Source organism: Meles meles, chromosome 14 (assembly GCF_922984935.1).
Source record: "Meles meles chromosome 14, mMelMel3.1 paternal haplotype, whole genome shotgun sequence".
Taxonomy (NCBI): Eukaryota; Metazoa; Chordata; class Mammalia; order Carnivora; family Mustelidae; genus Meles; species Meles meles.
The window spans coordinates 24,271,554-24,343,642 of record NC_060079.1 but is presented as its reverse complement, the minus strand read 5'-3'; the positions used below and the strand labels follow the sequence as shown (position 1 = coordinate 24,343,642).

Sequence of the window (72,089 nt, the reverse complement as noted above, 5' to 3'; positions counted from 1 at the left end):
TTCTAGAGGACATCATACAATTGCAGATATTTTAAGATAAATTCAAGATCATACCTCAAGACTGACCAGTCTTTCTCTCAGGCATATACATACGCACATGTACACAATTGCAAAATCTAAAAATCCATGTATTGCTCAAGAATTCTACTGTGATACAGTATAAATACAGAGCTTAAATTGGGGTTTCAAATGCTTAAAGATATGTTGGAAAATAATGTTATGATCTATAACCATAGCAAAAGAAAATACTATTATGAAATTACATGAAAAATGCAGGAGTAGTGATAAGAAAAATAGTTTCCAAGGTTGTTCTTTATTTACAAGAGCAGGAAGTATTAAAAGCCAGTATGCAAAGAAAGGAAACATTACAGCTTGTCTTTAAAATTGAAAAAATTTAAAAATATACTAACTTAAACTGGCTAGAATGTTTACTTTCTGTGGGCCATGACACTAACTTGTAGTTCTTACACCAATTAATGCTTAAGCACTTACTACAAGATATAGAATAGAATAAGTAAAATAAACTCATCTATTCTTTTAATGGAGCATTCTAAGTACACATCTTATTGTAGAGTATCTTCACCAAAATAAAGACAGCATATATTTTGGATATATTTGAAAAAATATCTCAAATCCACAGAAAAATCAAGCCAATACCAAAATGAATTCCCACATTCTACCCGTGGCCCGCTGACTGAATTCTAATATACTACCATGCTTATTTTGTTTTATGTGTCTTTTTTTTAAGAAAAAAAGACAATACATATAGTTGAGTCCTTTCTGTACCATACCCTGATCCCATTATCCTTCCTAACATAAAATCACAATCTTGAATTTGGAATTTATTTCCTTTGCATGCTTTTACACTACTACTATTGTAAATTCAAGTACTTAAAACATGTATCATTGTTTTCAAGGTTTATTAAAATGTAATATATACACACATTCTATAAATTTTATTATACAATACATATCCTTCTGTAGTTTGTTTTTGCTGAAGACATTCATTCATGATCATACACAGAGCTCACTTTAATAGCAGTATAATAAACAGTTCATCATATGACTATGCCACAATTCACCATTTTCCTGTTGCTTAATGTTTACAGTGCTTTTGATTTTTTTCTATTAAAAATAAAAGTAACAAGACTTTGCCATACATGTCTCAGTTTATCTAGAACATCTACGAAATGGAATTGTTGGGTTCAAGCCTATGTATACTCAATTTTACTAAGATATTGTCAGATGCTCCCACAAGGAGCATATGAAAAGTTCATTTTCTCCAAGATCTCGAAGTACATTTAAGAAAAAGAGCCACTATCTAGAGGAGTATTTTCAAAATTCTTAAGTGATCAAATCCTTCTGTTTTTATCAAGTGTAGTTCTAACATAGATATATTAAATGTTTTAAACAAAAGAGACTAAAATTTGCCCTAAGGTACCTGCACAAAAATAAAGCTTTCATGATAGAGATTTTCCTCATATGACTGAGGAAATACCAAGACTTCATCTAGAACTACTGCGGTAGAAATTATAAGATTCAGCATTAGTTACTGAGCTTAGATCTACAATGACCAAAGAGTGTAGGGGGAGCAGAAAATATAAATGGTTAATTATTGTGAAGAATCCTCCCCCATTTCATTTTGGGCAGTGCTCCTCACATGTGGTGCTTCTAAAAAAACTCACTTGGAGCTTGTAAAAAATACAAATTCCTGAGTCCTGGGGCTCCAGAGAATCTGATTTAGCGGGTCTGATAAAATGCTTTGTTCTAAGTTATTCTGGTCCATAGACACTTTAGTAATTCATAGTAAAAACAAGGTGTTTTAAATATAAAGGATTTTATAACTCACTTTTTAATTAAGAGAGGTAGCTAATTAAAATGTTATCTGTTAAATTACATCAACATAAATTACATCAAACATTCTGGTAATAGCAAAAAAAAAAGTTATGGTTGAATATGTTAGACACTTCATGTTAGACTAGGTTTTAGGCTCATTTATTATTTCAGGTAAGCACATACTACAACAAAGCTCATTTTGATAGTATTAGGAGAAAATTCATATTCTGAGTTTACTGTTATTGGAAATGGAAAACATTATGAGTGGGAGTGATTAGTTGTGATTTTAATGAAGGTAACCAAGGAAAAACAATGATTACCTTTTTAAAAGAATGCTACTGCAAATGTCAAGACTTTAAACTGGAACATTAGGTTTATACACTAAAAATGTCATTTGTAGTTTTCCACCTAGAATGCTACAAATAAAATTGGAACTTTAATAGCAATTTAATATTCATTTCCCTGTAACTACGACCTATTGTAATTTTATCCAGGTACAAGATGAGAAAAATGCACAGATATTTAGGTTATGCAAATATGTGCAAATTCAAATTGTAAAAATAAAAAAAACCCTATTTATATTACAAAGCCCTATTTCCAAAAGATTTAGAATAATCTTTATTTCCAGATATAAAGTTCAGATATACAACATTTTAAATAGAAAATGTGAAGACTTACTGAGTTTCCAGCTGTAGCCTGCTTTGTTTTAGTTAAACACTAAGCAGTATGGGGTATTCTCTTTTAGTTATAGTGAAATCAACAAGAATTTGGCCTTGTTTAGACTAGGCTACAAAACAAAGATAATATGGGCCCTGAATAAGGCTCCAAAGTGAAAGAAACACTCCTGTGTGGCCATAGTCAACTTTTCTTTCCTTAATGTAACACCTAACTTGTGCTATCCAGTAACTAATACTTTTTTTTCAATCTACCAGCTTAAAAGTGAAAAACACGAAACACACCAAACATACTTCCAGAAACAAGATGATTTTCCATTCAAACAGATGGAATTAACTGATAAAAATTAAATGAACTAAAACAGTACATAATAGAAAATAATATAAGTCTACAAGCTATAAGCAGAAAACTAAGTTTTCTTTATGCAGCTTGGAAGAAAGTAACTTTTTGTTAAAGAATATATTCATTATACTATATATGGGTTATAATGACAGTTGGGCCCTTCCTACCTGGTCTGTAAAAGCTCCTTTGGCCACCATTATTGCATACTGATGCTATTCTATACAACAGCTGACAAGCAGTAGCAATCTCCCAGCCCCTGTTCCCAGCTGTAAGGGACAAGAACAAGGGCTGTGGTGATACTTGTTTATTCATTGTTGTTGCTGCTGCTACTGAAGCAGGAAGCTAAGAAAAGCATATGCAACTGACACAGAAGACAAAAATGACTCTAGTCCAACCTACCTAACAGGTCAGCTTTCATCATTTTATGATAAAATTGCTTAAAGAGAAATTTTTTCTTTAAAAATTAGGACGGGAAGAGAAGAAAAGACAAAATGAATGTTCTGATCAGAAAGGGAACCTATAATGTATCTAAGGAAAAAAATTAATGACACTTGTAATTATCTTCAGCTCCTAGTTTAGATTTAACTCAATTATCAACATTCTCAGAAGAGTTTTAACAAGGTTTGGCATGAATTCATAAATCTGTATTATCTTTCCTATCCACTCTACTGGAAAATAAGTACCTAAACTTTAATCAAGAAATGAAATTATATTTTGCTTATAAAAAGTTCCAGGCTCCCAAGTTCCACATATCTAATCATCACCATATGTTTGACATCAGATCCTATTAACAAAGAAGTAAGATTTTAGTCCATAAATATTTTTTAACAAAACTCCAACTATTAAAAAAATTCCTACTTGTAGTTTATCTACTTTAAATGTGTACTACAAAGCTAAAAACTGAGTATAAGTACATAAGATCAATGATGAGTAACAGAGAAATATTTATTCTGTCAAATTATCTTTAAATTTAAATGTGATGTTAATTATGGATTTATAACTTCAATTTTAAATGCAATCTTTATCCTTTAATACCTTAGGCAATTTTTGATTTTGAAAAATAAGAAGTCTAAAAAATTAGGAATCTATAAATTATTTTTAAAATGCTAGAATTGGCTGATAAGTCTAAATAAGATCTAGTCAAGAAGGCTAGATTTCGGATTTTTTTAAAATAAAAGTATCAAATACAGTAATATTGAAAATTCAGATCGAAATAATTTGGGAAAAAGGGAAAAAATATTTTATTTTTATAAAAGTTGCAAAAACAATTGTTCTGCTTAGCAGCAGTCCAAAAACAAATAATGCTAATAAAAATAAAAGAAATAATTCTGAGGATCACAGGATAACAAAAGTACTAAATATTTTTATTATGAAAGCCATAGAACGGAAAAAACTGACAGCAAATATCAAAAAAGGATTTTTAAAAATTAAGACATTTACAAAACAGTAATAAATTAATAAACTATTAACTAGCAGATTAATCAGTCTCAGGAACTACATCTGAAACATGCTGCAAGATTCTCTTCCAAGTGACTCTCATCATGAAATAAGAAAGTAAAACTAAGTCAAATCATATATGTTAATGAAATACCAAGTGTGACTTGGGGTGCTAAGGACTGAAATTCTACTGCAAAATATTTAATGAAAAATTTAAATCATCTCATTAATTAAATAACACAGCTTGAAGATGCTTAGAAAATAAAATTCTGAAAAGAAAAAACAGATTAAGTATATATTTTATTTGTTGGTCAGAAAATAACCCAAAATATACACAAAATTGCTTCAAACATTTAAAAAATTTTTAAGAAAGTTAATTGTCTATTCTTTAATGATTCTCAGCAACATTAGAAAATCCCAATAAAGGAAGCTGTTACAGCTGAGAAATTGCAAATTTGTTGTCCTTATAAACTAGAATTATACATCAATGACAAATAATGAATAATTTCAAGTCCCTTCACATGTAGACATGTTAAATTACTTCTGTTCTAGTTTATCCAAAATATTCTTTCCCCCCAAGAGTAACTATTTCAACAAAACAGGAACACTGACAGTATAACTATATTTTAGGAACAATTAAGAATTTTTTCTTGAGAAAATGAATGTCATTTAACCCAGAAAGTGCATTTAACCAAAAATATGAATGCTGCACAAAAAGGAAGTCTATCAGTGAAAAAAAAATAACATAGTAAATCCTTTTCTCCAAATCGTGACATAATAAACTACTTATCAAGGCTTAGCTAGATATAATCAGGTTTGCAAATTTAAAACACTCAAAATCCTTAGAAAATGTCCTTTAAGGGGTAAAGGCTAGCCAATCACGCATAGCAGTAAAAGCCTTTATTAACCTGTCTCCTAAAATAACATATACTACTAATTAGGTTAAAGTTTCTTACTCTGTAAGAGCTGACCAAATACAAGAAAACTATTAATATTTGCATCAAGTCTCTTAGATGTTAAATTATTTAGGAAGCTAAAAATCTGGAAGTTTATAAGCCAATATATAGCTATAGAGGGATGATTTTATGATGCTAAATATTTGTGTTCAAACAGTAAGTTCTGACAATTTCAAAGATCTCAAATCATAAACACTCTAAATCAGAAAGAACTCTGTGGATTTATGTCTTTATTTAAAATATGAATTCGAAAGCTATGTTTATTCTTCCCTTTAATAATAGTAGGCTGTGCGTAAAAGATATCTGGATTGAAAGTGATAAACTGAATCTAGTTTTTATTTTTTTCCCAGACACTCAGACACCGTATTTTTCACTTTTCATCTTAATGTTGTCTAATCTGAAAATCACTGGTTAAATGGGGGGGGGGGGGGAGAGTTGTATTCGATTTGATCCTATTCAAACTAAGCTGCTTTTTCATAACATTCTCAAGTCTAGGTTATAAAGACATTCTATACCTTGTATTTATCTCAAACAATATAGTGACACTTTTACAGTATAATGACATCAGTACCTGAATGTCACCCTTAAACTGATTTCTATTAAATTTTAACATTTTATGTAACATTAACTATTAGTGGATTCATATTCCTGGATTATCTAATATCTAATAATAAATATCAAAGATTAGTTTTTAATATTTTGGTATATATCTCAATGTTCAAACACACATTGGAGAATTTGGAAAAAACTGAACGTTGTTTAAAGATACAAGCAGTTCTATGATTACACTTTGCTCTTAAGACTAAATTACATTTTTCTTAAGAAAATAAAACATTATATACTAATGTATATAAAGTAAATATTTTTAGGTGAAAAAAAATTTAAAGAAAAAATTGTAGTATGCTCTATTTTAGAAGACCTCACTTTAGCAAACAGTTTTTTAAAAAATTATGGTTAGTACTTTATCATGAGACTAATATTTTTAACATGGAAAAATTAATCAATACTTAGTAATATTGTTCAATAAATTCATTTATATTATACTAGATCACTATTTAGCAATCCCAAAATTTTTATTAGGTAAGTATCTGAAACTTTCAAATAAAACTATAAAAATGTAAATAAATATACAAGAAAAGTGGCTCTTCTGATAAAGTATTTTGGAGGTAAAAATTAAGTTACTGGAAGTTTTGGCAGTTTACATTTTTAGAGTTGCAATTTTTCATATTAATAATTTAAATATTTTACTCAGAGTATTTATGAGTAAGATAGTAGTTTCTGCTTAAGAAAGTGGGTTTTTCAGTTTCAACCAAAATGCCACTTTTGGTTAGGATGGTATTTGGAATACTCTAAATTCTCTTAAAATAGTCTAAACTTATCTAATCTTACAGGCTTTACCTATCACTATACCTGCCAAAGAGTTGAGCCCCAAATTCTATTTGATTTAAACCTCCCATTTTGAGATGGAAAGTCCTATTTAATTCATATATATATATACACATATATATAACCTTAAGAAAAAAGAAAAATCACTCTATGTACTTATTTTTAGAATAACTTCAATTGGAATTGGACCTAATAAAACATAATGAGAATATCAATTATATTTAAAAATGTGGAGTTTTAATAAGCAAGAGAAGTCCACTTGGGCTACTTCACAGATTTCTATTAATAAATCTTTAATGATTTTTAGATCACTTAAAAAGTTCTGGCTTTACTGTCTAGTCCAATTATATTGCAAAGATATAAAATAGTTCCCTTTTAAAATTCATTAGTATACCTTAATCTCTTATCATGTTCCAATGAATTATGTGAGTGTTCAATCAAAGAAGTTAGGTTGTTCTCCAGAATTGGCTCTCTCCTAAAGGTCAAAACCTGCAATAAAAATGTCATGTATTATAGCATGAAGACACTCAACAGATTTCCGCCTCCTGAAGTTCCACAATTGATTCCTGAACACTGAGGTAAAGTCTTCAAAATGACCCCAATATTGCCTGTGTTCAAAGAAAACCTAACTTGAAAATAATGTTTTTTAAGTAGAAATAACTTGATTAGAAACACCTGTGATATGCTTTATCATCTGAAGCCTCTTCAAGCAAATCAGATTAATATGTTTCTGCTTTCATTTCTCTTTAGGGCATTCATTTTCAAAGTTGTGCGCGTGCATGGGTGTGGGTGTGTGTGTGTGTGTGTGTAGGTAAGTACTAGAGGACTGTTAAAGGTGACTCCATAAGGAATATATCAGATATATAGTTTGTGCTTCCAAAACTCATAAAATCCACAGTTAAAAAAATTATTCAAAGGACAGATTTTTTAACTACCTTTCTCCCCAAATCATCGAACATTTTAATGATGACAGAAATTACCATTATTAAGTTTAAGTTTAGTCTTTTGCCTTGCCTGTGTGAACAAATAATACTGATATTTCTGAATATTTTAAGACATTACGATTCTAACAGAACAAAATTTACAATTAAAATTTTAAGCAAAATATTTATTAGTAAAAGTGGATGACTATTGGGCCAATGGTTTTTTAATTTTTCCAAATAAATGTGGTGTAATCAAATGTATACAAGAAGCTTCTTCATTTGTTCCACCTGAATCTTAATGATTTAGTGGCAATCAACCACCTAAAAATACAAAGTTTAGTTAAATTACCAAAGGCTTATAACATACTATATGTTAACCATAATGCTCAGAGCCTTCTACTTTTATTTAAGGATAGCTTAGGAAAAGAAATGAAAACCAAAAAAAGCTTTATTCCTCTGCCGCCAAAAAATTGACTGTTTAATGACAAAAACCACACAAATATCTGACAAATACCAATCCAAATACCATGACACTTTTAAAAATTAAAATCACTTCCACACAGTCTTCCTCAAAAAACAGAAAGTTTTCTGTATTTGAGCACTCTGAAAATTAAGGTATCATAACTTTAAAAAAAATCACAGAAAAATAGTAGAAACCAGTATATACTCCACGCCGAATGTTGTTTTTACATATCAGGGAAACAGCAAATACTAGATAATAAAGAACAAAAGACGTTTGAATGTAAGACAAATATTAAACCAAATGTAAGAAAAAAAGATGTAAAAAACCCCCTGAAATAAACTCAATGCCAAATCTATTACAAAATACAGTTTATTATTTATACTTATAACCCAGGGCAAAATCTTTTCAGTGCAAAGATTTTTTAGTGAAATAAGATTGGAATAAACCAAAGTATATTAAACTTCTCATAATTTGATAAAAAATGTTAAGAATAAAACTCATATATACATAATTTCAATTCCAATATTTGAAACTTGTCTTTCTAAAAGGAGATCCTAAAAGGAGACAGAGAATAGGAGAAAAAAGGCAAAAGAAAATCATTTCCCTATAAGAAAGCAATGTTTATAGGAAGGCTTTACAATTATTCATATATGCAAACAGACAAATACACAAACATGTATTAGTAATGTGATATTCTAAAATTGATGTTACTCTCATAATATTAAGACAATCACAACTTTAAAGTTCTAATACTGTCACTTGTAAAAATTTAAAGCAAAAATGGCTTAATCTAATTTTTGACACTTATTTGAAAGAAAGTGTTGGTTATTACTGATTTCCTTTGGTCTTAAAGAGATTTGGGGCTATCAAATTCCAGCAAGTCATAGTCTGAGCCTAATTACATGCCAGAATTAGTTGCCTGGCCACAGTGTTTCTAAGTTTGCTGAGTAAAAATTAATAATAAGAAGAAATAAAACTACATGTAAATGAATAGTATGACAATTCTAAGAAGTGTTTTCTAGTTGTAAGACCAAATAACCTGTTTCTTCCAAAAAAGGGTTAAAAAAAAAAATCACTGTGGGAATTATTAAGCTTCACTAAACAAAAGGAAAAAAAGGCAAGAACAAATTTAAGGCCATTAATTTTTTGAAATGAGATAAATTTTTATAAAATAAAATTTCAAAATTGTGTGTCTGATTCTTTTTAATTGGAGAAAACTTATGTATCATGTAGAAGAGAGATCTAATACAGTCTCTGGGCATTTATTTTTTCTTTTAGTAAACCAAATTAACTGACCTATATCAGTATTTCTGGATGAAGTACACTGTGACATTTTGAATAGTAACTGCATACCAATAAACAGAAATGTATAATTATACACATTTTCACAAAACAGAAACCAGACAAAAATGTAGTACACAAAGCATGATGAAACAGGGAATCCAGAATATGAAAGCTATTTTGAAATTTTCATCCTTAGTTCCAGTTCTTGATAATGTTAAAAGTGATATTAATTTGATCAGAAAAAAATGTGGTGTTACATGTAAACACCTGAGGCTGCATTTTGTAAATGTACAACTAAGACAAATTAACAGCATTAAAACAAAGCCTAAAATTGCACTTTTATTTGGAGTTTTAAAAATACTATGAAAGGCAAACAAATGAAAACCAGTGCTACCCGGAAGACAAACACCTTACCTTCTCTAGTTCCCTCTCCCTTACATTATATAAACTTAGCTTTTTAAAAAAGAGCTACTGTAGCAACACCTTTCCCCATCATTATCTTCCAGTGAAATATATGACTTTTCTAGTCCTCACAATAGAAAATGAACTAGAATTATCAATTTCCATAGAGTAATATGGGTAATACTTATAACAATAAAAAAATACATCTGTTGGCTGTCATACCTACATGCCCACAAATCTAAAAACCCAAATCTTCCTCTTATCTAGCATCACAAGGGAAAATATCTTGAACGCTGTGGATTTTATTTAGGTGCTAGTGCATTCTCAAGCTTTAAGTGTAGTATTTTAAATAAAGGAATCCTTCACTTCTTTTAAAAATGGCTTATTAAACAAAACAATTCTTCACCATCACCCCTCAAAACAAAAAAAATCCCATAAACCAAAGCACTAAAAAAGTAGGATTAAATTTAACCAGGCTGGTGGAATTTAAAGTCTTCCCCCACCCCACCCTCAGAATTCTGCAATTCACATAATAATTTGAATGAAAATTAAAACACAAAACCCCAAATAAAAGTAAAAAAGCAAAACCTACTAGATCTGGTATCATAGGTAATATTACATTTACAATAGAAATGGGGTCTCCTACAACTTCCTTATGTCAAATTTTATAGAAAGGATAATTAGCACCTTTCATGAAATTTTCATGAGATGATTCAAAATAAACAGCTTTGAAAAAAGGTAACGAACAAAGATTCTGTAATTGTAATTCCTGTTATAAAGGCAATACACAATAGTATGATTTACAAACTCAGCTATTCCACTCAATATAAATTATATTTATAGCCCTACAGAGATTTATAAAAGTCGTGGGATCTTTTCATTTGAGTATTTTCTAACAATGCATATTTCACCTAATGTGAAACCGTAAACTGTAAGTTTCAAAATTTCAACCGCTATTCATAAAAGAACACTGATTTCTATTAAATTAAAAAAAAATCTTTAAAAAAGCATCTGCAGCTATTTTGTTTATCACTGAGTTTACCGATTTTCTTTGAAAACCACACCCGCCTTTTATCAAGATGCAATTAAACGGAATGACAAGCTTGGTAATAAATAGAAATATATTGACCGCTGTCTCAAGCAACATTAAACAAAAATCAACTGAAAACCAACCAAGTAAGACACAACACACCCACACTGTTGTATGCAATATATTTCTTCACAGTGTATTTATCAAAGGAATGAAACCATACATAGGCACCTGTGCATACTTACCTGTTGTACTGTTTAAATTATGCAAGATAAATTTCTTATAAATAAAGTTTTAAGTCCACAGCAATGGCTGAATTAGCAAAATCCATGTATTTTAAGTTAGTAGTGAAAAAATTTTAAATACATCCAATTTTTATGCAGAATGTGGAGAGGCTCATTCCTAAGAAAATTATGTTTCTTTTCATCAAAATAAAAGAAACTACTCTCCCGTAATCTCCATCGAATATGTAGCTTAAATTGAAAAATTTCTGTCAAAGAAATAAAAAACCTAGATCGTACAGTCAGTTTTTAACCAAAAGAGAACGGGGGCAAATACGTTAAAGTCTTGCAATTTCAGCCAGCAGAATTAAAATTTTTAAGAAAACTGACTCCTCAGTTTTACTTTTAATATACATTTCGGAACCATTCGAAAGTACTTTATGGAAGGAAAAAATATTAAACTCCAGCTCAACCCTCCCCCCCAAACTCCCCGTCTTAACGTTTCCCATTTCCGTGTTCTCTAAAAGTATAATTTTTCGGAAAGTTGAGAATTGTAATCTAGTGTTCAACATTCAAACCCCCCAGTCCCGCTCTCTTCCAGCCAATCAGGGGGGTGACAAGTCCGGTGTTTTGGGAACTCCGTTAGATACAATTTGAAAAACATCACATTGCGCTCTCCTATTCTCCTCGGGGATAGATTCTAAATGAGGGCGGGTCCTCTAGTCTTTATAGAAATAAGAAATCGATCAATCGTTACATCAATTCCAGGAGGAAAAACTCTTTAGGCAGGTGGTCCTAAAGAATGTAAAATTGCGGGTTCCCAGAAAGCGTTATTCCTCTTTGCGAACAATTGGACTGCTGCTGCAAAACCCATCTTCTGCATATTCGCAACCCAGAGCGGCGCGCCCCACACGCAAAACACCACACCAGCAAAGGGTTAATCAGTGGTGCCTTCAGCGCAGAAAAAGACTCAAAACCTAATATATCTTTAATGAGGAATTTTTACAAAGGCCATTATTTATAAAGTACTACTTAAAGCCGTCACTGGCCCAAATCATTCAAGAGTTGTCGACCAAGAATTGGTAGAAACTACGAGGATAAAAAAAACCACTAAAGGGAAAGACAAATAACAGCTCTCTTCCCTCCGCCTCAGAGTCAAGAGAGTTCCGGAGAAAAGGTGGGGATTGCAAAATTACCGTTAAGTTGTCCGGGCTAAGACTTTTCGGGAGGAAAACATCAATAGTTTCACAGATTGCTTTTATCCTTGCGACATGTTTCAAAGACTGGAGAAGGAAAAGGTCTAAGAAAAGTGCAACTGGGTGAAGGAAATTGCAAGCTCGAAGTCCTGTCTACCCCCGCCCCCGAAAAAACCAACACCGTGAGAGCAAATGACAAAAATCCTGAGCAAAAAGCGAAAGCCCAGCATCTTTCCTAGGAGCCCGCTAAAACCTCGTAAGTCTGCCTCCGCCCTATCTTACCCAAATTGGAAAAGCCAGACATCGTCAGGGTTACCCATGTCCAGACCCAGAAGCGCAGAGCCTGAGGGCTACTTTGTGAAACTCACATTCCTAGGGCACCTCACGCTTTAGCGTCAAGCACAATATACAGTGCTGGGTCCCGCAGAAGGTAGGTCCGCACGACGGACTGGAGGCACCCGCCACTCCGGGTTCTTAATTTTCTGCCGACCTTAAGTTTCATGTCACGAGAACGCGGCAGTCAGCGCGGGCTGGGAAAACTGCGATAAAAGACGGCTCGGTTCGGCAAATGGGGGAGGGGACGCTCGTCCCCCTTCTCCTGTCAAGGGGCCGCGGCCTGCAGAGCCCCGCCGCGCCCCGGGCCCGGCCCCGGGCGGGGGTCCGGCTGACAGATCTGCTGGGCGGCGGCTGCTCTGCTGCAGCCCGTCCGCGTCCCGCTCAAACTGCAACTCCCCTCCCCCCACGCCCCCGTCTCTTCGCGCTCCCGCCACATTCAGCCCGCCGCCGCCCACTCCCAGACACCCAATTACCCCCAACCCATCTCCTCACATTTTTAGCAATTAAAATGAGGGCGGACCCGGTGCCCACTCCCTGCACCCCCCAACGCCTGACGGTCCCACCACTGCCACCTCCCAGGTCCAGCTATTACTTCTTCAGGTTCTTACCGTATGCGGCAACCCTGGCGAAGCCCCACGGACTGCCCTTTGGTCGAAGTAATTTTTGGCGATTTTTTTAGCGATTTTTCGGCGGAGTCCTAGTAGCGCTATCATCTCGGACAGGTTATCCCGTCTCTCCCGCTAGATTGATGAGATCAGGCATCACTCGAAAATGGCGCCGAAAGCGCTGAGGCTCCTCATTCAAATTCGTTAGAGCCAACCCCGCCGCCCCGGGGCATGCCGGGAACGCGGGCTGCCTCCACAGCTGTCAATACCGCCTCCAAACCCTTCTCCGGCTTTCCCTACACTTCTGCTCATGCGCAAACTCCTACCCCAATATCCGCGCCTTGAACATGCGCAGAATCGTCACTGTTCGCCGCTCTCACTTTTCCTCAGTCTCACTCCTCCTGCCTCCTTTCTTGCGCGTGCGTGCAACTCCTTTGCTCAGCCGCGGACGTGGAGGAATCGTGCGGCTGTGGAGGAACCGTGCGCTGTGGGCCGGAGGTCCATAGATGACATGTCAGTCTGTAGGTATTTATTCTACTGTTCGAGGAAAACAAATAAGGGTGCAACTTAGACGAAAAGAAACACGTTTTATTGCCAGTGTCTAAACTCCCAACAACGGATTGTGTATGGATACACGTGTACTTAAAAAAACAGCCCGGTCTGTGTCTAGAGCACTTGCTGTATGTCAACGCTTTACTGGAGCTATTGCACCTAAGCCTCAGAACAACTTTATGAGGTAGGTACAGTTATTATTATCGGTTTGCAGACCAGGAAAGCAAGGCTCAGAGACTTCTAAGTAATTTGCCTTAGGAGACACAGGTAGCAAGCACGTGGATGAGTCCCCATCTGTCAGATTCTGGAACTTGGGCCACTTTGTATCCCGCTCTGCAACCTGAGCTCACACAGGCGTGGTTTCCCCTGCTCAACAACTCGTGTGTGTGTGTGTGTGTGTGTGTGAGAGAGAGAGAGAGAGAGAGAGAGAGAGAAAGAAAGAGAGAGAGGTGTGCGGTGTATGCATGCGTGCGCGCGCGTCGGGCGTTCAGGATTATTTAGGTTTGTTGGAGCTCTACTTCCCGGTTCTAGGCTGCCCGTTGAGACGGTGCTTTCATCCAGTCCAGTTTCTCTTACAGCCTCACTTGTTCTTAAACGTTTTGCTCTGTTTTGGGTGAATGGGCAGTCTTTGGCCATCACTTTGTGTGTGTGAGTGTGTGTGTGTGTATTTTAAGGGTGGTAAAAGGAACTGAAACTATCAAAGACGGGGTTCCACTGTGCGACACATTATTAAAATAATAGTAGATAGATATCACGTACTGACTGTACTCTGGCTGGGCACGGTGGTAAATAAATGCTTTACGGACTGATCCTGTTTGCTGCTCACAACAGCCCCATTAAGAAGGTATTATCGTCATTTTACACATGAGGACACCCGAGACTCAGATTAAGAAATTTGGCCCTAAATCTTATAACTAGTAAGTAGAAGCACAAGACCTAGACAAATCTGTGCTCACCTTCAAAAACTGGACGCTAAGACAGGACAATAAATGATAATAAAATAGTTTTTATGATGATAATAAAATAAAATAGTTTTTCCTTAAAAACCTCTTTGAATCATTCATATGCCTACCCGCCACCAGGCTAGTTAAGATGAAAATGAAAACAATACCACTGCCACTGATTCTAAATTATGACATTTTAAGTTTATTTTTGGTTACTTTTTTCCTGATCCCAAGTTAAAATACATTTTCTACAGAATCCAACAATTTGAAATCTGGGGTCTTGCTACATTTTTTCCCAGTTTTTGTTGCAAAACTTGTGATGAACCTTAACTGTAGGAGTATACAAAAACATATTATGAGGGTTAAAGAAGACTATGGATATTCAAAGTGTCTGACGTACTAAGAAGTAAGGAAATGGGAGAAGGCTAGCATAATTTGCATTACTGAGGTAGAATTAGAAAAGAAATGGATTTTAGTACTTTGAGATCATCAAGAAGTAACATTGCAGAGTAGTGTTTGTCTTACATCTCTATAGTACTTTTGTGCATTGGTTAATTGTGTGGACTCTGGAACCAAACTGCCGGGATTTGGAACTCAGCTCTGTTACTAACTAGCTTTGTGACCCTATGTGAGTTACTTTTTCTCAGTTTGAGCTTTTGAAATGGAGTAACTATCTCATGAGGTTGTTGTAAGGAAGTTAATGAGCTAATATATAGTAAAGACGTTTGAACAGTGTGTGGTATATTAGCATATTATTTTGATATTAGTTTGGTATATTAGTAAATGTTATTGTGCATCATCAACACTGATCTTTTAAAACAGCTTCTTGTGTTTTAAAAAGTTTTAAGTTAGCGCCATTAGGAGTTAAGCTACTGTGTTCAAAAGTCCCTTAACGGGGTGCCTGGGTGGCTCAGTCCTTAAGCGTCTGCCTTTGCCTCAGGGTCCTGGGATCAAGCCCTACATCGGACTCCCTGCTCAGCAGGAAGCCTGCTTCTCCCTCTCCCACTCCCCCTGCCTGTGTTCCTTCTCTTGCTGGGCCTCTTTCTGTTAAATAAATAAATAAAATCTTCCCTTAAAAAAACAAAAACAAAGAACAAAAGTCCCTTAAAATGACAAATCAGCCTGACAAATTATTTTTGCCAAATGTGAGTAATGGTTTCTGCCAGATGAGTAAGAATGTTAATTTGTCTTATCATTTCATAAGAGTATCATACGGAAATGGGATAGTTTTGCTTTTTCTAATTATTAAAATTAAGGGGGGGGAATCAGGCCAGTCTAAAATATAAAGTAAAAACTGTCCACATTTCTATCATCCACAGATAAATACATATTCTTTGTTCCTTAAAAATGTATCTGTGGTGAGAATTGGCTAGAGGTAGTCTGGAATAAGTGGTATATTTGAGGAACTTATTTGCACGATTGTACTTGAACTAAATGAACTGGTAAATTTTTGATCTAGCCCCCTTAGATATATTCTGTCAGGAGAATTCTAAAGTGATGATGTTGTTGGTAAGTAACATTTACTGAGTTCCTACTATGTGTCAGCTAAGCATGTATGTGCATTTCCCCTTGAATTCAACCTCATAACACTTGAGGTTGGTGTAATCATCTCCATTTTGCAGACTAAAGTTTATATGGTGGTTACTTTTAGAAGATTTAAGCCGTGTTTTGTTTAAGATACTATTCAATAAACCAAAACCCCTTCATAAATCTCAATTCGCCAAAATGGGAGAAAACAAAATCAAGTAACATGGTTCCCATGCCTGAACAAAAAGCCCAGTTGGAAAAAAATGTTTTGAAAACCCAGTTTATATTTGACCACAAGGGGGTGCAAATAATTGAGCTAAATTTTAAAGGGGAAAAAAAGTGCTTTTTATTTCAAATTGTCAAATTCACAGGTAAAAACTAGTAAGGATACCTCCTCCAAACTTTAATACTCACATTGTTATGTACTTAATGAAAAAAAGAAGTCAGTTATTTAGGTACTCAATTAGGGCAGAAGTTTTCAGCTTTCTTTCATCTTCAACATGAAGAGTTCATCAGCCCGACCCTGACTCCTTACCCCATTTGTCTCTCTGCGTACTCTACTTGTCATAACAATAAACTGAAGTTATAATTTAAAATCTGAGGTTTTACCTGGAGACTGGAATGCAATCACCAGCTAATGAATGGTAAATATGGGTAGTGTGGAGAACAGAGGTTTTGTAATTTCAATGCTTTCTTTCCTTCCTGCTGTTTTAATGAGTAAGCTACAACTAATGAAATGTTGGCTTCAGCATATTAACCTCTTTAGATAAAACTGTGAAAGCTATAGGTCTGTTCATCTTTTACAAAAGAATGAAGACTCTTGAAGAAAACATTTTGAACAGTAACTTGAAAACTCAGTATACACTGGAGAATGTTTTAAAGACAGTTTGCTTGGGCGCCTGGGTGGCTCAGCAGGTTAAGCCTCTGTCTTTGGCTCGGGTCATGATCCCAGGGTCCTGGGATAGAGCCCCACGTTGTTCGGGCTCCCTGCTAAGTGGGGAGCCTGCTTCCCCCCCCACCCTCCCCGCCTGCCTCTCTGCCTACTTGTGCTCTCTCTCTTTGTCAAATAAATAAATAAAATCTTAAAAAAAAAAAAGACAGTTTGCTTTGATGGGTTTTAAAGTAACTTTTATTTTCTTATTGGTCTTGTTTCTCCAAGGTGGACTTAATTCCTAAAAAACCTTTTGACTTAGAAATAATTTAAAATTCACTTGGTTGGTTAAGAGTCCCATTCATGATTTTGTCTTGGGTCATGATCTCATGGATCCTGGGATCCAGTGGGGAGTCTACTTGAGATTCTCTCCTTTTGCCCCTCCCTCCACACTTGCACATGCTCTCTCTCTCTCAAATAAATAAATCTTTAAAAAAGAAATAACTTAAAATTTATCAAAAAATGCAAAAATTAAGATAGTTCAAAGAACTTCCTTATCATTTGCTTGCTCTTGTGTAAGGTCCCTCTCTTACCACATACATGTATACTTCCGTACATTTTTTCTGAACCATTTGAGGTTAAGTTACATACATTTTGGCCTGTCACCCATGAGTACTTAAGAGTATTTCCTACCAATTAGGGTTAGGGTTAGGGTTAAATTTACATTGAAATAATACTTCAGTCTACCACCATATTCCAGTTTTGTAGCTTGATCCTTACTAGCATTTCCCCCTCCAGTATAGGAGTCAGTTTGGGGTCAGGTAATACATTTAGATGTCATGACTCTTTAGCTTGCTTTATTTTGGCACATTTCCAGCCTGTATCTTTTATGACCTTGACATTTTTAAAGAATATAGCTTTTTACTCCATTGGACTTTTTCTTTTTTTAAAGACTTATTTATTTGGGGCGGGGGAGTGCCTGTGTGGGAGGAGGGGCCGAGGGAGAAAAGTAGACTCCCACTGACCATGGAGCCCAAGGCTGATAATCTTACAACCCTGCGACCATGACCTGAGCTGGATTAACTGTGGGAGCCACCTGGGCACACCTTTACCACTCTTTTTAATAAAACGTTCCTTATTTTGTTTTTTTTCTGATGTTTCCTCATGACTAAAGTGGACTATTGCACAGGTGATATTGTGTCCTGTGTAGGGTATCACTTCCGGAAGCACATGATCCATCTGTCCCTCCTTGGTGATACTACCTTGATCACCTGGTCCATATATGGCCCGAATTTTCCATTGTATAGTTACTGTTTTTTTTTTTTTCTTCCTAGTATTAAAAAAACAAATTGTGGGGAAAGATTTGAAGATATATCCTGCTCATCATCAAAATCCCCATTTAAATTTAGCATCGATTATTGCTGATATAATTTTGCCATAATGATTGCAGAATGATTCAACAAATCTAATACTCTCTCCACATCTACCAAGTAGTCCACAGCATTCCACTGTGAACAAAGAGCCCTTTCTTCTCTATTATCTGTATTTAACTTATGAATTCCTGTTTTTCCATTATGTATTTATTTTTGTTTTCTTGAGTTCTAGCTATAATTTTGTACACTTATTTATTTATTTTAAAGATTTTATTTGTTTGACAGAGAGAGACAGCGAGAGAGGTCATACAAGCAGGTGAAATGGGAGAGCGAGAAGCAGGTTCCTGCAGAGCAGGGAGCCTGCCGTGGGGCTTAATCCCAGGACCCTGGGATCATGACCTGAGCTGAAGGCAGATGCCCAATGACTGAGCCACCCTGGTACCCCTGTACACTTTTTAAAAATCAATCATTTGAAGGTAAGTTATTATGTCATGACCTTTCACCTCTAAATATTTAAGTTTGTATTTAATTATTTTGGTATTTAAATTGTCCCAGATTAAGCTAGTGGGAGCACTTGTAGTTTGGGTACTGTGTCTTTGTGATATGCCTACATCTTTTCTTTTCTTTCTTTCTTTCTTTTTTTTTTTTTTTTTGAGCACTTCCTTATTTTCTGGTATAACAAGATGTTCCATGTTCATCTTGTCCGTAATCTGTGCCAGCCCTGGAATTAGCCTTTTCTCTAAGGAGTCCTATTTCCTGTTAGTACAGAATGGTATTAGAGACCAAGGATAGGTATGCTCATGCTAATGAAGTGTTTCTGCTTCTTGGATCTTTCATATGACTACACTAAGAAATATATACATACATAGAGAATATTTATATATACAAACAAAAATGTACATACAAACAAATGTGCATACACTTACATACATATATTAATGATATGGGCTTCATTTTACATTATCTTCATTATAACTGAGAAGATGCCATAGCAACATTTATAAAGTTCTTAATAAAGGCAACAAAATCACAATCCACACAAACCACTCATACAATTTTCATGTTCTCTTTTAGTCAATGTCTATACATATAAATTTTAAAGGGTCATAGTGTGAAATCAGTTTTATCTTTTTCCACTTAACATGGTGTTAGCATCTGTGAGTTACTATATCATTTTATAATCTTCATTCTAAATTGCTCTGCTACACGTCATTCAGCAGATTCTACCATTCTTCTATTGCTGGACATTTAGGTTGTTTCCAGTATTTTGCTATTAAAAATAATTCTGAAGTGAACATTTTTATGCATATACCTTTTCTAACTGGCTTTCTTATTTATTTGCTTATTTATTGGAAGATTTCCCAGAGGTGGGAATACCAGTTCCCACAGGTAGGTATGTTTTGATGGGTTTGATATGTTTTGGTAAACACATTTAATCAAACAATTACCAAAGCCCAAACCAGGGTTGGATATATAGAGATGAAAAATATGTAGTCCCTGCTGGGAAGAAACTGAAAGTCTAATGGAAGATAGATAAATTCTCTAAAAATGACAATTAGAGAAATAATAGACAAAGAGCATTTAAACCAGATTAGGAATAAGTGGCTCAGAAAAGCTTTTCAGGAGTAGAGCTATATCTTTTTTTTTTTTTTAAGATTTTATTTATTCACTTGACAGAGAGAGAGGGATCACAAGTAGGCAGAGAGGCAGGCAGGCAGAGAGGGAGAAGTAAGCTCCCCGCCAAGCAGAGAGTCTGATGTAAGGCTCGATTCCAGGACCCTGAGATCATGAACTGAGCCGAAGGCAGAGGCTTAACCCACTGAGCCACCCACGCGCCCCAGTAGAGCTGTATCTTGAGAGATATCTTGACGGAACCTAAAGGGACTAAGGTTATTCGAGTGTGAAAGAGAGTAGAAATAGGCCATAGAAAGCATTTTAAATATAATCACTGGATTGTAAGAAAACAGAAGTCAGGAAGAACCTGCATGTTCAAGAAAATTCACGTAGTTTATATGATTTGTTGCTACATGACTTTGGAGGAGTTAAGGAGGCTTAGCCTAATCAAGTGGATAGAGGTAACCATGAAGGGTCTTGGATGTCACCTTTATAAAATGTACTTGAAAAATCTCAAACCAGTGAGTAAGATACTGGATGCTGGAGGAATGCTGGGGTGGCTCAGTTGGTTAAACGTCTGCCTTCGGCTCCGCTCATGTTCCCAGGGTCCTGGGATCAAGTCCTGCATTCGGCTCCTTGCTCAGCACGGAGCCTACTTCTCCCTCTGCCTGTCACTCACCTTGGTTGTGCGCTCTCTCTCTCTCTCTCTCTCTCTCTGTGACAAATAAGTAAGTAAAATCTTAACAACAAAAACAACAACAAAAAGAACCCCCAAAACCCCAAGGATACTGAAGAATAGATGAAAATATGTGAGAGTAATGGTTGAGTCCTTCAGAGGCTATTGTAGTTATCCAGGCTAGCAATAAAGAGTGCTTGAACTAAAGTAGAAATGGGAGTGAAATCAAGTACAAAGGGACTGAATTTACTCAGTATTAATATGTAGGTATTTCCAGGTAACTAGCACAAAGTGTCAGGTATTGTTCAAGGTACTGAGCATATTAGTCATGGCTCCTCCTGTTGTGGTATAGTCTCATGAGAGAAACAATGTTTAAGTTAATAGTTTTACAGATTACAACTGTGATAAGTACTGTACCAAAAGAACACAGATGCATTGAAAGCATACACTATGGACACCTAACACTGGAGGTTTAACTAAGGCCTTCCTAAGGTGGAACAGTTAAGCTGAGACTTAGGAATTAGCTAGGCCAAAAAAGGGAAGAACATTCTAAGCAAAGGAAGAGTGTATGTTAACATCCTGAGCAGGAAGGACTGGTAAATTCAGTGCCCATGTGGTTAGAGTGGAGTAAGTAAGGATGGAAAAAGTTGGAAGGTAAGACTACAGAGAAGGTTTAGGAGGCTTTGTTTATGAGAAGAGAGGAGGAGATATGTCACAGGACTCCTAGTTTCTGGAGTGGGCAACTGAGTGGCAATGGATGCCATTTCCTGAGATACAGAAACTAGAACAGGTTTGATATATTGGTTTTGAGATGCCTGGTGGGTTAAGTACATCCTGCCACCCTTACTTACAGATAACTAGGTAGTAGGATTGGATTTTGATTTAGAAGTCTGGAATTTAGGAGAAAGGTCTGGTTTGCATGTTGTCTGTAGATTTACTAGTTGACCAATTACAGAGGGTCATTTAAACTATGGGCTTGGATGAGGTCACCGAGGTATGTGGAGTTATAAAGAGGTTCAACACAGAATCTCAGAGAACATTATCTGGTAGCTACACAAAAAATAAATACATAGGAAAAATTCACTATTAATACAAAAGATACATGACAAACTGAAAAATATTTTTTAACTTATAAAGCAGATAATGGGTTAATATACTCAATGTACAAAGAGATAAGTCTGTAAGAAAAATAGAACAATTAACAAATACACAGTTAACAAAAGAAGGAAAACAAATATATTAAAAAATTAATGAATATTTGAAAAAGCAAAACCTGAAAGTGAAAGTAATTTTAAGTTTTCACCGTCTATCTCATTTTTATCGATTTACTTTTTAAAATCAGTAATTGAGGACCTTGTTAAGAGACTGGAGGATGTTAAAAAAAAAGACTGGAGGGTGTTGATGGACTGATGGATCACATAATTCTTATAAATCTATTTTTTGAAGTATTTGTTTCTCTCGTTCAAAAAAAACTAGATCCCAGGGCGCCTGAGTGGCTCAGTGGATTAAAGCCTCTGCCTTTAGCTCAGGTCATGATCTCAGGGTCCTGGGATCGAGCCCCGCATCGGACTCTCTGCTCAGCAGGGAGCCTGCTTCCCCCTTTCTCTGTGCCTGCCTCTCTGCCTACTTGTAATTTCTGTCTGTCAAATAAATAAATAAAATCTTTTAAAAAAAATTAGATCCCATTTATTAGCATGACTTTAGTTGTAGAACTTGAGAGATATGGAAAATTCAACTGGATGATCTTAAGGTATCCAGAGATATGCAAAATGAACTAAGTAGTGATGAAAATTAGCTACAATCTTAGTGGTACATGGAAGAATTAAGTTATGTGTAATTTGAATCTGGGTTATATGTCTGTAAAATGAACTCTTTTGGGGGGCTCTGATAATTAACTTCAGTGCCTGGCATGGTAACTCTAACTTGCTTGAGTTGGTATTTTTTACCAGGAAGTCAGAGTTTTAGCCCCAAGTAGAATGATTTAGCAAATCAGGCATATCCTATTATAGCTTAAGTAGGAATGATCTATATTCTTTAAGTTCTTGTAATGTTTAAGAAAATTAGGGGCACCTGGGTGGCTCAGTGGGTTAAAGCCTCTGCCTTCGGCTCGGGTCATGATCCCAGGGTCCTGGGATCGAGCCCCACATTGGGCTCTCTGCTGGGCAGGAAGCCTGCTTCCTCCTCTCTCTCTGCCTGCCTCTCTGCCTACTTGTGATCTCTATCTGTCAAATAAATAAATAAAATCTTTAAAAAAAATTAGGCAAATATCAATTTATTTCAATTAAAAAATAGTATTATGAGTGAGTATTAGGGAAGCAGTCAGAACAGATTCATACATAGCATTTTCAACTCTGATTTAAGGTTAGAGAAGTATAAGGGGTTTTCTCCCCATATGAAGAACAGTTTTACTTCTATAGTCTTGAGCACAGATTATAAGGCTGATCTAAAATTCAATTAAAGTTAATAATGGTTAATATTTATTGAAGAGTATGAGCTCCCCTCACTCTCTTTACCAATAAGGATACCTGGAAAAGGATAAACCCACTAATTGCAGTTATCTACTTTCTAAAGAATTTGTGTGAACATGCTGCCTTTAGATGAAATATTGAATACAATGTTTTGGAATGTTGTTTTTAAAAATAATAGGTTTGGAGTCATAGAATCTTAGTAGTTAAAACTATGTAAAACTTAGTAGTTAAAACTATGTTAAAACATAGTTAAAACATGTCCTTTGTAACTGCTACCCATTTTCAAAGTACCCCATGCAGCTACTGAGAAAAAATTCATTCCTATCTATGTGTGATAACTTTTTAAATATGACCACTATTGGGGCACCTGGCTGGCTCAGTTGGAAGAGTACAAGACTCTTGATCTCAGGGTTGTGAGTTCTAGATGTTAGGTGTAGAGATTACTAAAAAAAATAAAGAAGCTTAAAAACATAAATATGGGGCTCCTGGGTGGCTCAGTGATTAAGCCCCTGCCTTCCGCTCAGGTCTTGATCCCAGAGTCCTGGGATTGATCCCCTCATTGGGCTCCCTGCTCAGGGGGAGGCCTGGTTCTCCCTTGCCCATTCCCCCTGCTTGTGTTCCCTCTCTCGCTGTGTTTCTCTCTGTCAAATAAATAAATAAAATCTTTTAATAAATAAATAAACAAATAAGATCACTATTATCTTCAACCATGAAGGCAACTGAATCCCTGCCCCCCAAACATCCTTAGTGGCTCTGTGATTTTAAACCCTTCACCACCTTGGCTTTCTTCTGGTTATGCTCCAGTTTAATAGGGCTCCTCTCAAAAAGTCACATACCCAGAACAGTAAATCATATACCATATATGGTATGAAATATACCAAGTGTTAGTTAACTTTTTGTCCTAGCCATTAAAATGTTTGTATTTGGGGAACAGTTTAAGATAACAAAAAGGACTGGTAAATAATAGAAATGGATCTCTATTGATCCTTTATCAAAAGAAAATTGAAGGGTTTTAATAAATTTCACATTGAGTGAAAACTTTTAAAAGTTGTAACTCATGACCTCAGAGACTTTGTTGACTTGGGGCAAGTCTTGTCCTGAAAGTTGAGGACAATGAACCAGTAATCTATTATCATTCATTTCTTACTTATTTTTAGTAAACAGAAGTAAAATTGAGACCCTCTGGTCTCTAGGAGACATGACTATGTGTAATGAGTTCTCAGTGTGTTATGAGTTCTCTGTGACAGTTGAACTTCATGCTATATTTCAGTTCTTCATGTGTAAAAAATTATTTCTTCCATGTAGCACAAATCTATAGGGAAATGAGAATAAAATGTAGCACATTCTTTTCTGGCATAGAAATGCTTATGTGTTTAAAACAAATTGACTTTTTAAGGCAGCTCTGAAGAAGTAATTTATTTTAAATAGGTGAACAGTTTACAGATCTTGTGGGAACACTTTTTCCTCACTTTTCTTAATCATAGGATTAGGCCCTATGTTTTTAATTTAAGTCCTTTAATTTTTGCTGTTAATATTTAATTTACTTGATGACCCTATTCTATTAACTTTTGATCCACTGAGCGCAGGATGGTATATACAATACATATACATAATTTTAAGGAAACTCTTAAAGAAAAATAAGTGGTTTGAAGTATCATACATACTAATTTTTTCCCCTTTTGGGAGAATGTATTTTATAAGCATAGGGTTTTCTTTAACAATTAGATATTTATGCCATTAGTGAAACAACTGAAAGCTCATGTGACTTAACTGCAATATTTTTAATAAACTGCAAAACTACTAATATATTATGGTGGATACAAAACTTTTCCTGACAAGAAATTCTTTTTTTTTTTTTTAAAGATTTTATTTATTTATTTGACGGACAGAGATCACAAGTAGGCAGAGAGGCAGGCAGAGAGAGAGTAGGAGAAGCAGGCTCTCCGCTGAACAGACAGCCCAATGTGGGGCTCGATCTCAGGATCCTGGGATCATGACCTGAGCTGAAGGTAGAGGCTTTAACCCACTGAGCCATCCAGATGCCCCCTGCAAGAAATTCTTTTAGCATATGACCAAACCTAATAATCCTACCATTGACCTTTATTTATACATGTATTTCCTTTAAAAGGAAAAGAATGTAAAACTGAAAGTTCCTAAAATTTAACCCTTTAGATATAAAAAATGTTAGTTAATACAGTTGTTAATTATGATAAAGTTCAAAGCTTCTTATAAATCACTTGATGTAAAAATACTTCTATTTGCTCTTGACACTAGACCTATGGACTCACTTTTGAACATCTCCCCAGTTATAAAATACATGGGCATTAAAGAATATTGAAAAAAATCAGGAATGATTTGGGAGGCATTGTTTCTGAAGGCCCCTTAACAATATCCCTCTTTACTCTCTTTTCCCAACTGACAAAGGAAGACTCTGTCTTTCGTTTCTTGGTATTATTGAATTTTATTCATTTAGCATTATTATATATTATACTTGGTTTTTCTTCTTCGGGAAAATTGCAGTTTGTATCTTGTGGAATAGATGGTTCCATCTTCCAGGCATCAGAAAGCAAAGTGGAAAGGATTTGGGGAGGCAGTAGGACCCCTCTGTTCTACCTGTGCCACACTAATTTTACTACAAGGGTGGCTCTGGGGGTGCGTTCACTTTCATAATTTTGGAGGCATGGATAGGTTGAGTGCTGTTTAAAACAGTAGAATAGGATATGAAAGGAAGCTCAGTTTATAGGGAAAACTCAGTTTGTTAATTTATCTAATTCCTAATGTGATATATGTTTATAGGTATGTGTGTGGTATATGTTTTAAAGAAATTCTGGTGAACTAACAAGGTATAAAGTTATATCTTATTATATAAACTTAATATAGATCCTACTATTTATTGAACTTTTAATATGCAGCTTAATGATTATTATGGTTACTTTTAAGTGTGCCATGTTTACCTTATTCAAAAGTGAATGGACAGTAAAGCAGTAACTGCTGTGTGATAAAAACTTAGGCACGGGGGTATAAACAAGGTTTCTGATCTCTGGGAATAGTGGAAGCTATTTATGCTTCTGTGTAAGCCTTTATGGTTTGCTAATATGGTAACATGGTTGTAATTTCTTAATTTAAATACTAGGGGAAATGTAAAATGTGCTCTATTATTATATATAATAATTATTATTAAGTAAATGGAAGTAGTTTCACATGGTTTTACAGTCATGGGGGCAAATAATAAGATTTTGAACTAGGATAGTAATGGATGGGATAGAGATAAGGAAGAATCTAGAATGACTTTCTAGTTCCTGTCTTGGTTGTAGAGTACAATAGGGGTAAAATTAACCAGGACAGAGGCAAATGGAGAAGAACAGGGATTCTGGCTTATGAGTATGTGTGTATAAGGATGTGGAATAGAAAACTGGGAAAGGGGAAGGAGATGAGAAACTCAATGAAGACATATTGAATATGGAGAATCGTCACTGGGATATCCATATAGAGAAGTTCAGTAGGGAGCTCAGCATGTGCATCTGAGGCTTAGGAGAAAGGTTGGAGCTTGAAGCAGATATCACTAAAAAGGTAGTAGTTGAAATTTTGGGGGAACTAGATGTTGTTGCTCATAGAAACTGAATATAGTGAGAGGAAATGAAAACCAACATTAGTAAATGGGCAAAGTAACAGAAGGCAGAAAAAAGAATTTAAGAGTAAATCACAGAAGGGTGGAAGAGAGCACCAACAGAGCTCAGTGTTCTAGAAGCCAATGGGAGAGAGGATTCAGGAAAAAAGGAGTCAGGAGGATCAGAAGATACAGATAGGTCAAGTAAACTGAAAAAGATAATGGGATTTGGCAATTTTGTCATTGTAATGTTTGCCAGAATATTTTCATTGTGCTGATGATGGAAGAATTATGTGTTAGGTTGAAACGTATTTTATTTGTTTTTAAAAAGATCTTATTTATTTATTTATTTGCCTGTGAGAGAGTGTACAAGTACAAGCAGGAGAAGCAGCAGGCAAGAAGGGAGAAGCCGGCTCCCTGGCAGGGAGCCCAATGACCGACTCAATCCCAGGACCCTGGGATCCTGTGAGCCAAAGGCAGACGCTTAACCAACTGAGCCACCCAGGCATCCCGAAAAGTACTTTAAATCGAGAAAAGTTACAATAGATTTATATTATTTCAAGGCTTTTTATTTCTTCTTCAAAACAGGAATAACAGATCACTATAGAGAATAGTTTGTAGAACTGAGGAGATTCTCCAGTGAAGAGAGTTTACTATTTATAAAATGTGGGTAGAGACAGCAGAAGAGGAAGAAAAGAGATTAAAGAGAAGAGGGATAAAGGTAAAGAAAGATCTGTAGGAGATGAGGAAATGTGGGATCAAGGGAGCAGTAAAGAAATTGACCTGGAAAGAGAGATAGGATACTCCTCCCTGGGATTAGAAGAAAGGAAGTAAAGATAGTTACATGTATAACTTGTAAATGTGGAACAAGAAGGTTAGGAGGTTCATAGCTTATAGTTTTGACTTTTTTTTCTAATAAAGAAGATGGTAAAGATAAGGGCATAGGTGAAGTACCATGTTTGAATTGTAGTAAAGTGGCATAAAAATATATGCTCTAAGGAATGGGAGAGGGAATTAGCCAGGGGGGCAAAGTTATTATCAAGAGAGACTAATGTACCTGGGAAACTAAACTAGATAGGAAAAGATATATGAAGCCATGCTGAAGATTGTGGTTTGAAAAAAAGAAAAGGGAATAGTTTAGGAATAGAGGCTAAAATAAGAAAGCAGGTGTTAAGGGAATAAGGGAGTGAAAAAATTGGAACAATAAGTGATTGTGGTCTGTGATCAACAGTATTGAAGTCTAAGGCTGTGGAACAATTTCCTAGTGATCAGAGGTTGAGAGTATGGGTGTGGGTATGGATCACTGAATGAAGTGGTTGTAAGCTGGTGGAGTCAGAGTTCAAGGTTGTTGGATGGGTTGTCCATGTTGACACTGAAGTGGCACATGATGGCAGGAAATGCAGATACTGGAAGTTGGGTGGCAAAGCCCTCTATAAATAAGGGAGGGAATGACTGGGCAATTAAGTAATGAGAATGAAAAAGAGGAATAATAAATTTCCAAGATTGCTGAATATGTCCTTTTTTGCCCTCACAAATCAAAAGTCATGAGGACAAGGACTTGCCTTATTTAATACTGCAAATAATTGTTGATTAATGGATAGACAAATGATGACCTCTTCATTTTGAATAAGTACTCATATTGAATTAGTATTTTTGGAAACTTTGGGTGTTTGTTGTTATATGCAGTTGCTACTAAAGAATATACAACAAGATGAACAAGATGTAGAAAAAAATTAATAATCCAAACCCAGAAATAACCACTGTTAACCCCCTTTTATCACATTTTCATACCTGTTTGTTGTTCATCCTAGTAATAAATATACAGCTATAATATCCTTTAATGGCTGAGTAAGTATTCCACATAGAATAAGCATATATCATAATTTAAGCACTTTCTTATTGGGGGGACATTATATAGATATGTTTTTCTGTTTGTAAATGGGACAATCTAATAACTAAATTTTTGCTTTTTTTCCTTAGGATGCAGACTTACAAGTGGATTTTCCAGTAGGATCTTCATAGCCAGCCTATTTTTGTTGTTTTTGGCTAATTTTTAACAGTCTTATTAATGTGTATTCCTATTCTATCCTGCATGGGAATCAGAAAATTGGACAGTGTTGCAGATACTCAATGATGTAGGCATGCTGATAGCCACAAAGTGAAAATTGGTAAGTAAAAGCCCTTTACAAGAATAATGATGGGTATTTAAAAAACTTGGAATTAAGTGTAGTTTTCATGAGCACAATAAGAAATGATTCATAACCTGAATAATAGGATATAGTGGTCAATTCATAAACGCATATTAAAATTAAATAAAAAATCTCTATGAATAACCTACATTTGTTGACAGCATCCAATTTTAGGGGAGGTTTTAGTAAATCATGAATAATCATTAAGTTCACGGCTTCTCGAACTTTTTCACAAAAGTGTGGTTTATACTACAGGAAAGTGAAAAAAAAGTGCCCTAGAAGCTTGATCCCAAACTAGGATTTTCTTAAGTTTCTTGTTTTGTCTGAAATTTAATATAAATGTTGTATTATATATATTAATTCCATATTTAGTATAAGTACAATACTTACACATTTTTTCAAAATCCCTGAGTAAAATTTATATCTAAGAAGATGCCGCATGTTTTATTCAGTAGCTTTTAGCACCCTGGCATACTATAAGTTTCCTTTGTCTCAAACTGGACTTTTAGAGCAAAGTTCTAGGCTATTTGATGGTTGTACAATATACTCCTTTTCAGTTTTCTCTTTTACACTTTAGTCCAAGCTATTTAGTTAGTGTATGGTAGGGAGTAGGTTAATTGATGATTACTTGCTTTGAACCTGAGAGTGTTTCAAAGACTCTGAAATGAAAATTTAATATCATTGCCAATAGACTGCACTACAAAAAATGTTAAAGAAAGTAATCCAGACGGAAGGGAAATGATATCAGATGGAAATACAGATCTACATAAAGGAATGATGAACACTGGAAAAGGTAACTGCAGGGTAAATGTTTAAGCTCTTTTTACATTTAATTCTCTTTTAAACTAATCAACTGTTTAAACAAAAATAATAGCAATGTATTATGGAGTTTACAACATGCATTAGTAAATATATGCCAACAATAGCATGAAGACCAGGAGGAGAAAAATAGAAGTAAGATATTATAAGGTTCTTTTATTATACCTTAAGTGGCATAAATTCACTTGAAAGCAGACTGTGATAACTATGTAGACTATAAACCCTAAAGCAACCAGTAGAATAATAAAACAACTGTTACAGGTAATAAGCCAACAGAGGAAAAAAGAATGGAATGATAAAGTAATCCAAAAGAAGGCAGAAAAAGAAAAAAAAGGAACAACAAACAGAGGGAACACAGAACAAATGAACAAATAGAAAACAGCAAGATGAGACACTAAAACCTAATTATATCAATAATCACATTAAATGTAAATGACCTAAAAAACCCTAATCAAAGGGTAGAGATTGTGAGATTGGCTAGAAAGCAAGACTCAACACACTTTATTTTAAGAATGTTAAGAATGAAAGGATGGAAAAAGATATACCATGCTGATGCTGACATTTGACTAAAGAAACTAGTGGGGCTATATTAACATAACAGAAACAAAGTAAGATTTCAGAGCAAAGAATATTACCAGGGTAAAAGAAGGTCATTTCATAGATAAAGGAATCAGTTAATCAGGAGGATTTAACAATCCTAAATGTTTATGCCCCAAATAAAAAGAGGTCCAAAATATGTAGAGCAAGATCTGATAGAACTGTAAGGAGAAACAGACACATCTGTAATTATAGTCAGAGATTTTAATACTCCCCCTTCAGTAATTGCTAAGACAAGTTGAAACCTAGCAAGGATATAGTAAACTCAACACTCTCTACCAATATTACCCAACTTTCATAACATTCCACTAACAGTAGAATACACTTTCTCTTTAAAGAGTACATGAAACTTTTACCCAGAGGGACCATATTCTTGGCCGGGGTTAGCAAACTGTTGATTGTGGGGTCAAATCTGGTTTTGTACGGCCTATGAACTAAGGATGGTTTTTGCATTTTGAGAGGTTTCTTGAAAGAAAAAAGGAAAAAAAAAATGTGTGACAGGAGAAACTGTATGTGACCCACAAAGCTTAAAATATTTACTGTCTGGGGTGCCTGGGTGGCTCAGTGGGTTAAATCCTCTGCCATCGGCTCAGGTCACGATCTCAGAGTCCTGGGATTGAGCCCCGCATCGGGCTCTCCGTTCAGCGAGGAGCCTGCTTCCCCCCTCCTCTCTCTCTGCCTGCCTCTTTGCCTACTTGTGATCTCTATCTGTTAAATGAATAAATAAAATCTTTAAAAAAATATATTTACTGTCTGATCTTTTAAAGAAGAAGTTTGCCAGTCTCAGTTTTAGACTATAAAATATGTCTCAATACATTTTAGAGGATTTAAGTCATGAGAAGTATGTCCTCTGACCACAGTGGAATTAAATTAGAAATCAATAACAGAAACCTAACTGGAAAATCCCTGAATATCTAGAAACAAAATCACATGCTTCTACATAACCCACTGATTAAAGAAGAAATCCAAAGTGAAATTACAAAGTATTTTGACCTGAGGGAAAATAAAAATACAATATATCAGAATTTACATAAACGAAATGCCTATGTTAAAAAATACAAAAAGTCTCAAAGAAATCTAATTTCTTAAGAAATTAGAACAGAAAAGCAAATTAAACACAACCAAAAGAAATGAAATAAAGGTCAAAGTGGAAATCAATGAAATAGAAAGCAAAGATCAATTGAGAATATGTAATCAAAACCTGGTTGTTTGGGATCAGCAGAATTGATAAACCTTTAGCCAGACTGGTTAGGAAAAAAAGAGAGAGAGAGAAGATACTTATCAGGAAGACCAATATCAGGAATGAGAGAGGTGACATCATTACAAATTCTACAGATACTTCAAGGATAATAAGGGAATATTATGAACAACTTTAGGCAAAAATTTTAACAATTCAGATGAAATAACCAGATTCCTTGGAAGATAGAAATTACCAAAGCTGACTCAAGAAGAAATAGATAAACTGAATGGTCACATATCCATTTCCAAAAAACTGAAATTTTATTTATTTTTTATTTTATTTTTTTAAGATTTTATTTATCTATTTATAAGATGGGAGAGAGAAAGAGAGTGAGAGCAAGCATGGGGAGTGAGAGAGGGAGAAGCACGCTCCCTGCTGAGCAAGGATCCTGATGAGGATCCTGATGTGGGGCTTGATTCCAGGATCCTGAGATACGACTTGAGCCGAAGGCAGACGTTTAATCAACAGAGCCATCCAGGTGCCCCAGCAAAAAATTGAATTTTTAGTTTAAAACATTCCCATAAAGAAAAGTTCTGGTACATGGGATTTAACTACTAAATCCTTCCAACTTTCAGAGAAAAAAATACCACTTGCACAAACTCTTCCAGAAAAGCAAAGAGAGGAATACTTTCAAGTTTGTTCTTTGAGGCCAGCACTGCCCTGATACCCAAGAAAAGAAAACTCAGGCCACTTTCCCTTATGAACACAGATGTAAAAAATTCTAGACAAAATTTCACCAGATCAAATCCAACTATATATAAAAGATAATATTATTTATTGGGTGCTATTTATACCAAGAATACAGGACTGGTTTAACATTCAAAAATTAATCATTGTAACTCACCAAATTAATCTAAAAAAGAAAAACTGATCATCTCAATAGATGCAGAAAAAACATCTGACAAAACCTGATAATCATTCCCTATTTAAAAACTCAGCAAACTAGAAATAGAAGGGTACTTCAACCAGATAAAGTACATCTACAGAAAACCTACAGATAATCTCATACCTATTGGTAAAAGACTTCATGCTTGTCCCCCAAGATCAGGAACAACACAATGATGTCTGCTCTTACCACTTTGTTTTTTAAGATTTCTTTCATCCATCCATCCATCCATTCAGCTAGAGTGTGAGTGGGATGAGGGGCACAGGGAGAGGGAGAATCCCAAGCAGACTTCCTGCTGAGCACAGAGCTCAACACTAGGCTGGATCCCGCAACTCTGAGATCATGACCTGAGCTGAAATCAAGACTTGGACAGTAAACTGAGTCACCCGGGTGCCCACGCTCTTACTGCTTTTATTCAACACTGGAGGTTCTGCCAATGTAGTCAGGCAAGAAAAGAAAAAAATACATTCAGATTGGAAAGGAAGAAATAAAACTGACATAATTATCCATCTGTTCCACATGGTGGAATCTACAAAAAGCTACTAAAACTAACAGGTGAATGTAGCAAAACTGGAAGATACAAGATCAATATACAATAATCATCTATATTTCTATGTTCTAGCAACAAACAACTGAAAATGCAGCACTTACAATAGCATAAAAATATGAAATATTTAGGAATAAATCTCATAAAAGGCATGAAAGATCTGTACACTAAAAACAGCATAGTGTTGAGAGGAAGTAGAGACAACTTAAATAACTGAGAGATTTACCTGGCTCAATGCATTCATATTATTAACATGCCAGCTCTCCTTAAATTGATTTATAGGTTCAACACAAACCAAAATCCCATTAAGTTTAAAAAAAAAAGAAGATAAGCTGATTCTAAAACTCATACAGAAATGTGAAGACCTGTAATAGTCAGAATAATTAACTTTGACAAGAAGAACAAAGTTGGAGGGCTGATACTGCCTGATTTCAAGACTTATTAAATATCTACAGTAATCAAAACAGAGGATATTAATTAAGAATAGACAAACAGGGGCACCTGGTGACTCAGTCTGTGAAGTGTCTGCCTTCTGTTCAGGTCATGATCATGATCCTGGAGTCCCGGGATGGAGCCACACGTCGGGCTCCCTGCTCAGTGGGGAGTCTACTTCTCCTGCCCCTCACCCTGCTCTTGTGCTCTTTCTCTCACTCTCTCTTAAATAAATAAATAAATACAATCTTTAAAAATGTATATATAAAAAAGAACAGACAAATAGATTGATGGAACAGAATATAGAGTCTGGACACAGACCCACATATATAATGATAACAGATTTTTGACAAAGTGCAAAGATAATTCAGTGAAGAAAGAATAATTTTGTTTTTTTAAATACATTGTACTTGGAAGAACTGGATATCCAACTATAAAAATAGGAATTTGATTCATAAATGAATGTACAAAAATGTACTCAAAATTGATCACAGACCTAAATGTAAAACCTGACATTACTATTAAACTTCTAGAGAAAATGTAAGAAAATTTTTGTGACTCTGAATTAAGACAAAGATTTCTTAAATGTCACATCAAAAGTACAATCCATAAATGAACAAATTGAGAAACTGGACTTAATCAAATTTTTATAAACTTCTATTTTTTAAAATACACTGCTAAAGAAGACAAGCTCCAGCCTGACAGAAACATGTAATAAAGGATTTCTATCAAGAATGTAACATACTCTCAGGGTGCCTGGTTGTCTGAGTTGCTAGAGCATGTGACACTTGTTCTCGGGGGTCATGAGTTCAAGCCTCACATTGGGTATAGAGATCATGTAAAAAATAAATAAAGATTAAAAAACAAAAGAATGTAACAAACTCTCAAAACTCAACAATGAGAAAACTAAAGTCTCAAAAAATAGGCAAATAGTAATTTCAATAGAAAGATAACCCATATAGCAAATAAGCATATGAAAAGATCGTTCAACTTTATTAACCTCATTAGTCTTTAGAGAAACATACTGTAAAACCATGATGGAACAAGTGGATATCCATATACAAAAAAAAAAGTATACACATCTATTAGAACATCTAAAATGAAAAGTGTTGTTAAGGATTTGGAGAAATTAGAACTTTATACACTCCTAATAGGAATGTAAAATGATACAATCAGTTTGGAAACAGTTTCGCGGTTTCTTGAAAAGTTAAACTTACACCAATATATGATCCATTTCATTCTAGGTAAATTCCACAAGAAAAGACAGCATGTTTCTACGGAGATCTGTACATGAATATTCATAGTAGCTTTATATTTAACAGTCTCCAATTTGAAACAACTCAAATGTCACCAACAGATAAATGGATAAATTGTGATATATTCATATAATGGAATACTACTCAGCAATAAAAAGGTAATGAACTATTGTTCTGTGTACCAGCATGATTAATTTCAAAACAATATTGTGAGTGAAGAAAAAAAATATTAAATTCTAGAAAATGCAAACAGATCTATTGGGACAAAGGGCAGACAGACCATTGGTTGCCTGGAGAGAGAAATGCCGGGGGAGGATTATAAAATGGCAGGGGAAATTCTTAGGGTTGATAGATATATTCACTTCTTATTCTGGTGATGGTTTGACAGGGATATACATGTTAACATTTATCAATTGTATACTCAATTCTATACATGTTTAAAGTTATCAATTATACACCTTATATATACAGTTTATTGAATATCAGTTATACCTTAGCTTAATACACTGAAAAATGTATCTGGAAAATAAAGGAGGGGTGCCTGGCTGGCTCAATCAGTAGAGCATGTGACTCTTGATTTTGGGGTTGTAAGTTTGAGCCCCACATTGGGTACAGAGATTACTGAAAAATAAAATCTTAGAAAAGAAAGGAAAATAATTTCAGTTGAAATATAAAAAGTAATTAACATTTATTAGAAATATACCAAGGGGCAAGAACTAGGTAGGTACTTTAAGTAAGAATTACAGTATATGTAAATATATCATTTTCTATGTGCCAAGCTCTGTTATATGTACTCTAAATATTTTAAGGTGTTAAATCCTCGCAATTCTTTGAGGTATGGGGACTTTTATTACCCTCATTTTACAGATGAGGAAAAGGAGGTATTAAGTCACAATTTCTGCACAACGGAGCTGAGATTTGAACCTGGGAAGTCCCTTCTTTTGATAGATCTTTATGACATCCATTAGGCTACAGAGTTTTAGTTCCAGGTTACAAAATGAAAGAATTATGACCCACAAAGGCAGTAACTTGTTCTGGATCACAGAACTTATAAGTAATGTCAAGATTTAAACTCAGATTTGTTCTAGTCCAAAATATACACTCTTCTATACTAGATTGCTTCTATTTATGGTTCAACAGCAGCACTGATGATATAATACTACAGATAACTAAGATCTCAGACTATGTGATCCACTTCTTCCATACCCCTTCTACCACTTAATAGAGCTGTTTGGCACATTTGTTGACTATAGATTAGAATATGTTTTACACTGATAAGCAAGTAAGAGCTCAAAAATTATTTGTTGCTTTGTCTTGACAATTCTCTTTTCAGTATTCATAGTACAGCTGTGTCTGTTGAAACTAAGAAACTGAATCTGTGACTTTGGAGGATTTTTTTCAGGCTAATATTAAAGCCAGTAATTTATCTATGCACTTCTATAAGTAGAATTAAATAGATGTGTTCCTATATCCCTAAAATTGAACAGGAGGATTTTTTTAACTTTTCCATGAAATCTTCCTTTCCTGTGAGCATGTGTGTGTGTTAGATTATGGTTACTAATCTGGGAGATATTGTTTGATATGTGGTCCAAGTGGCACCCAAGAAGATTTTCTTGGTTAAAGTCATGAGAGTAAACAAGAACACAGGAACATTTCTAAATTGCAAAAAGAAAGAAAAAAAGAAAAAAAAGTATTCCATTATACTGAATGAATTCAACAGACATGAAACTTTTATAATAAAAATGTTTTTACATGAATTTTGGGGGCAAAGGGTATTAAGAAAAGTGACATTGGAATCAAGACACATCTGAACTCAAATCCTAGCTCTGCCCACTTACCAGCTATGTTACGTTGCAGATGTAACTTAACTTGGACTTCAGTTTTGCCTGTCTGTGAAATGGGTTAGTAATATTATTGAGTTGTGAATGTTAAATAAATGAGATAGTAAATATTGAAGCACTTAACATAGTGTAAAACATATAGAAAGTACTCTACTAAATGTTCCACTGCTAGCACCTATCAAGGCACTTCTACATAAATATAGAAATATAAAGCCAGTTTATATAATGATGAAATGCTGAAATTATTTTCATGTAATCTGTGTACAGAAAATATCAAATAGATTCCAAAAACTGTTAGTTCAGGGAGTATCAAGCTTGATCCTTTCCTATTTAAAGAAACATGTAGCCTAGTGCATTTTATAACTGAATCTTCTTTAAAGGTGAATTTCTGTTTATGTGGTTCCATAACTGAGATTTGCTTTGGGAATGGAAATTCATGTTCACTCTGACAGTTTTATATAAAACAAACCCCATATTTAACAGCTAACTAGTTTGAATGACTTATGCTGATATAAATTTATTATTTTTATAATTTATAATTATATAATTTATAATATTATTATAATATATTATAGAATATAATAATATATAATAATATATTAAAATATAGAATAACAAAATATAATTGTAATAAAATTATATAATTTATAATAATAATTTTATAAATTATAGGAAAATTCTACTTTTTTTAAGCCATAGCCTTCATAGGAAAGTATACAGTCAAAGAAAAGTTGCAGATATTTGTTTTGCTTGTTGCATTTTAAGGCACATAATTCATATGAATTGGCTGGGAGGACATTCAGTTAAAAATCAGAAGTTTCAAAAAAAAAAATCAGAACTTTCAGGGGTGCTTGGGTGGATCAATTGGTTAAGTGTTGACTCTTGATTTTGTCTTAGGTCATGCTCTTGGAGTCCTGAGATGGAGCCCGGCATCAGGCTCCCCACTCAGCTGGGAGTCTGCTTTAAATTCTCTCTCTCCCTCTTCCTCTGCCTCCCCACCCCTGCCACTCCCACCCCCACTCTCTTGTGTGTGTGCACTCTCTCTCTCTCAGATAATAAATCTTTAACAAACAAAAAAAAAATCCAGAACTTCCAGTGAGATAATCCAAAAAAATTAGTCTTTCAATTTTATTCATTTGTTTTGTTATTCTCACTTACTAAGGGGTAGTCAAAATGAAGAGATGATGTTTTATAAGACAGCTTTGTCTGACCTGAAGGAAAGAGTTCCAAAGCTAGATTACCTTCTTTGAAATTGATACCTCCCCTTACAAAGTTCATACATAGCCATTCGATCTTCTTCATTGTATTTCCTCATTAGTCCATAGAGTTTCAATCAGTTTCTATATGGCGCCAACTTACACGTGTACATCAATAGGTCCAGTAGCTTATCAAGAAAGTCCTCCGTATTCTGGTGACATCTTATTTAGATCTGACATTAAGTTCATTTTTTTCCTTCAAGCTATTTCTTTCAAATTTCTTGGCTATTCTTTTTTTTTTTTTTTTAAAGATTATTTATTTATTTATTTGACAGAGAGAGATCACAAGTAGACAGAGAGGCAGGCAGAGAGAGAGAGAGAGGGAAGCAGGCTCCCTGAGGAGCAGAGAGCCCGATGCGGGGCTCGATCCCAGGACCCTGAGATCATGACCTGAGCCGAAAGCAGCGGCTTAACCCACTGAGCCACCCAGGCGCCCCTTTCTTGGCTATTCTTATTGACAACACAAATTTTCAGACCTTCAAACTTAAAATCTTACATTCATTTCCTTATTTCTTATCCTCCCATAGGTAATCAGGGGTTAAACTTGTTACTTGTTATAGTTGTTCTTTATTGTGTGCTTCAGATATGTCTCTTTTCATTTTTAAAACTGCCCATTTAACCCACGCTCTTAATTGTCAAGTTTGTATTCTAGGCTCTTATATTGCATTGCATTACAGCCTCTCGGTATTCTCTCTAGCCCTCATCTTGTCTTATCCTTTTCCCACCATTCTACACAAAACACAAAATACTTTTCTTCACGCACTCTATAGAGAAGTATTGCTAGGTGAATAAGGAACACCTGATTGACTAGAAAAAGGGAATTTTTTTTTTAAGATTTTATTTTTATTTATTTGACACAGAGAGAGAGAGGTCACAAGTAGGCAGAGAGGCAGGCAAAGAGAGAGAGGGGGAAGCAGGCTCCCTGCTGAGCAGAAAGCCCGATGTGGGGGCTCGATCCCAGGACCTGGGATCATGACCTGAGCCAAAGGCAGAGGCTTAACCCACTGAGCCACTCAGGTGCCCCTACAAAAAGGGAATTTAAATGGAATCTCCTTTCCTTTCAGTGATTCTACCTTGAAAGAAAGAAGAAGAGCAGAACCTTCAGGAATTGAATCACAAGACTTGCTAGAAAGGGACTGATAATATATAATAGACATTGGAAAGATAAAAGGATACATAAAATTCAACTTTTGCCACCCATTCTTTCCCTTTTTGCCTTCCACATACTTCAGTTGGGAATCTTTATATGTGCAGCATATATTTTGTGTTATCCTCATTATTACAAAGTTATCTAAGAGGCTAGGTGAGCTGACTGACAGTCGGGGGAAAAAAAGGCAATCTATTCTGACTGCAGTGACTAAAGGAGTTCAATTCAGACCAAACATCTTACTCCCATTTAGAAGGTCTTCTACTACAAGCCCATTACCAGTTCTTTTCCTTTCTCTCTACTGTCATATTTGTGTTTTCTGTTCCTATCAAATTATCAAAGCCTCCTGGGCAATGAAACATCTATTCCTGCTCTGCAATAGTTTTTGTGTATTGCCTTATCTCTAGTGCCTGGAACAGCATCTAGCACATGGCACATAGTGAACACTCAATAAATCTTTGACGAATGAATGGTTCTTTTCTCTCTGGCAAAATCCATCACTACTTTAAAAATTTTTCAGAAAATATGCCTATTCCAGTAAACTTCTATCCATTATCAATCTAATTTTAAATCACTTCATTTTCCACTTCCCCTTAACAATTACTTATAATTTGTATTTGATTAAGATACTCTTATTATGTTACTTTTTAAACACTCCCAAATCCTTTTTACATATGCTGTATTTTCAAAAAAACACCTCAAATTCTTGGGGCACACGGGTGGTTCAGTCAGTTGAGCATTCAACTCTTGATTTTGGCTCAGGTCATGATTTCAGGGTCCTGAGATTAAACCCAACATCATACTCTGTGCTCAGCAGGGAGTCTGCTTGAGATTCTCTCCCTCTCCCTTTGCCTCCTCCGCCCTACCACTTGCACTCAAATGCAGCCTCTCTCTCTAAAATAAATAAATCTTAAAATAATAATTTTAAAAAACCCTCAAATTTTGTATATTATATATGCTGCTCAACAGTGCCTCAGGTGCTGTGGAAAGCTAGATACTCAATAGATGGGCAGGCTACCTCCTTTTAAGACATTCTTGGATCACTGGGATCTGCTTTGAAAGGGAGTTTAGATACTAGATAGTTTCTATTTTTTGGTATTTCACTCCTGTATTATGTGACTTTCAGTAAAATCATTCCTTCAGTGCTCAATTTAAGGAGAAATTAAGGAACCATTTCCTAAAGAAAAAACATTTTAAAGTTATACAAGTATCTATATGCTGGTACATTGCTCTAGAAATATTTAAGGTAATATAAAAGTTCTGGACTGGTCAGTTTGAATCTCTTCTGCCCTTTTTTTTTTGTTGTTATGGAACACTTCATGAAATTGCCTGTCATCCTTGCACAGGGGCCATGCTAATGTTCTCTGTATTGTTCCAGCTTTAGTACATGTGCTGCTGAAGTGAGCACCGAATCTCTTCTTGTCATTTCCACAGAGATGTCCATGCAGCAAAGAAACTGAAATAGTATTATGTGGAAAATATCACCAATCCTAAAAAGACCCCTGATTTCTTCAGAGAGGAAACAGAGATATCCTGAGTTTTACAGTACTTAATCTACTCCTTAGTTGTCTCATGAAGGAATTAATGTAGTAGAACACATTACTGAGGTGTCAGAATAAGAATCCACAAAGTCTAAGACTATTTTCTATAATGCATTTTTGAATAGATTAAGAGTCATGCTCTCTCCACTTCCTTCTCCATCTACACTGTCTTCTGGCAATAAAGTTGGGCAACCTGTATAACAAAGCAGTTTCTGAGGATGCCAAACTAATAGTTTCTGAGTCACTCCCATTTCTTTCTCTGTGAAAGTCTACAACACATGGGTTACTCTATATATTTCCCCCAAATCCCAAAGTGTTAGGTTGCCAAAGAAAACTTATCAAGTAATATTACTATTTGCCTTCATGTAATCATTTTAAGTAAATACAAAATCAGACATTAACATGAAAATATCAAGCCACAGAATTGAGTTTTAGTTTTACTGACGTTTATATATCACACTCCCTGTTTATGATTTCAGAAGTGCAGCCATGCAGTGCTTCTATTAAAAATTGAGTGAGAACAGTTTGAGGATTACAATGACAACTTATCCAAAGGGTGGGGGGGAACACTAAACTTACTACTGCCTTCACTGGTGGAATTGCTATCTTTGTTTAATATTTTTCAAACATCATTTACTAATAGTGTAGTTAGAAAGGGGAACTTGGTAGTCTTGTGTCCCTGAAACACACACACACGCACACACATATATAAGGTATGTAAGGGTAATACTTGAAAAAATTTGTTTTTTTTTCCTCCTTTTCAGATGTCAGTTACCAGTTTGTTATGAATGTAATTCTTAAATGAAAGCCTCTTTATTTATTTGTTCTATCTGAAGCATAATAATGAGTTTATTTTTTGGTGTCCACTTCAGATTTTTTGTGGGTGTGTGTGTGTGTAAAGAGAAAGAGAGAGCACCCAAGTGAGCAATAACTCTTAGTCAGACATCCAAATCCATGTTCTCCTTTCTTTTTGGCCACATAGATAAACTTATTCCCAACCTCCCTTGCAGGCAGGTGTGGGCATGTGACCAAATTAGAGCCAATGGAATAAGAATGGCTGTTATACGCACTACTTTTGAGTCTCCTAAAAAACTCTTCTAATGGACTGGAATAGAAAAGACCCCGCAAGAGACCTTGGAAGTCGAGTACTGAAAGCCTAGGTAATAGAACACCTTGGAAACTAAGTACTGAACTTCTTGTTTATTTTAGCAAGAAACTTGATTATAGCAAATATAATTTGAGCTATTATACATTCTGAGATTGACCTGTATGGCAATTAGTTTACCCTAATTAATTTAATATACAAAACTTGTATTTGCAGTGTCCCTATGATGCACAACTCCACTGGGCACTATTTACATTGTAATGTATGTAAATGGCATTTCCTGAAGCAGGATTAAGAAGCTACAGGTATGTATACATATGGATATACATAAATCTACATCCCAGGAGTTATGCAACAATGTAGTTCTGCCAAACTAACTCCAGCTACCCTCCTGGTTTTTATTGTACACAAGCATCGATTTGTATAATTTTGTATCTGTGCTAACAAACTGAGGTGGAATGCATCATCCAACAAGAATCTTAAGGGGAAAATGTATATTTTGGATACAAATCAGAATTTCTTTTTAGAGAGTGTTAGGATCCCTCATTTGCCTTCACCCATTCCAAGCTTACTGCTGTTGAGTAATAAAAATTTTCTGGGTTTTGCTTTCCTCATCTGTAAGATTATGTGACCTCAAAGATCCCATCACTAAAATTCTGCTATAATGTCATTGATATAATGTCAGTTGACATAATTGATATGTCAATAGCTATGGAGCTATTGGTAGAAATAATTGTTGATGTGAGTGTTCCTTTGGATTCCAAACTGATTCTACAGAGGTCCTTAATAGTATCTTGGAAGTTTAAAAAAAATTTTTTTTAATTTTTTAAGATTTTACTTATTTATTTGAGAGAGAGAGAAATCGCAAGTAAGCAGAGAGGCAGGCAGGGGTCGGGGGCAGGGAGCAGAGAGCCCAATGCGGGGCTCAATCCCAGGACCCTTAGATCATGATTTGAGCCAAAGGCAGAGGCTTAACCCACTGAACCACCCAGGTGCCTCTCCTGGAAGTTTTTAAAAAAAGGTATTTAAGGGGCGCCTGGGTGGCTCAGTGGATTAAGCCGCTGCCTTCAGCTCAGGTCATGATCTCAGGGTCTTGGGATCGAGCCCCGTGTTGGGCTCTCTGCTCCGCAGGGAGCCTGCTTCCTCCTCTCTCTCTGCCTACTTGTGATCTCTCTCTCTGTCAAATAAATAAAATTAAATTAAAAAAAAAAAGGTATTTAACTTGCACCAATTCATAATGAAAGAGGCACAAGAGAAGTTCCATTCTTTTCCTAAATAAAAACTACTAAGTTGAAAAGATGTCTAACTCTTATTTTTTAGGGTAATTTTAAAGTGGGTGTCACCTCTCTGATTTCTGTGCTCATGGGTGGAAAAGTACCAATGCAAATGCAGGATGTGGTATCTATTGAAATAATATATCATATCATATTGAAAAAGTAAAAAATTAAATAGCAGAGCATATAGTTGTTCACGGAATTTAGTAGTTAAAGCCTTAAATTTTATTTCTCCTAATTGTATATTTATGCTCCAGTGTTTCAATGTAGCAATAGCTAATAGAGCAAGTTCAGGATTATGGCAAAATCACCGAAGTCATAGTTACCTTTGTCATAATTAACACACTAAATCACATTTTTTGGTATAGCTAACAGAAGTGAATCTTTGCTAATTTGTCTGCAGTTGGGGTTTTAATCTCATGGATTTCAGCTTTGGTTAAAGCTAAACTATACATTATGCAGACTTGATGCAGGCATGGACTTGGCTTTACTTCACATTCTTTTACTGCAGGAAGCTGCAGAAATAGGGACCTTAGTCTGGGATGATGCTGTTTTAGAAAGGAGAAAGGACAGGCTCTATAACATTGTCCAAAGTGGAGTTCTTATATTAATAGAAAGCCATGTAGAGGCTGGAGTAGCTAAGAAGGAATCACAGTGATTTTTTTTTCCCAAACAAAAGGAATAAGACAAAAGAGAAAGCCTATAGTAATATTTTGAGTACTAGTAGACAAGTATAGATTCTAAGGTATCCTTTACAATACTACAGAAATTGGGGGGGGGGATCTTTAGAATAAGGGCATGGATAAGTACATTTGGTATATCCATATATTGGAATGCTGTGCAGATGTGAAAAGCATGTTGTAAAAATACTCAATAACATGAAAAAATGGTCATTAAAAACTATAAATCCTTTATCCCTATTAAACAGGATTCAATCTTATTCCTTTTCATCCTCAATATAAATAGGAGCATAATGAAAGATGTTTAATAGAAAGATGCATAGACAGTGAATTTTAAAACCTAAAGTGATTTTTAGAGTTCATTTAGACAAAATCCATCATCCTGCAAAGGAAACTGATACTCTGGAAAATGAAATGTCTCACCTAAGGTTTCAATCCCTTTAGCACTGCCAGTTGCTGTAACTAAGGTTTTCTTAACTCCCCATATTTGGAATGTTTTACTTTCTACTACAACATGCTACATCAGAGATTGGGTCAGACACAGTAGACAGAGTAATGAAGGGAAGGCCAAAGTCTAGATATCCTAGTCTATCCTTTCTTTGGAGGGGGAGTACAGAGCAGAAGGGGATGATAATGACCATTCATAAAAGACTGTAGAGGTATCTATACAGAGAGATATCTGTATTTCCTAATATAGGAAATTAGGATTCTAATTTGGAAATTAGGAATTTAGGATTCTAAATTTTTAACTTTTTTTTTTTTTTAAGATTTTATTTATTTATTTGACAGAGACACAGCAAGAGAGGGAACACAAGCTGGGGGAGTGGGAGAAGGAGAAGCAGGCTTCCTGCTCAGCAGAGAGCCAGGTGTGGGGCTTGATCCCAGGACCCTGGGATCATGACCTGAGCTGAAGGCCTACGCTTAATACAACCTGAAAAACTCTTGGTGTAGAACCCAAATCATTTCTTTGTCTCATGTAATCCTGGTAGTGGAAGTGCCTATATTACAGTTTAGGACTATTCATTTTTTCACCTGCTTTTGTATCCCTCTTCCACTAGAATATATCTTCCAGAAGGACAGGCCTATATATTTTGTCTGTTGACTCCAGTGCCCAGCAAGTGTTTGACATACAAAGTATTTGGTGAGTGAATGAATAATAGCTACTAAGAAGCAGTAATCTTGTATTAACTTAGACTAGATTTCTTCTGGATAGTTTCTCAAGTTTTGCAGTTCCATCACCAGGTTCATCTAATTCTAAAGTTAGAATTCTAACTTAAATTAGTTCTAATTAGTTAGAACTAATTCTAACTTTAGAATTAGATGAACCTGCTTTGTTCATATGCTCTGTATTTCAGCCTGGAACTGTTTAAATTGTTAACTGTTTAAAGTTAACTGTTAAAACAGAACTGTTTTATAGTATTAGTTTAGGCATTCTTAAAACTCTTGTGCCAAATCTGCGGTTTGGAAATAACCTTGGCCTTTTTGGCAATTTTATTTAGATTTCCATCCACAGATGAATGTGTACATCTGTACCATGAATTAGTGGTGTACATGTGAGATTAAACTGATGATGAGTCAGGAGGCAACACTGTTAGGTAAGCATATCTGAAAATAGGAAAAGAGAGATGATGATACCTTAGGCTGAAATAAGTATATATTTAAACTTACATCCTCAAAGTAAGTGTAAGTTTTGAACCTGACAAAAACAAGTAAATACTTTGAAGAGTGGGTTTTTCCTTAAAGGTAAGATATTAAAATCAAACCAAAACAATGAACCCAAAAGTAAATATTAGTCTCAATTTTAAAAGGTAAATTTTTCTCCTTAGACTTATTTTCAGTATAAAAGGTGTAGAAAATTAGGAAAAAAAAGATTTTTATAGCAAAATTATAATATAATTTTATTAAAATTGTTATTTATTAAATTTAATTTATTAAAATTATTTAATTTTATTAAAATTATTTATTAAAAATTTATTATAATTATAATTTTTCTATAAAAGCAAAATTAAGATTTGCTATAAAAGCAAAATAGAAAATTAGAAAAAAAAAGATTTTTTTATAGCAAAATTTTTACCAGATGAAGAGTCTTAGAAAATATTGGCCATTTAAGCTCATTTCTAGGAATTTGTCCTAACTTGGGAAATAACTTGAAATGCTAAAACAGACTTAAGCATAAAAAAGTTCATAGCAGCATTACTTATAAGAAACTAAGGAAAACAGCTTAAATGAGCTGGAAATACTACTCAAATACATAATATCATGCAGCCATTGAAAATGTTTTTGAGGACTTTTAAATAACGTGAGGAAGCATTTCTGGTATATTGTTATGAAAAAAGGCAGTATACTCAAGTAGTTTAAATCTCTTAAGCTTAAAAAACTACGTGGAAATATGTCAACCTCTTAGTCAGCTGACTGTACATAAAAGAACTACTGGTTATGGAGTATCCAAAACAAATACTGATATATCTCCTATAAATTGTAAAATGGTTTAATATAGTTTAGTAATGATTTTGACTTAGTAGCTTCTCATTATGTTCATGGATGATGAAGATGGTTAGAGTAAGGGCACCTCAATTAATTTATCAAGTTCCTTGAATCTGTCAGTTAGGTAGCACCTCTCCCACCAAGGGTTTAATGATATATTACAATGTCAAAAAGCTGTCCCTAAAAATTCCTCTTAGTTTGTGCGCTGCACTTTTGCAAACTATTGTTTTGTACTTCAAAAAGAAGGGTCTCTTGTGTGCTAATTTATTAAAAACACAAAAGAGAGATAAATTTGTTCTTACCTTATTTATTTTGGTCAGCTGTGAGCTTCAGTAAGATTCTGTTATCTGACGTCACTAGCAAAAAGGTTTCTTGTGGAAATAACTAGCAATAGTACTTACCTTGTAGGCTTGTGTAAGTGTTAGAGGTCATGTATGTAAAGTTCCTAGCATGCACTGCACACAGGCATTCGGTAAATGGTGGCTCTTATAATACTATATAATACTACTGTGACACCTTATTGTTATATTCCTATATATAGGGTGAGCTGAAAAAATATGAAGTGCAATCTATTTAAAAACATTCTAGGGGCGCCTGGGTGGCTCAGTGGGTTAAAGCCTCTGCCTTGGCTCAGGTCCTGATCCCAGGGTCCTGGGATGGAGCCCAGCATCAGGCTCTCTGTTCAGCAGGGAGCCTGCTTCCCTTCCTCTCTCTCTACTTGTGATCTCTGTCTGTCAAATAAAAAAATAAAAATCTTAAAAAAAAAAAAATAGGGCGCCTGGGTACTTTAAGTTCTTGTAATGTTTAAGAAAATTAGGGGCATCTGGGTGGCTCAGTGGGTTAAGCCTCTGCCTTCGGCTCAGGTCATGATCCCAGGGTCCTGGGATTGAGCCCCACATTGGGCTCTCTGCTTGGCAGGAAGCCTGCTTCCTCCTCTCTCTCTGCCTGACTGTCTGTCTACTTGTGATCTGTCTCTCTGTCAAATAAATAAATAAATAAATAAAATCTTTAAAATAAAATAAAATAAAAACATTCTAGACTTCCACATAAAGATGGGGAGTAAAGGCAGACCACAAAGTCTTCCTCTCCAAATATCTTACAATATAGGAAAAGCAAACAACAGTAAAAATTCCTTTAAAAACAAAAAATGTCTATAACCTAAGCCAGTGAAGACCAAAATAATACTATTATTTCAAAACCAATACATTTGGAATACCGAGAAATGAAATATGCCTGGAAATCAAATTCTCAGCAAAAAGGAAGACTCACAATCCCAACACATTCCCCTAGTCAATTCATTCTTCTATTCTTGGTGATTACACCTCATCTCTGCTACTAAATCTCTCATATTTCCCCCCTCTTTACCCCAAACTCTTGTTTGTCATAAGAAAAACTCATCTTTCTCACACCCTATTTATCAACCTCTCTTCTTCTGTACTTAATACTGTTTTTCTTTATGAAGGATCAGCTATCTCTTCTCTTAAATAAGGCACACTCCCTAGCTGTACCCCCATTCTATGTTATCTTGTAAACCCAAGGATTGTGTTCCTGTGATTATTTCCTCCATTTCCTGCATCCTCATCTTCTCTCTCTTTACTGGATTATTTTAATCAGTAAACATACTATAATGTTTCCCATTCTAAATGTACCATCACCACCTTTCCCCCTCTACTTACTGAGTGAGCCCATTTTTCTACTCCCCTTTATATAAAACTTTTTAAAGACTGTGCTTGCAGTTTCTACTTCCTCGCTTTACATCATCCCTTCAGTCCATTTCAATTAGGATTACTGTTTCCACAGTCCCACCTAAACTGGGCTTATTGAAATCACCGATTAACTTCTTGCCACATCATTTTCCTCTTTTCAAATGTTTGGGACCGCAGGCATATTCCTCACTCCTTTTTTCCTTCTCTATCAACATTTATTTTCCCTTGGGTCATCTCATCAAGTTTTTTTTTTTTTCTTTTTTAATGTTGCAGATGTTCTAAAATTTGTATTCTATCCCTCATATCTCTGTCGAACTCTGAACTTATGCCCAACTGCCAACCTAGGAACTAACTGCACTCAGATGTCCAGCAAGGACTTCACAAGTTAACACATTCAAAACCAATCTCTTAATTTCCTTCTCCCCCTCAATTTACTTCTCTCCAAGTCTTCCCCTAGGTCAATAAATGACATTTTCATCCCTTTGCTCAAGACAAAAATCTAGAAGTCATCCTTAATTCCTTTCTGTGCCAGCTACTAAGCTGTTATCTCTTAATTATGAACCCTTCCACACTCATAACCTTTTGTCCTGATAGGATGGGACTTTGCAAACTACATTTCTATTCTGGCAACTGAATGCTTGCCGCATTCTGTTAATGTGTATTAGAGAAAGACTGAAAGTCAAGAAGAGGGGGAAAAGAACTCTCTCCTTGTTATCCCTCTGCACATGTCTGGGTTGTCCCAGTTATGGATCTTCACCCTCACAGTGGCAGTCAGCTCCAAATTTCAAATATTTCCCTAGAACCAGCTCCAACATACCCAACATACCCTGTCAGAGGTATCCGCAGCAAATGAGCAACAACCTGTCTTCGAGGCCAGGGTTCCAGCTCTGCTGAGTCTCCCCTTCTAGCTTCTGGGTTCTAAAAACTCCAGGCCTTCCTTGTGTTTATCGAGTTTTAGGTATAGTGGGCTGCTTCTTGAAGTTACTGTCTTATTTTAGTGCTCCCTTTTTGCATTTTCAGTTCTACAGCACTTATCTGACCATTCTTTATACTCGGTTATTGCTATTGAAAATCTTAGGGGCAACCGGAATTACTCTGAAGCATACATCATCTCCCCCCTTCTCATTACACTTAGAACAAAATTCAACTGCCTCACAACCCTGATCTGATCTATCACAACCTGTGATCTGATCTATCCATTCTCTGGTCTCATCTCTCACCACTTTTTGGTTACTCATTTGGCTCTAATGATTCTGTCTTGAACACACCACTTTCCCACTACAAGACCTTTGTATTTACTCTTTTCTGCGTCTGGATTGCCCAGGTCTTTCCCTGGCTTCATTCAGATCTCTTCTCAGGTGTCATTTTACACAGAGAGAGGCCTGCTCTCATGTTCCATTTAAATGCACAATTCCTTCCCCCATCCTTCCACTTTCTTATGTGGGGTTCTTCATATTCCTACCTGACATTGTTACAAGTTTATTTATTTCTCCCACCCCTATCGTTAACTAAAAGCTTTATCAAGGCAGAAATATCTTATTTACCACTGGTGCTGGTACTCAATAAACTCCAGGTGACAAATGAATTTAATAAATTGCAGTGAATGTAGGAGAAAAGTAGACCAACGTAATTGCAAAGAAAATCATGTAAGTGAGACAAAGATAACACAATAAATCTGATTCATCTTCCTGAGTACATAATACAACAAATGAATCAGAAAAAGCACATAAAGATGTAACAGAAGAGAATTTCCACAAAATAACGAAAGAACTGAACCTGCAGAAAAATAATGGACACATAATATTCAGTAACTGAGGCATATCCTGGTTAAGCTACTAACCATAAAGAATGAAGGAAAAACTTCTCAGACCTCCAGGCAGAAAACTAAATAACTTATCAAGAGGGAGGAAATCATGCTGGCCTTAGACTTCCTCTAAGCAATATTCAAAGCCAGAAAACAAAGGAAAAACGTCTGTACAGTTTTGAGGCAAAGCCAGCATGACCCCAAACTATAACATTTAAGTAAGTGTCATTTGAGAACTGATGAAAAAGGCAAACACAGCATCCATGGATCCATGTAGAAAAAAAACAAAAAACAAAAAAAACTAGTGAAGAGCAGATAACTGATTTATCAAAATTAATAACTAGGATATTGAGAATCAAGCCATGTTGTGAGCACTGCATTAAGATACAGATCAAGACCAAGTGATCAAAGAAATTAGAATTATGAATCAGAAATAAACATTAAAACCTTGACTTTGTAAAAATGATGATGTAAAAATAAGTTTTTCATGGCAGAGTCTGTTAGCATTTCTAAATTTGAAACATAGATTAAAAAAAAAAGTCTCCAAACTCCCATTTAAATTTCAGGTATTTTAGAAAATAAGATCTCTTGTGGTAAAGAAACATTTTCCTAAAAGTTCAGCAATTCCTTCAGTTATCTTACCACTACCAAATTAAAATAATTTTAAATTTAATACTTTTTAACTTAAGTGTAATGTACATATTCTGATCTTAAATATGATCATCTTATTTGTATAAAGGCACAGAAATGCCTACCATGATGTTCATTTAAAACTGACGGTAATATCTAGGATCTGAGATTTTAAAATGTTCCTGTAAGTTTCTATATTGTTTAAAATATTTGTAAGTGAACATGTATTACTTTTATGAACATTTGTTACTTTTATAAAAACACTATTATACACAACAGTGTGAATATACTTAGTACTACTGAACTGTACTTTAAAAAATGGCTTAAGATGGTAAATTTTACACTATGTGTTTTTTACTACTATTTAAAATAAAAAATTTTAAACATAGTGTTATAAAATAGATCCAGCCATTATAGCTTTACAGATAAATTTTGACTATGCTAAATTTTTCTTAAATCAATTTTACCACCAAAGGCTACCTCTCAGGTTATGCCATTCACAGAATATTCTCCACTTGCCTATACTTTATCTAATTTAATTTTAGAAAACAGAGATTATTCACTGGTAGACATTGTTACAAGTATACAAAATGAAAAAAGTACTTATAAAGAATAACTTATATGATGTGTTACTTTATGAAATATCCTAGTGTAAGAATGTAAATATATGTCATTTGACTTACATATTTAGGAGGAGATCTTTGAATTTTAGTGGTTTTTTTTCTGATTATTAAGATAATTTGTGCTCATTTTTTTTTAAAGGTTTTATTTATTTATGACAGATAGCTAGCACAAGCAGGGGGAGCAGCAAGGCAGAGGGAGAGGGGTTCAGTGTGGGGCACGATCCCATGACTGAATCACCCAGGCACCCAATTTGGCTCATTTTAAAAAAGAAAAAGCAAAAATTATCATAACCACATATAACACACTGATATATTTTCCCCCATCCTTTGTCTATGCATATAAATAGGTGCATTTTCAAGTAAATGAGGAGAAATAGTTTTATAATCTAAAAAGTTTAACTGTGCATTAGATTACTATTAATATTTTTCTGTGGCATTAAGTACTTTTAGATATCACATAATATTCCATTTGATTGATGTACCATGGCTCATTTAACAACTGCTCTACTGTTGAATATTCAGGTTGTTTCCTCTGTATAGATGTAGTGAGTATATATATAAATCTTGACTTCGGGGGCGCCTGGGTGGCTCAGTGGGTTAAAGCCTCTGCCTTGGGCTCAGGTCATGGTCTCAGGATCCTGGGATCAAGCCCCATATCTGACTCTGCTCAGCAAGGAGCCTGCTTCCCCCTCTCATCTCTGCCTGCCTCTCTGCCTGCTTGTGATCTCTGTCTGTCAAATAAATAAATACATGAAATCTTTAAATTAAAAAAAAAAAATCTTGACTTCGTATTTATTTCTTTAGGATTGGTTCCTGGAAGTGGAACTACTGTATCAAAGATCTGGACATTTTTAAGACCCCAGAAAGGTAATACAGTATAAAATGTGACTGTAAATGTGAACACATTCTTAGCAACATTAGCTATTAACACTTATTTTCAATCTTTGTCAATCTGATGGGGAGACTCCTTTTATAATTTGATTTGATAAAATTGCATTTTTGCACATATATGAATAACTTTACTACCTCAAGGACTTAATATTCTTTGTCTTCTCTATGATGCTACTCAGCTGGTGAAGAAATGTATTTTTTATTGACTTTGGCAGTATTTCTTTAAAAATATATTTTGAACACATACAAAGGTGAAGAAAAATAGCATAAGGAAGGATCCAAATTATTTTACTTAGTAAAAAAAGGTAAGATTGTGTATTTTTTTTTTTAAGATTTCTTTTATGTATTTATTTGACAGAGAGATCACAAGTAGGCAGAGGGGCAGGCAGAGAGAGAGGGGGAAGCAGGCTCCCCCCTGAGCAGAGAGCCCGATGAGGGGCTTGATCCCAGGACCCTGAGATCATGACCTGAGCTGAAGGCAGAGGCTTAACCCACTGAGCCACCCAGGTGCCCCAAGATTGTATATCATTCTTAATGTTGTGGTGAATAGAGCATTATTACAAATAGCTAGCAATATCATGTTTTATTTATTGAATTTCTTTATTGAAATCATACTGAATTTATTGCTTAATGTGCCATTTTCATTATAGCACTTTCCATATTGTTTCCTAAATGCTTATTAGTTTATAAGGTTAAGAAAAACATTCACTAGATAACTACTTTGAAATAATTGCCTCAACTCTGCTTTCATTACCAGTGCCTAGAAACAGACTTGCCTACTTTAATTTTCTTTCATGTTATCATTACTATGAAGTCATTCTATAGATAGGGTAATAAGCATTCTGGCATGCAGAAAAATAGCATCTGTGAAACTATATGGTTGGGGCTGTTCCTCCCTCAGAACTTCATTATGTAATTTAAAAGTGTTTACTTAAGCTCCTTTGGGCTGCCTCCATGGTAGCTATGAAGTCACAGAATTAGGAACAGTTTAGGGCCTGATAACAAAGTCTATTAGTTTAATGTGAATGCTCTGTCTTTTTTTTTTTTTTATCATTGCTGTATAAGAACCTTTAAAAACAAAGATATACTTAATTCATTTTATTTTTTAAAACACATATGCTTCTTCAAAAATCATTAAGAAATACTCAAAACAAAGGGTTCATAAATGTGTGTTTGCTCATCATTTAGATGTACTTATTTTTTAAACTTGTATTCCATACTATGGATTCACAGTATGATTCTGACTCAATATAATTATAAATGATTATGCAAAATGACCAAAATGTGTAGAGGTATTAGCCTTTAGGAAAGTACGAATTATTAAAATTCTATTTCTAAGCAAAGAAAGCACTATTTCTACGTCATAAATGAAATCTTTCTAAGAGAACATCGAAGATATGTAAATTATAATAATACCAGTTTTAGGAGAATTTAAAAAGGTATCAGGTTATAAGAAAAGATTGTTTTATTGTGATTACTCAAAGAAAGGTAGTATTTTCAGTTCCTAAGAGAACTCTTGAGCCTTTGTATCAATCAAGTAATTATGTGTACTAGTTTTAAAGAAAAATAATGCAATGTGCATTGTAACCATGGAAGAAGAGTCATTTAAATTTTGTATTTTAATAATCAAGTGGTATATCATCTTCCAGGCAACATACAAATTTTTATAAAATACCTAAAATCTCAACCATTCCTTTTAGAATCGCTGAGTTTTATGAATAAACAAGCCTAAGTCAAAATCCCGACTTATATAGCTCTTTTAAAGAAGTGTCATTTTAATTATGTAACATGAAATTTGTTATAAAGTTATTTATTGGAATAGTCCCCTTATAGCATTTTGCTTTTTAACTCTGAGAATAAAGACATGTCATTGATGGCCTTCCCAATGATCTGGTGAGGTACAAAGTCAGGGATAATTCAGGCAAGGAAGAGAAAAAACTTTTAGGACCTGATTATCTTTAAGGTATAGCCACTGTGGGGATCCTACTTGGTTTGGGAGAGAGGGGGTATCTGTGTATAGACCTGACCTGGAGTGGGGAGAATGGTCAGGAGAGAGAAGGAGGAAAGATGAGACAAACTGCCTATTTGGATTGGTTTAGCATTAGCTTTCTTCTAACAATGGAATGTTTGGGTTTTTGTATCTCATTCTGATATCAAAAGAGGATTTTTGGTTTCTTATGTTTAAACATTTTTAATATACAGTATTTTGTTTATAAATCTAGTTATCTGAAGTTAATAGATATGGTGATTTTAAACACATTGCAAATTCTTTGACACTCCTTCCATTAAAAGAGGAGTATAATTCCCCTCTCTAGAATATGTATGGCATTAGTGATTTTTCTCTCTAATGAACAGAATGTGATGGATATGATGCTGCATAATTTCTAAGATTATGTCATAGAAGGTGATACAGCTTTACCTGGCTCTCAGTCTTTGGACACTTGGAACCCAGGAAGCCTGTTGTAAGAAAGCCCAAACCTTAAGGTGTTCTGACCTGATAGTCCCAGCTATGGTCCCAGTCATCAGTGAGTACTAATCACTAGATATGTTAAGTGGACAAGCCTTTGGATGATACCAGCTTCCAGCCTATGGGCTGCTCCAGAGGAGGCCAAGTGGATTAGAAACAAGCCATCCCTGCAGAACCCCACCCAGATTGCATATTCAACTAAAGTAATAAATAGGTTCTGGGGTGGTTTATTATGTACTTGAGTTCCTGTTTGCAGGGACTAGTTCTAGCTCAGGTTAGGTATAATAAGTAGGAAGGAGATGGAGGAAGCAAAAGAAAATGCTTTCCCTCCACTTTCCTCGTTTTCTTAGCCAGACTGGGACCGTAGCACCTACTAATGTTAACTATTGGTACTTAAGTATGGTTTGGAAGTGCCATCAGAAGCCAAAAAAATACCATAATGGGGACCTTTTCTAAACTTCTTTTCCTCGGAGGCTTTGCCTCTGAGCAATGAAAAGAGAAAGCTTGAGTCTATTTCCCCTTTTCTTCTCCCCTAGGTATCCCTAGTTTCAAAAAAAGAGGGGAAAGCAAGATTTAATCACTTCCTGCCCTCATCTCTTCTGAATTCAAATCTTTGGAAAGGTGCTCCCCCCACTCCCCTAAAAGAATACAGACTTTTCAATCTCATGAAGGGACCAAACCTACAACATATTTTCATTCCTTATCAAGGAAGCAGGATTTACTGACTAAAGTTACACACTAAGGACACCATTCTGGCTTTAGTTACTCATCAGTGTCCTTGAAAGTTTCCTCTGGCTCCCCTTCCCCTAAATGTGGGCATTCCCCAGGGTTCTCTTCTCAGACCTCTTCTCACTCTTCGTACTTTGTGGTTGATCTTATACATTCCCATGACTTTAGTTACCACCTACATTTTATTGAATCTAGAGAGTCAGACTTTACTTCCAATGCTCCTGGGCCAGTTCTCTGACAGTTCAATTCCACAGGAACAAAAGAGAGTTGGTTCTTCCTCCTGGATCTAAGGCCCACTCATCCCAATCCACGCACTGGACCAGAAACCTGGGGATCTCCTGCCCTTGCTCATAAAACCAATCAGTTTTCCATCCCACCAATTCATTTTAGTTACTTTTCTTGATTCCCTCTTCTCTCTATCCCCACTGTCATTAGGTACACAGCAGAGGTCCCAATCCATTCTTACTTGGAATACAGGTTGTTTTACATTCCATCTTGGAGTCTCCAGAACCCCAGCCAATGTCATTTTTTTTTTTTTAAAGATTTTATTTATTTGACAGAGAGATCACAAGTAGGCAGAGAGGCAGGCAGAGAGAGAGAGGGAAGCAGGCTCCCTGCTGCGCAGTGTGGCTCTATGTGTGGCTTGATCCCAGGACCCTGAGATCATGACCTGAGCTGAAGGCAGCGGCTTAACCCACTGAGCCACCCAGGCGCCCCCAATGTCATCTTTTTAAAGACCTGTAATCTTTTCACACCTGACCATGCATTTTTATTAAAAAATCCTTTCTTGGTTTTCCCTGTCCTATAGGTTTAATCCTGAGGCCCTTTAGTCTTTTACTCACAAACCCCTTGAAAATGTATGTAAAACTGTTGTATAGATCTGTAGGCACATTTTCTTGGAGAGAGGCCACATTGCTTCCTATAGGTTCTCAAAAGGGTATCTGTCTACAAAAAGGTTAAAAACGTGTACCTCTCAGGATAAAGTTCAGACTCCTCTGGACTTTGTCCAGGTTCCTTTCTCACACGTCTTTACTCCCTTCTTGTGCTGTACTTCTCTCTCTTTGGTTCCAGGCCTTTATACATTCTGCTTTGCTTTCTCACCTTAGGAATCCCCTTCATTTCCTAGCTAGCCTAACTGACCATCCAGAAGACCACATTCTTTCTTTCAAGAAACACCTCAGATCACGCTACCTAGAGAAAACTGTGCGGCATAGCAATTGCTCTTTTTTAGCATTTACCCTCTGGATTTCAGAACTTGGGTGGGGGTAGTAAGGGGGGGGGATGGGAGAAAAGAAAAAAAAAACTCGTAAAACAAACAAGGACTGATAATCTGCAGCACTTATACACTGTAAAACTCTAGGCTGCAATATACATTTTTACAGTACTTTCTAGGAAGAAATTGGATGGTAAACGTGTAATTTATATGTTAGCAGTTTTGATGATAAATACCACACAAAACTTCCTGTTACAGAATATTGTATAGGAATTTTCAGCATCATCCAATTTTCCTTTACTTTATGCCTAGCCACTGCAGTGTTAGGTATTACTTAAGAAATTCTGTTAAAAATGCAGTACTGATATTTTGTAACCTGCTAGGAGGGCTCCTGGTTCACGCAGCACCAGAAGAGTCTACCATTACGACGTGTTTCTAAACTTGTCCATCTACCCTGGAAGATATTCCAACTTTTTGAGAGAAAACGTGTTCTGACTAGTATACTCGTGAGACCTTACAGCATAGGCTCTAACAGTCAAACCTTTTTTTCTTTAAAAAAAAGTTGTTTTTTAAAATTGTTTCTAACAGAGCTCTTTGCCCTCCTCCGGCAGACGGATCTGAGTGAAGTGTATTGCCGTGCTAGTAACGCATCAGCTTATAAATAGCGCTTACCGCGCTGAGTCACCAAAACCCCGAGCTTCCCCAAATAGCTTGTAACGACTGCTGGAATCGCGTCCCCTGGAACGGTGACCGACTCCTACCACACACCCGCAGGACTGTAGGCCCGCGCCACTGCGCGGGTCCCCAACCACTGGGCGCCCCGTGAACGCGGGCAAGGCTGCCAAATTCCCAACCCGGAGTCGAAAGTGTGGGACCTCGGGCGCTCGGACGGCGCTCTCGGGACGCAGCGGGACTTGGCCTTGACTGCTCGGGGGCCGCCCCGCCCCCTCCGGAGCTGGGAGCCGCGGGGGGCCGGCACCAGCCTCCGCCCAGCGCCGGCGGCTCACACAATGGGACGCGTCGGGAGGGGGTGGCCACGGCTCCCACTCCGGTCCAGGCCCGGGACTCTGGATTGCAGGGGAAGCAGCCACAGGCTAGGGCAGTGAGGAAAACCCCTGTCCACCCTCCGCCCACTCCCACGCTTCGAAATGGCTGCAGCCGCAGTTAACTGGAGGCTGGAGAAGAGATGGGGGAGGGAGCGGAAGTGCCACCCCCTGCAGTCAGGGGATGGTGACGTCACCCCCTACAGTTAACCTGTAGCGGGGGCGTCTGTCCATCACGTGACCCAGCCCCCCCTCCCCGCCAAATCCCGCGCGCGCCTCCCTCCCCCAGCCCCGACTCCCACCTCTCCCCCGCCCCTTCTCCCCAACTTTCGCCCTCCCTGCTCCAGCACTGCTGTCAACAGCGCCAGCTCCGCCCCCTCCCCCGCGCCCTGAGTAACCGCCACGGCGGCGCAGCGGGCGCTAGCGCACAGGTCCCGGGCTCCAGAGTGAGAGCTTGCTCCCTGACCCCACCTTGCTCTCCCCCCCGCCCAGTTCCTGGCACTCTGGGTGCGTGGGCACTGGAGCCAGGGTGCGCAGCGGCGTGTGGCGACAGCTCCTCTGCTCAGCCCTCCCACAGCAGCCGCAGGACGAGGCGGAGACGCCAGGTCCGAGCTCGGAGGGGGCGAGACGCGCTCGGCGGCCTCCCGGCCCTGGCACATCTCCGCCGGGGGGTCGGCCCCCGGGCGGGAGCGGCAACCGGGAGCCAGCCTTCGACCCGCTCCTCCGCAGCGCTCCCGCCTCCGCTCTCCTTGCTGCTTGGGCGGCTCACGCTAGTCCTGCCTGTCTTCGTCTCCCGCCGCGACACGGGCACCGGCCGTACAACGAGGGGCCAGGCGCTGACCGCCTTCTTGAGCCCCCTCGGCCACCCCGCCGTGGACTACTGGGTTTGCAGATTTGGTGGCTGTCACTGCTTCGCCTTGTTCTATTTTTTCCCCCTCAATTCCCTTCTAAAAGTAGAGGCTTGGGGGAGGGAAAAGAAAACCCAGTGTAGAAAGGGGCGGTACGAACTGACCTGTCAACGGCGGAGAAGGAAGACCCCGGTTCGGGGCGAACTCTCGAGCCCGCGCAGGGACCGGAGCCCTGGGTTCGCGCGGAGCGGTGCGGCGGCAGCTGTGCCTCAGCCAGGTGTCCCCCCTCGGCGGGGCCCGCGCTACCGCGCCCGCCCCCTCCCCTGGCGCCGCGCTCCCCGCCCCGTCGCCAGGGACCAGGGAACCCCCCAGCTTGATTTTTTGTGCAGTTTCAGCAAAGCTCCGAGGAAGTTGGTCCTTTTGTTCCACTATTTATAGATTGCGTCAACATTGCGAAAAGGAGAAGGCGGAGCGGTGGCCCCTCCCCCTCCCTCCGCCGGCTCCTGGGAGAGAAAAGCCCCAGCACACGACCTAAGTACACAGCGAGCCAGCCGCCCGCCCGCCCCCGGCCTCCTGCTCGCCTCTTCCCCCTCTTAGCCCGGACCAGAGCGCTGCCAACCCCGTCACGTGCCCGCCCGGGAAAACCAGCTCCCCGGGGCTCCGGGGCGGCCGCGGCTGCTCCGCTCAGCTGTGCGCCCAGCTCGTGGGGTCCGGCTGAAGCCCGAGCGTCGCGCACAGCGTGGGCACCCGCGTCTTAGCCACGCCGCGGGGACCCCTGGTCCGCGGCTCGAGGGTGTGCTCACAAACGTCCGGCGTTTCCGCCCTTCACAAGCACCCTCCCTCCCCCCCGCTTTGGGAGCGCCACCGCCCTGGTCGCGAAGAGTACGCGCGTTCGGGCCTCGCCTCGGAGTCAGGGGCCTGACTTGTCTCTCGTCCGGCCGCGTCCCGGGGCGTTGGGATGCCCGCCCCCACCTTCCCCCGCACGATAGGTTGAGGGCGGGGGATTGAGACCTGCGGAGCTGCCTCGCCGCGGCTCTCAAGCTGGTCCGCAGAGCGCGGGAAGCGCGGTGCAGCCGTTTCAGGACGCGCGGAGACGCACTCTCTACTCCGCAGGTGCAACGAGGCATTGAGCGAGTTCACTTACCGCTTCCCGGACAACCCGGGACCGACCAGTTTGCAGACCTAAGCCGCAGTCGGTGGGGGAACATGGTTTTTAAGTAGGTACTGGAAGTTAGATATGTGACACAAACATTGGAACTTTCCTTCAAAACCTGATGAAATGATAGGCCCCGCCATATCCCAGAAATGAAACTGAGCTCCCTGTCGGCCTAAAGCCTCTGTTTCTGAGCTCGATGTAAACAAGGAGGGCGGTAAATAGGAGAAGGCCTTAGAACAATACCGAGTGCAAGTAGCTACTTTGAGTGTAATTTACCTTCTCACATTATGGCCCTTTATTTAGATCGAAGTTTAACTTTCCTCAGTTGGAGTAAAATATTTTAGCCCATCAGATCACGGATGGAGAAAAGCCCAGGCTGAGCTGGGACGAGTGCAGGAAATGCGTTGGACCTTTCCGGGCAGCTGGACAGTGTGGTAAACAGTCTGGAAGGCTTACGTTATTTTCTGAGGAGTTTGGAGAGACTGTACACGTGCGTTCAGCCTCGTTCTGGCTCAAGTGCGGACCAGGGGAGTGGGGGCGAGACCTCGGTACCGGCCCGCGCCCGCGAGCTACGCTTCCCGGCGGTGCACTATTGCTTGTCCAAACCTAGGAGCGCTTTCGCGAGTGCCACACGGGACAACAATAAGTGTGCTTCTATTTGACTGACCATTCCTGGTTTGGGCCTTGTTTGTTTGTTTTAAGGGGGAGAACTTGGGATATGGGTTCATCAATTTAGCAACGTGCACTTGGCTCGCTATAAAGAGAGGTGAGAAGAAATAAAGCAAACCTGTACGGTAGCTGCTGGATTTGACAAGCGCAGAGCTTAGCAGACCCGCTGCAAATTGGACGACGTGTAGGTCCCTTGACACCTGACGGGTCTTCGAGTCTGGTGGGGAAACTCACTCTTAATGTTACAGCTTTCGTGCCTCCTCTTTCTTCCGAGTTAGTGAAAGGTCCAGGCCACCCCACCTCCTGCCTTTCTACTCTGCCTTGTCTTCTGTATTTGAAAAAGACAGGCTGCCTATGAAGGCGAATTCGTTTCCGCGCCAATTTTGTTGCATCCATACCTACAAACCACGTTTCTTTGCAGGAAGAAAATAAACCAGGGCCTCCTGGTCCTTCCCACCCCTGTAAATGACAGGGGTGTCCAGGCCGGAGCCTTAGCCTTCTTTCCCCCTTCGCGTTTCAGGCCAAACCGCGGTGTCCCCGCCACTTTGTTGGGACACGTGCCTTTCACCCCCACTTTGTTCTTCCGCAGTGTTTTCAGCTGCGGAGGGGAGGGAGCGAAAGTAAAACGAAAGCACCCGGGCGCATCAGTCGCAGCGGCTTCCCTGGGTTTCCCTGAGAGCGGCCGCGGGAGGCCAAGGTCTGGGGTGGGGAAGGCGAGGGTGGGCGCCAGAGTGTGCGGAAACCCGGTCGGAGGTGGTCTCCGGAGGGCGTCCGGGGGCTGCAATGAGCCCTAGCGCTCTTTCTTCTCCTGGGAGAAGCGCAATGCCAGTCCAGAAGGGAAAGTTTGGCCTGGGTCTGGAGTTGAAATTCGAGACTGATTAGGGCTGTGCGGAGGGGACGCAGAGGCCAAGGAGTGTGGCGCGGAAGCGAGCGTTGGCCCCTGGAGGCGGATCCCGGGAAGAGGCCTGGGCGAGCGAGTGCGCACAGAGGCCGCAGAGGCCCAAAGAATTGTTGATCCACTGACGGTGGATAAACACCCAGACTCCCCGCAAAAACCAGAGTTCTGCGTGGTGAAAAGATTTCAGGAAACTTCGGTGACATCCTCTGCTCCCGCCCTCCTCCCTGGCGGTAGTCACCGCGGGGACAAAGGCGGCCTGCGCAGATTTGGATGAGCGCGGCCCGCGTGGGCGGCCTTACCCGCCGCAGATATTTTCAGTTAAGGGAGGCTTGAGAATATCTTCACAAGGTGAAGGTAATCCCCCACAACCCTCTCTCAGGGTTGGCAGCCGGTCCCAAGTTAAGTCCTCGCTTCCCCATCCATTCCCTCAGTGAACCAACACTGGAAGACTGGCCTGCTGGAGGCTTGCTCTGTCACTCCGGTACATACGTGTAATGCCAAACGGCAGAAAAGCACCACCTTACCCTAATAAACCACTAACTTTATTCTATTTAATGGTGTATTTGTTGTAGCAATATCTGTGAGTTCTGGCAAGTGTTAAAAAATCATTTGATCCTAAATGAGTCGAATGTGGAATCACAGTTTTCTGTGCGAGGATTTGGGTCTGTGCTTTCTCTCACTGGCACCTAGTGCACGGTACGGCCCACCACTGTTACATCTCTAGCTGTTCAGAGGCGCTTTCCCATCGCGCTTTTTCGCTCTTTAAATAGAGAGACTTGGAATTGTGTATTTGTTTGCGTCTTTTAGATCCCGCATTGCTGGTTATTCATTTCAGCAACGTGACTTTAAAACAGCTGTAATTTTTAAAGATGCAAAACTGAGTTCGCTTGGGCGAGCCTGGGGAAGGCAGTTTTGGTTTCCTGCTAGTGTTTTGCTGGTAACAGGCAGTACTCAATCCCAGACTAGTAGTTCGTTTTTTGTTCCTTCATTTTTCACCACAAGTGCAAATACCAGAAAGTTCTAACTGTAAAAAAAGATGGCCTACTCCACCCAAATTTCTTTATACAATGTTGAGAAGTGAGCTACAGGTGAAATAGACCTTTAGGTTTATCGGCCCTTAGGCTACCCTTTTGTAAAGAGCCATCTGTTTCTTTAAAAAATATATTCATCAGAAGCTGTTTTTGACTCAGCAGACTGATAAAAATGTCTTTCACCATGTTCGCCCTTTGGCTTCATACCTGGCCACTGTTCTCACTTTCTTGCAAGTTTCTTCCTCTTGTAACTTATTATTGTGAAACAGAGGTTCCATCAGGTTATCTTGCTTACCTGGGCGTCTGTAATTATGAAGTTGGTCTATTCTACACCCCTACTTAAATAAAAAGTACACGCGCGGTTTTGAAAGCCCTAGTCATCTTTATTCCGCCACGCTCCTTTTTTTTTTTTTTTAAATCTCCTCATACCCAAATAATACATTTCCTGCTCTAGGTTGAAACTGCAGCACCTAAAACGTTATCAGCCCGGGCAGTCCCCTGAGCCATCGATCGAAAGCCCAACCTTGCCTACTCCACTGGAACCCGCACCAGGAACCTCGATTTGGAGTCCAGTTTGGAAACAAATCTGTGTTTTTCGCGGTGAAATGGGAACTTGCCCAAGCGATGCATCTGGCTTTAGATTTTATGGGGAATATGATCTGGAAAAGGGAACGCCTGCTTCAGGCGTGGCAACATGTCCCATGCGGATCCCTGGGGCTCCCTCCAGCAAACTGCGCGGGACCTCGACCCGCAGAGCCTCAGCCAACCTCTGGGCGCCCCGGTTTGGGTTAACCCCACACTAGGGCTCTCCCTTCCGGGCTTCGCCTGGGGTCGCTCTCAGCGGCTGACGAAGATTTTAGACTACAGGAGAAAGCTTGAGGGTGAGATCAGATGTCCTTAAAGGGGCTGGGAAAGGGGAGAGGCTCTTCGCAGCTAGTGCCAAAGAACTCGGACACCCCGCGCTGCACGCGATACGAAGAAGACCGTCCTGGGGGAGCACAAGTGTTCCCCGGACTTTGCCGAAGTTTCGAGAATCCAGAAGTAGCATGTCCCCCACCTCTGCCCCCCACTGGTTCATTTCATAATCCCTTCCCTTCAGGCTGCGTTAGGCGGGGACCCAGGCAAAGTGGGGGTAGAGTGGGAGGTGGGATTGGGGTGAGGTGTGGAGGTTGAGCATTCTCTTTTTAGCGCTCCCTCGGCTGCGGAAACCTGTAAGGGGTTAAATGGCGCGGTGGGGTGGGCGTGGGGAGTGATGCCTGTGTTCGGGCCCCGACGGGCGGGAGAAGCGGGGTGGGGGTGTGGGATCCCGGAAAGGGCCGGGAAAGCGGGGACCAAGGGGGGGGTATGATGGGAGGGTTTCTGCAATTGGGGGCTGGTTTCAGGGAAGATGCGGGCGGTAATGGGGATGGGCCCGGGAGCCCAAGAGCCAAACACTGTTAGTGCACGTCTTGGCCCCTCTGGACAGCATTATGTCAGGAGACCTCTCTGGCAGGGAGCTCTGACCCGCGGAGAAGATACTCCCCCCTCGGGCTCTTTCCGCGAGCGGGGCTGGGCTGGCTCAGGGAGGCTGGCGGTGCGCCGCGCCGAGCCCGGGGCGCTGAGGTCGACCAGTAGCCTTCGGAGCGGGCGGCGGCCTTTCTCCAGTCTACGTGGAAAAACTCATCTGAAAGAGCAACCCCTCGGCAAGCAGCCGTTTAGTCCCGGTAAAGTAGACAGAAAGGGACTCAGGGAATGGGGAAGTTCAGTTTAGAACTTCCCACAGTTTCCAAGTTTGTCAGGCGACTGGGAATCTTGATAGCTCTTGAAGAGCTGCGCCCATTTCCCCTTCCAGAAGAAAACTAAGGAGTTTTCCTCCAAAGGAAGGCTGAAGTGCAGGTCCCACGTGGGACCGGAGCAGCTCCGCCAGCTGACCTAGGGCTGGGTTCTCCCAGCGTGCGGGGGAGCGTCCCTACTGAGCAGACCCGGGCGGGAAGCGCGCGACTCCCGGCGCGCTCTGCGCTGGGCCGCTTTGCGGCCCGGGCGTTACGAAGCAGGAAACGCTTCGTCCCGTTTTTCTGTCTCCCAGTCAAAACATTTGGCTGATTCTCGAAATAACTTTTTTGATAGTCCGGAAAAGAAACACGACAGATAGACTCACCATCAGGCTTGCGTCAGAGAACCATTTTCCCCGGACTACAGTGAGATTGTTTTTTTTCATTAGTTGCAGGAACTGAATTTTTGATGATTTACCTGCCTGCTGGACCTCCTAGGTCTGTCCTCCTCCTCTCCTTTCCCACTTCATCTGGTTGTCAACTCCTTTCTCATTTTTTTTTTTTTAACTCAGTTACACCGCACCCATTGTAACACACGTAGCCGCTAGTCTAACTCAGCCTTTATCAATGGTCAATATAAGCCACAGTGTTTGCATAACCCTCACAAAATGGGTGATGTTTCGGTTCCTTTGATCCACAGCGACGGAGGTTTTGCTTTGCATGTTCTTTCCTTTCTTCTCTTTCCTTTCTAATTTCTTTCTTTGCTTTTTGGCTCATCATGTTCAGTGATGGTGCTCTACTCCCATTTATGAGTTCCCTCTCCTCTCAAATGGTTCGGGATTTCTTTTTCTTTTTGCTCACAGGGACCTAAAGAGGAGAAATTCAGCGTTTGCTGACGCACCACTTTTTTTTTTTTCTAGCCAGGATTAACACTAAACGATGTAATCTGTTAAACAAAACAGTCTTTAATATTAAACATGGATCTCTCCATTAACCTTGGCAATTATGTCACTTCGAAGAAGGAAGTAATAAAAACGAAAATCCTTGCGAATAAAATATAATTATGGAAGCTATCCATTTGAGGTCCGGATACAGAAGGAAGTTTCCCTCTTTTTAAAAAGAGCTCTTATTTGTAAACAATGATTAATATGAAATAAAATGGGTAAAACTAGCCCCAACAGGGTGCGTGCACATAGTGGGTACTCAATTAATATTTAATCTCCTTCTTTCCCTTTCTTCTCCCCATTACTGGAAATTTTGGCAGGAGATACAGATTCCCACTGGCTAAGGAAATTATGCTCAAACTTCGCTTCTGGTTCATGTAATCTCCACTCACTTAAAAAATACCTCACAAAATTTATCCAGGGAGCTTTAATAGCTTATTAAAACTTAATGGAAATAGCTAGACAAAATAAAAAGTATGGTGATTACATACATATAAATCCGAAACACACTAAATTATTTCAAACTTTTCAGTGGCTGTAATAGGTAACCATTACCATTTGATTTCGTTTACCGACTTCTACAGTAAAAACGAAAATTGTGGGCTCCTGCTCACTTCTCGCGTTTCTGCTAGAGCAGCCTTCGCCCACAAACTCCTCTATCTCGACTTAGTATTTTTCACAATGCAAATTTTATCTGGACCCTGTTAGGTATCCACATTTGAGACTTGTACTCATTTTTTTTTTCTTTTAAAAAATAAAATGAGAAAACAGAGAAAGAGGTTGTAGCGCTCACGGGTGGAGAAAACCCACCTGCCCGCTCCTCCTCCCTTGGTTGCGCAGTCGCTGGAGGTCTGAGAGAGTCGCAGGGAGAAAGATCTGTGCAGATCTTTCGCAGGTACCTGGTCCAGATGTGTCTTCTTTGGGGCCCATTCGCCGGGAGCAAACAGTTACGTTGGCAACTTTGCGCTGCTCTTTAAGAGAACTCCCGCACGTTCGCGTCCGCTTACAGGTTTTCCTGTCTCAAATGATTAAGTATTTAAAAGATGTTCTCCGCACGCTTTCTCCTTCTAAACGTCGAGGCCAGTCACGGCGGGTGACCTTGGGCTCAGCCCCCTTCCTGGAGCGGGGCTGCCTCTCCCTGTGAGCTGGCGACAGTGGCACCTAATGGGTACTTGGCTCCCACAGACGTGAGTGCGTGAGCACGGTGTGTGCATCTCGAACGCTATACCCAGGTTGAAAGCGCCGTGCGTGAGAAAAACTTGGGGCGCTGATATATTCTCTTTGGAGAAGCACCCTTGAGGAATCTGTGGAGAAGGCGAGGGGGCGCCGTGGTGGCTTTGGGACGGACTTTACTTTTGAGATCCATTTAACTCGTTCTGGAGAACTGCACCATACATGAGCATATAAAAATTTCTCCTCACCCTCCACTCCAGTGGTCGGCAAGTCCCGGGTGCTAGTGCAACTGCTCCAGAGTCTCGGGATCCCGCACGCGCAGAGCCGAAGGCGGGGCGCGGAGGTCACAGTCAGGTCAGAGCCGCAGATCTAGGTCAGAAGTTGGGGGGAGAAAATCCAGGTCCAGCCGGGAGCTGCTGTCCGAGGCTCAGCCCAGCCCCCTCAAAATCCTTCTCAGCGCAAAAGTAGTGGATTACGATATTTTGAGCAAACTGGACGCCACACCTGAAGGGCCCGCAGAATCGCTTGCCTTTCGTGCGGGTCGTGGCATCTGTGCGACCAGAGCATGTTATTATTTTTGCAAACTGAGACCTGAAGTGAGCCCCCATCCCCCACCCCACCCCCGTGGCCCAGGAGCCACCACAGGGCTTCCCGATCTGGAAGTCCAGGGGTACGGGCAGACTCAAGACCAAACCCCGCTGTCTGCGGGACAGCGGGGACGGCGTCGGGCATCGAGTGGCGGGCACTGGGGAGCGGCGGCCGCGGGAAGCCCACGCGGGTCTGGCGCAGCAGCGAAGGCGGAGGCGCTTTCCAGCCTCGGCCTGGAGCGAGGGGCACGCAGGGGGAACCACTTCGCAAGCTTCGTGGCGCAGGCAAGTGTGGCGGGGATGGGATACGGGGCGGGAACGAAGTCTGTTCTCATCAGGGATCTTGCGGTCTCAGCCTTCCACAGAGGCGCTCGGGGTGAACGGTCGAAGGACCCGGGTAGCTCTGAGCAGCAAAGGTGGGCCTCGCTGTAGCGACCAGGAGTCTCTCCAGGTCAAGGTAGTGCAGCAGCCTTCGCCTTGTGGGTGCCCCACACAGCCTGAGCACAGGTCTTACAGCTGGGCCCGGCCGGCCAAACTCTCAGAGTGGGCCTGTGCAGATGGCCTGATGGCGGGGAACTCTCAGGCATTGGCCTAGACGTCGAGAATTCACAAGGGTATTTCCAGGCCCCAGTGGCCTCTGGGCAGGAGTTAGCTGAGAGTCAGGTTTCTTCTTTTACCAAAAAAGAACTACACAGTTTTCCCAAATCTGCAATCCATGAACTCAAGGCTGACTGTTTTCTTAGGATCCTGTAGGTATGTTTGCCTATAGAAGTGAATTTTGGGACTATCTTTTTTCCCTCAAGTGAGGTGGTCGCACAGACAAAAGGGTTACAGGCCTGGGAAGGATTCATCCCCTGTTCATGTATGTGTCTCCTTCTTGGGACATTATGTGTTCTCCACACTCCTAGGCTTGTTAGAGGACGTCCTGTACTGAGCTGAGGAGATGGGCTTCCTTGCTGGACTAGTCTGACATGCAAATGAGAAGTCTATTCCCACAGACTGGCAGGGAGAGCAGGAGGGCATGAAAATGACCAGGAGATGGGACCTGAGTGTGTGTGGAGGACTTGGGGTGGTTTTCTCCCTACAAACAAAGAGGCCTGGGGTTGCCTTGCCTAAAAGACAAGGTGGATACACCCAGTCTAAAGGTGAGTAAGTCAAGACAGAAGCTTGCAGAGACTATGCTAGGTGTCAGAAATCTGTATGTTCCTGCCTAAGTTTCTTATACTGCACTTTAACATTCTTTGCATTTGTTTTCCGTTTTCTCTTCAGTCGAGGGTTTTTGAAAATCTTGCAAAAGGAAGTCACTCACTTAACAGATCTTTATTGAGAGCCTACTGTGCGTTGGGCACAGGAATGGGATAGAGAACAAGATCGTTTGTGTCCTTGCAGAGTTTACTATCTAATTTTCTTTATGTGGGGGGGAATCCAACCCCCCACCCCGCAATTAGAATATGTTGTGAAAAAGGATACATGGACACATCCATGGTGAAGTGAACATAGTTATCTGGGCCTATTTACAACAACATCCCTGGAATATAGTGGTCAGAGGACTGGGTGGGGAAGTAGAGAGACAGACTCAGGTGATTAGCCTGGATGCAAGAGAGGAGTTTAAAGGGTAGACAGTGCATCATGGGGCCTTCAGGATGGTGGGTGGTCCCGAAAATAAAGCTGAGATGCCTGTGGTGCTGCAGTAGATCAGATGCCCACTAGGTTTTCCTGCTGGCACTAAGAAGGATTCACTTCATTTTATTCAGGGAGTTGGTATTTCCATTTCAGGACCCACTGAGGCACATATAAATAAATAAAACACATCTACCCCTGTTATACCTAGGTGACTGACCCTTCAGACCTTAAAAAGAAGAAAACTAAAAACTCATTTTAAGACAACCATCTAACAGAAAATTTTGTGAAAATATGACAATTAGGGAATTGTATTTGAGACTGAACCTTAGACACTGAAGACACTGTCCTGTCCTCCTGGAGTTTAAAATGCAGTGGAAAATATGGAGAAATAAATACAAGTTGTTCAATGTCCTGGAATATAAAGGGCAGCAGACAAGGCAGGCTTTACACTCTGGAGACCAGGTCATGGGGGTGGGACATTTAGTTCAAGGTAGCTCAGGGAAGTCCCTCCGGGAAATCCCAGAGAACATTCCTAGGAAAAAGAAAGCCTTTGGGGGTTGACACAGCCCTTTTCTTCTCTGGAAATGTTGGAGTCTTCACAACATTTGTGAGTCTTAGGCGTGCTATCAGCTAATAACTCTGTTTCAGAGAGACAAAAGAAAGGTCTTGCAACTAATTAGACTTAAAAATAAAGTGTTAGTTGGATGTAACAGTTATTAAGTATGAAAATACCTAGACTGATACCTTTAACTAGAGCTACTGAATTCCTTCCTTGTGTTGTCAGTAGGGGCAGAAGGGAACAATTCATTGAGCATCCGCTGTGTGCTGTGTGACATAGATGGTTCATACCTATTGCCTTTTCTAATTCTGATAAAAGCTCCATGATGTAGGTGTTTTTATTTCAGTTTTATAGATTAGGAAACGGAGGCTCAGTGTGTTTATGCAAGGTCACTTGGCAAATAAATGGCAGAGCTGTCTGACTCCAAGTCTGTGTTCTTTTCATTCTTCTTACAGAGTCTGTTCCCAACCAGAAGGTGATGATCCTAAAAAAGAATATCATAGTAAGAGGATTCACATTTAGACTTTAAATCCTTCTGGAAAATATAGGGTTGAGCGAAGTTATAGTATCCCTATAAATTATATTTGAGTTGCCAATATTAAAATTAAGGTGATTGCAATAATCAGAACACCAGGAATATTTTTATACAAGTTGAATTCACACAATGTGATTAATTTCTCTGTACCGTCCTTTGCTTGTTAGAAAAATTTCAGAATAAAGACATGCTTGGGGCCCCTGGGTGGCTCAGTGGGTTAAGCCTCTGCCTTCAGCTCAGGTCATGATCTCAGGGTCCTGGGATGGAGCCCTGCATCAGGCTCTCTGCTCAGCAGGGAGCCTGCTTCCCCACCTCTCTCTGACTGCCTCTCGCCTACTTGTGATCTCTCTCACTGTCTGTCAAATAAATAAATAAAATCTTAAAAAAACACACACTAAAAAAAGAGACATGCTTATATGTTAGTTTTATTTATTATATAGAGAAACGTGTGTATAGCCTTACATTTAAGTGAAAATTCCCTTTTTGATTTTCTAACCTGCAGTCTCTAGGTCACTTTCCTTGGGGTTTGACTGAGGAGACTTGTCATTAGTATGCAGATCATCGGAGGTTTGTGATTGGGGGAGATTATGGTAATATTACAATTTTATAGGCTGATAACATTTGTTAGGTAAAAGGATAATTTTTTTTTCAGGCATAATTTTTATTATTATTTAAAATCTATATTCTCTTAAAAAAATCTATATTCTCTTAAAGACTCTAGATATTTAAAAAAAACCCTCCAGATATTTAAAATACTACATTATTCACATATACAGGTGAATTTAAGTCATTCATTTTGTGAAAATTAACTTATTTGTTATTTCATTATTAGTACTGATGACATTTCCTTGGTTAAATTATTGTTATTATTATCTCATGTATTATCTTTCTTTTTTTTTTCTTCTTTTTTTAAAATTTGTTTATTTACAGCATAACAGTGTTCATTGTTTTGGCATCACACCCAGTGCTCCATGCAGTACATGCCCTCCCTATTACCCACCACCTGGTTCCTCAACCTCCCACCCCCACGCCCCTTCAAAACCCTCTGGTTGTTTTTCAGACTCCATAGTCTCTCATGGTTCATCTCCCCTTCCAGTTTCCCTCAACTCCCTCTCCTCTCCATCTCCCCATGTCCTCTGTGTTCTTTGTTATGCTCCACAAATAAGTGAGACCATATGATACTTGACTCTCTCTGCTTGACTTATTTCGCTCAGCATAATCTCTTCCAGTCCCGTCCATGTTGCTACAAAAGTTGGGTATTCATCCTTTCTGATGGAGGCATAATACTCCATTGTGTGTATGTACCACATCTTCCTTATCCATTTGTCCGTTGAAGGGCATCTTGGTTCTTTCCACAGTTTGGCGACCATAGCCATTGCTGCAATAAACATTGGGGTACAGATGGCCCTTCTTTTCACTACATCTGTATCCTTGGGGGACAATTTTTTTTTAATCCTAGGATTATATTTAGTCATTCAATCAATTCAATAAATATCTGTTAAATCCATATTACTTCCCAGGTACAGTGCTGTATACTGAGTATATAACATTGATCAAGACAAACTGAGTCCTTGCTGTGGACAGTATATCAGGAAGGAAGGAAAACAATGTTTGCTCAGCTCCTGCTATGTGCTAAACACTGTCCGAGACCCACTTAATCTTTCAGGCAGGGCTGCTGGCTGTCCCTGTATATACAGTTCATACACCAAAAAGGGAGGCTCAGAAATTGAAATATAACTTGTTCAAGATCACACTAGTGAATGGCAGAGCTCCATTTCAAACCCAGCAATACAGACTGTGCTTTTTCATTACTCCACGATGCATCCTTCATTATGCAGATACTAAAAATTGTAAGTACTTACTAGTCATTTTATCGCTCCTTGTCCTGTTTCCTCACCTAGAACAGATAATTATTCTTATCCTGTTTACCTCACGGAGCACTGTTAAAGCCCAAAAGCAATTGTTTAGCTTAATTTAATATCACAGGATAAAAAGCATATGAACTCTAATGACAGGTTTATTTTAGCAATCTATTGATGAAAAAGAACTTCTAGTCCAGTGGGATCTGATTTTGATGAATTATTATTGTTCTTTGTTTTAGTAATTAATTCAGTGCCTAATACTTATTGGATGTAGAAGAATTGTACTGAGCCGGTAGATACAGAGATTAAGAGAAGTTCCTTGTCCAAAAGGAGCTTCAGGTCTACTGGGTAAAAGAGACATATAAACAGGTAAATTATGAAAATGTGCTATAACAGATGTCTGAGGTCTGTTGAGATCCAACAGCATTCTGAGGCTCCCTTGCCTAGGCTAGACTTTTGCTTTCTGAAACATTGTTTCTCAAGCTAGGAAACACTTGAGCAGCTTGTTAAAAACAAAATCATTCCTCCCTTTTGTATAGTCAGATTTTCTGGAGATGGGCCTTAGTTTTATTTTATTTTATTTTACTTTAAAAAAGTTTTTTTTTTTTTTTTTAAATTGGGGTGCCTGGTTGGCCCCATTGGTTAAGTATCTGACTGTTCATTTCAGCTCAGGTCATGATCTCAGGGTTGTGAGATTGAGCCCCTTATTGGGCTCGATGCTCTGGGCATGGAGCCTGCTTAAGATTCTCTCTCCCTCTGCCTCTCCTTGCCTAAAAAAATTGTTTAAAAAATTTCTATGCCTGACATGGGGCTTGAACTAACTACCCCAAGATCAAGAGTCACATGCTCTACTGACTGAGCCAGCCAGGTGCCCCCATTACTCTCCATTGGAAACACATTTTCCAACAGTTCTTATGAAGTCAGCTTAGATCAGCATTTGGGGAAAATATCTAGACCGCTTGATTACAGTCAAGTGGCCTAAAGAAAAACAGTCCCCAGCCCCCTGACACTGTGGGCAGGGATGAGGTTATACTCTACCAGTGGAAGTTAAGAATCCAAACCCACTTAGAGAATGTGTGTGCCAAGGGGTGGGAAAGGTTGACGGGAAGTCTTCAAAGCAGATATAGGTGATGTAAAATATAACACATTAAATGGGAGAGCATTTTGGTGAATAGTTTCCCCCATGGCTCATTTAAGACTTTTAGAGGACGTCATGCAGCCCCAGAGCAGCCAGTTCGACGCATATAGCCTAAGCTCCAGAACGGTTGTAGTAAGGCGGACTCTTGCCATGGATGAACATAGGTTCTTGCTCCTCACACTAGAGCTTTT

At 38.5% G+C, this 72,089-nt stretch overlaps 1 long non-coding RNA gene and 1 other non-coding gene across 3 annotated transcripts; one reads left to right on the top strand and one right to left on the bottom strand.

Moving 5' to 3' along the window:
• Window positions 1-13,099: 13,099 nt before the first annotated feature.
• On the top strand, window positions 13,100-51,993 carry LOC123925165. 2 transcript variants are annotated; one of them, XR_006814922.1, is made up of 7 exons: window positions 13,100-13,828; window positions 28,705-28,892; window positions 29,605-29,706; window positions 34,679-34,848; window positions 41,486-41,635; window positions 41,797-41,885; window positions 51,586-51,993. It is a non-coding gene; the product is annotated as an uncharacterized LOC123925165 (long non-coding RNA). The 2 variants fall into 2 exon arrangements; XR_006814923.1 differs by having other exon boundaries at window positions 29,605-29,717.
• LOC123925355 lies at window positions 40,236-40,342 on the bottom strand. The gene has a single exon (XR_006814962.1). It is a non-coding gene; the product is annotated as a U6 spliceosomal RNA (small nuclear RNA).
• Window positions 51,994-72,089: the final 20,096 nt, after the last annotated feature.